Genomic DNA, 72,089 nt, shown 5'->3' on the forward strand with positions numbered 1-72,089 from the left:
TACGGCCACATTAAACTCCCTCTGCAGTGTTCTTCTAGGTTACCAGTTTGGCGTGAATCACATGAAAAACATCTCTATAATGGACTGTAGCCAATCTACTGGCAGTATGAGCACCGCTAATTAAATCCCCCTTGGAAATCAGTCATGCAGTTGAAACACAGTCTGCCTCTGTTTCTATAAACACAATAGACGTTCTGCTTTTTGCTCTCACTCAGCAGGAAATGTTCTCGGCTGTTCAGAGAAACCAGGTGAGACGTTTCTTATTTTACCACGAGCCTCCCCTGGCCGATTCTCATACAGACACTGTGCACCACAAACGCAGAAGTGATCAGGTCAATGTGCGCCAGACAGCAACCATAACAGCTCACTTGTGTGCATCTCCAGGACTGGGCGGTAGCACGTTGCTGTTGTCTGTGATTGGGGTAAGTGTTGCCTTTTCTTTTACAGTGATTTTCTTGTTGTCACCTGTTTATGCATGTGTGAGTATTCTCTCTCTGGGTGAGTGCTCTCTCTGTTGGGGGTATGAACTTACTGATCCGTTGGCTGGCTGGCCTGCCCTTGGCCTTGGCCCCTACACTGTGGTGGTCTGGCATTTGCGCTTTGTATTAGAGGCTCCATTCCAGACGGACTTGAACAGGCCAGCTCTGTCCTTGTTTGCTGTGGCAGCCCGCATGCTGTAATAAGAGGGCGTTATGAGCCCCTAGAAGAGGAGGCCCAAAATGTGTTATCTTCCCAGAGCAGCCGCTGAGCTCCAGCCCTCTCTGGAGTAGCACACCCCATCTCAGTGGGAAGCTCACCCAGTCTCCCCTTCCTTCCCTGGCAGGGAGCAGTTGTCAGCATGGAGGATACCACAGCCATAGTCACCACAGACCAGTAAGTGTTAGGCCCTTATCAGTAGAGATCACCATTGTTGGGTGTAATGCATCATTCCAACATGTTCTTAAGCCCTTTTACGGGTGTTATGTGTATTTATTTTGCCCTATGTGAGCCACATTGCAATACTGCTAAGCCTACATTAATTTCTACATGTTATAGTCCCCGTCTTTCTTCTTTATCTCAGTTGTGCACCAGTCACCAAAGTGGCACAGCAGCAGGCCCCAGGTGATGAGGAGGATGAGGAAGCCGGGGGCTGGGACGTAGGAACAGAAAGCTGGAACCCACAGAGTGCAGGTAAACTCCCTGTGCTCACGCAGCCTGGGCTGGGGGTAACCACGACGACAGTGACCACCATCACTCAGACGGGAGGGGACTGGAGCAGTAGCCTGTTCAACGTGTGTGGAGACAGGACCACATGTGAGGCAGACACAGCTTTGGGCTTATTTCACTGCATTGTACACATTCAAGTGTAAAAGTCACAGTTACCGGTTTGGGATACTGAAATAGTCAGATGGTGGATGGCTATACTGCTATCTTACATAGTGATGCTTACACTCTACCTATGTTAATTTAGGAAATTCAATGTTGCCCAATGTTAAAGAGAGGATACTTCATAAAGATTACAATTCTCTTGCATGATACCATATCAATCTACAATACTCTGTAGGGCTGCTAAACATGTATTCAAATTAGAAAAGTTTTCCGTAACCGACTGCTACTATCTTGTGGAGATTGCATTGCACTAAACCTAGTAGAGTTTTCCTAAGCCCTGTATCGCTCTCATTTTCCCCAGGTCTCTTAGGGGCCTTTGTGCCCTGTTGCTTGGACCTGAGTCTGGCCCACCAGTACGGGGAGTGTCTGTGTCTGTGTCTGCTCCCTGGCTCCACATTCACCATGCGGGTGGGCATCAGGGAGAGATACAAGATACGGGTGAGGATTGTTACGCAATAATGACGAGGGTTAATGGGTGTTATTAGAATCCATTAACGACCTGCTGGTGTCATGGGGACCAAAGCAGTGTTCTCTCACAGAGCAATTCAGGATCACTGTTTATTTCAAGAGATGTTGGTTGCACATCATGTACAACAAATTATTGTACAACGAATGATATGTGTGTCACTGTCGCTCACATTTACTTTCCTCCTGTCTACCCAACTGTGACTGTACACCATCTTTTATTCTGCATGGCATGCGGTGGGCGATTTGTTTCTGATTAGTTATGGAAAGACTCAGTAAATGACAGTGACACCACATTTTGTTCTGCAGCCCAAAAAAGACCCCTGCCTGAGACCAGATGTGAACTTCCCCTTGTTCTGTCTGTCTGTGTGTGTGTGTGTGTGTGTGCGCGCAGGGCAGCGTCTGTGAGCACTGGACTACGCTGTATGGCTGTTACCCCCTGGCCATCTGTCAGATGATCCGAGAGATGAAGAGGAGGATGAAGAACCAGAACTACCAGGTATCCACTGCACTAGAGTGCTCCTGACAACATGGCTGTCTGTGTACTGGGTTCATTCATCCAGGTTAAGACCACATCTTATTCATATTAAAATATTCATGACCTAACCTTGGTACCTATAACAAACTTTGCTTGTGGATAGAACCTTCAGAGGCTCATGTCATTTCATTTGTGCATCACTGGTGTCTGCATATTACTATGTCACAGATGGATGGATGGATAGATGATTACTATGATTACTATTACAGATTACTATGTCACATCCATCCAGATGGTGATTATTAAAGGTCTCTATGGGGGGGGTCATCAGACTACAGGTGCCCATTTGGTTTCTTATGAGAGCCCTCGTGATCATCCTAGGGTTTCTGAGGACATCCCTGTTAAAGATGAGTCGGCATATGTAAAATAAAGTTGGTTAAGTTAAGAATTAAGTTAAGAATGTATTTGGGGATGGAGACTTGGAGTAGGCTTAGTATTTGAGCCCATGTAGTATGTGGAACATCAGAGCTACTTTACCAGACAATGTTTCATAAATGTTTGTAAAGTAAATTAAATTCCTAACCAAGTGTATGAACAATCCATGTAGGCTAAGCCATTAAATAATAAAACCTATTTGCATATTTGTATTATTATTGTATTATTCTATCTCTGACCTTACCCTGCGGCTGACAATCACGGTAAGCTAATTTTGCACGTCCCTCTCTGAATCTCAAATGCCAACCAGCACCAAGCTGGGATGTATCCAAAGGCTGAATATGCAATTTGTTAACTGCTGTTTATCGCTTCATTCAGCATTATACATCAAATATGGAACACATTTTTAAAGTCTATACTACAAGCACATTGATCCAAGTGAGTGAGTTCATAAGAGGTAGTGTGAGTATCCAATAATCCTTTGCATTTAATCTCCCTGTAGTAGAACAGCAGTCCTTGCTTGACCCCTGACCTTTTGTATGGTCCCAGATTAAATATGCATGAATGACAGCCTGTGAAGAGGATGGCTAGCTAGGAGCATGGTGACAGTAGCTTGATGATAGTAACATGTTAGCTAATACAGTATTATGATTTCAGCAGACTCTATCCTCTAATGATGATCAGCATCATGCCCTCATTATGGAAAAGGTTTCTCAGTCTAATGGCAATCTGGTTCTAGCCAGATGGACAGCCTTAGTGACTGTGTCATCAGCCCAACTCCATTTACATATAACTACCAGCAGATGGCAGTGTTGCCTGAGCTGCAGTACTTTGCTCTGTACTGCTGCTCCTGGGCTTCTGCAGGCAACGGAAGGCTGTGTGTGCCTCCCGCCTGGTGCACCAGGTGTGCAGGTGAAGCTGTTGGTCTGTGGTGAGACCCCCTGGGGGCTGGGACTGCTGGAGCCAAACCACTGCAGAGCCCAGGAGATTATGAGAGGAGAGGGAGGAGAGGAAAGGGGAAAAACAACAACAGCGGTGATACTGTAGATGCATACCCAGCCTCCCTGTGTAGTCTTCTCATACATTCACAGCATGGTAGGTTTGTTAAATTAATGTTTTTTATATTTTACACACACGGTCTCAATGTTTCCCTTCCATGCAGTGAAACCATTATGAAGGCTTCTATTGTTGGCATAACCGCTCCTGCTTGTAGGTATTCAAATTCAGTTTAAAGGAAGCTTTAAGTGAAGTAGGACCCTGGATTTATTGACATTCCTTACACTCCTTGTCTGCCATACCATCCCTCCTACAGAGCATGTCTCAGTCGTTCAGCCTCTCACAAGCGTATGACGTGGGAAGAAAAGGAGGTGTGGTGCAGGGGGACGTGGGAAGTTGTCCCCTTGGTGATAACTCTGTCCAGGACAACAACAGCCACCTTACATAACAGTCCGCTTCACAGGCAGCAGCGCGCACACACACACACACACACACACACACACACACACACACACACACACACAGGGGAAAGGCCATTCAGATGTTGAGAGCCTGGCAGCCAGCAAATTCTCTATACTGTCTAGATGGCCAGAGGAGAGGAGAGGGATGCATGCATAGTCAGTCACAGCCTGTACCCCAAGGCAGTTAGGGGGTGATGGACATTATTTAGCCTATTTACCACTGCCATGCTTTTGGAGGGCTAGTCTGCTCTCTCTGTGTTCCTCTGCCATGGTCCACTGCATCAGTCTTGGCAAGGGGCATGTCTTTGCTGCTTCCCTGTGGAATCCATTTGATCTTGTCCCCGTCCCCCCGTCCCCTGTCCCCCAGCCTTATGAAGGGATGGGAGAACAGGCCTGGCTACTGTAGTTGGTTAGAAGGACGCCATCTGTCTATCCCTTCTCTGCATCGTCTTGTCTCACATCTCAAAGCTGAAGTGACATCATCACATGATGAGGGTGGTTGTTCCAGGACCTGGTGTTGAATAATGTGTCTTTCATTTAGCTCTACATACAGGATTCATGATGTTACTGCTCTTTCGTCCGCCATGGCAAGGTGTGTCATGTTGTTGTGTGTTAAGATGCTTTCACTGTGGCAAGATGTGGCGAACGGCATTGATGCTGTGTGTGTGTGTGTGTGTGTGTGTGTGTGGCACTGATGCAGAGCAGCGGAGGATAGATCTTAGCACATAGCTCCTCTCTTTGTGAATATTTGCTCCTCCTCTCTCTGGCTTGGGTATGTTCTGGCTTTGGATGTGGTCCAAGGAGGTTTGCTACCTTGACTATAAACAGATGAGGAAAAAAATAATAATACTGTCATAGCATAAGGATAAAGAACCTGAAGAGGGCACAGCACAAGGTGTGCACGTGATGGTGCACGCACTCACACACACACACACACACACACACAGAACAACAGATGCACCAGTTTTCTGTAGAACATCAAAACAAACCGCTCTATGGAGCTCATTAAAACACAATCAGATGCCTCGAATAATGCATATTTATCCAACTGTGCCCCGCACGCACTCACACACACACACACACACACACACACACACACACACACACACACACACACACACACACCTCCCCTCACTGTGATAGTGTAACTGTCCTACAAACATTTTATAACAGATGGACTATTACACCTCAGCTCCATTTGAGATCCTTTCAACAAAGAAATGAAAGTAGAATCTTCCCTGTTGAGGGAGTGAGACTAACTCCAGGTGGGAGTTATCTCAATGGCCACAGCACTGAACAACCATTTCATGCTGTGGCTGGCTGCATACATTTGTTGTCACTCTAATCCCAATATTTCTCACCAAACTCATTACCCATACCAAGCCATTATTTTATCTTCACTTATAATACGGATAGTATCTCAGGCGGGTATTTTCGTCGTTCTCTTCGTCTGTAGGGGAGTAGAGATACAGGGGAGTAAGTCTATGTAACTCTGTGTTGTTGTTGTTTTTATTGCACTGCTTTGCTTTATCTTGGCCAGGTCGCAGTTGTAAATGAGAACTTGTTCTCAACTGGCTTACCTGGTTAAATAAAGGTGGAAAAAAAGAAGAAGAAAAAAGGGAAGGGCAGTAGAGATTCAGGGGAGTAGAGATTCAGGGGATTAGGGGAGTAGAGATTCAGAGTAGTAGAGGAGTAGAGATTCAGGGGAGTAGAGGAGTAGAGATTCAGGGGAGTAGAGGAGTAGAGATTCAGAGTAGAGATTCAGGGGATTAGGGGAGTAGAGATTCAGGGGATTAGGGGAGTAGAGATTCAGGGGAGTATAGGAGTAGAGATTCAGGGGATTAGGGGAGTAGAGATTCAGGGGAGTAGGGCAGTAGAGATTCAGGGGAGTAGGGCAGTAGAGATTCAGGGGAGTAGGGCAGTAGAGATTCAGGGGAGTAGAGGAGTAGAGTCTCAGGGGAGTAGGGCATTAGAGATTCAGGGGAGTAGAGGAGTAGAGATTCAGGGAGTAGAGGAGTAGAGTCTCAGGGGAGTAGGGCATTAGAGATTCAGGGGAGTAGAAGAGTAGAGATTCAGGGGAGTAGGGCAGTAGAGATTCAGGGGAGTAGAGGAGTAGAGTCTCAGGGGAGTAGGGCAGTTGAGATTCAGAGGAGTAGAAGAGTAGAGATTCAGGGGAGTAGGGCAGTAGAGATTCAGGGGAGTAGGGCAGTAGAGATTCAGGGGAGTAGGGGAGTAGAGATTCAGGGGAGTAGAGAAGTAGAGATTCAGGGGACTAGGGCAGTACAGATTCAGAGGAGTAGAGGAGTAGAGATTCAGGGGAGTAGGGCAGTAGAGATTCAGGGGAGTAGATAATCAGGGGAGTAGGGGAGAAGAGATTCAGGGGAGTAGAGGAGTATAGATTCAGGGGAGTAGGGCAGTAGAGATTCAGGGGAGTAGGGCAGTAGAGATTCAGGGGAGTAGGGGAGTAGAGATTCAGGGGAGTACAGGAGTAGAGGTTCAGGGGAGTAGAGATTCAGGGGAGTAGAGGAGTAGAGATTCAGGGGAGTATAGATTCAGGGGAGTAGAGGAGTAGATATTCAGGGGAGGAGAGATTCAGGGGAGTAGGGCAGTAGAGATTCAGGGGAGTAGAGGAGTAGATATTCAGGGGAGTAGGGCAGTAGAGATTCAGGGGAGTAGGGCAGTAGAGATTCAGGGGAGTAGGGCAGTAGAGATTCAGGGGAGTAGAGTAGAGATTCAGGGAAGTAGGGCATTAGAGATTAAGAGGAGTAGAGGAGTAGAGATTCAGGGGAGTAGGGCAGTAGAGATTCAGGGGAGTAGAGATTCAGGGGAGTAGGGCAGTAGGGATTCAGCGGAGTAGAGGAGTAGAGATTCAGGGGAGTAGGTCAGTAGAGATTCAGGGGATTAGGGCAGTAGAGATTCAGGGGAGTAGGGCAATAGAGATTCAGGGGAGTAGGGCAGTAGATATTCAGGCGAGTAGGGCAGTAGAGATTCAGGGGAGTAGGGCAGTAGAGATTCAGGGGAGTAGGGGAGTAGAGATTCAGGGGAGTAGAGGAGTAGAGGTTCAGGGGAGTAGAGATTCGGGGGAGTAGAGGAGTAGAGATTTAGGGGAGCAGAGAATCAGGGGAGAAGGGCAGTAGAGATTCAGGGGAGTAGGGCAGTAGACATTCAGGGGAGTAGAGGAGTAGAGATTCAGTGGAGTAGAGATTCAGGGGAGTAGAGGAGTAGAGATTCAGGGGAGTAGGGCAGTAGAGATTCAGGGGAGTAGGGCAGTAGACATTCAGGGGAGTAGAGGAGTAGAGATTCAGGGGAGCAGAGGAGTAGAGTTTCAGGGGAGTAGAGATTCGGGGGAGTAGGGCGGTAAAGATTCAGGGGAGTATAGATTCAGGGGAGTAGAGGAGTAGATATTCAGGGGGGGAGAGATTCAGGGGAGTAGAGGAGTAGAGATTCAGGGGAGGAGAGATTCAGGGGAGTAGGGCAGTAGAGATTCAGGGGAGTAGAGATTCAGGGGAGTAGAGATTCAGGGGAGTAGAGATTCTGGGGAGTAGAGGAGTAGAGTTTCAGGTGAGTAGAGATTCAGGGGAGTAGAGGAGTAGAGATTCAGGGGAGGAGAGATTCAGGGGAGTAGGGCAGTAGAGATTCAGGGGAGTAGAGATTCAGTGGAGTAGAGATTCAGGGGAGTAGAGATTCTGGGGAGTAGATGAGTAGAGTTTCAGGTGAGTAGAGATTCTGGGGAGTAGAGGAGTAGAGATTCAGGGGAGTAGAGATTCAGGGGAGTAGGGCAGTAGAGATTAAGGGGAGTAGAGATGCAGGGGAGTAGAGGAGTAGAGATTCAGGGTTGTAGAGATTCAGGGGCGTAGAGGAGTAGAGATTCAGGGGAGTAGGGCAGTACATATTCAGGGGAGTAGGTCAGTAGAGATTCAGGGGAGTAGGGCAGTAGAGATTCAGGGGAGTAGAGGAGTATAGATTCAGGGGAGTAGGGCAGTAGAGATTCAGGGGAGTAGGGCAGTAGAGATTCAGGGGAGTAGGGCAGTAGAGATTCAGGGGAGTAGGGGAGTAGAGATTCAGGGGAGTACAGGAGTAGAGGTTCAGGGGAGTAGAGATTCAGGGGAGTAGAGGAGTAGAGATTCAGTGGAGTAGAGAATCAGGGGAGTAGAGGAGTAGAGATTCAGGGGAGTAGGGCAGTAGACATTCAGGGGAGTAGAGGAGTAGAGATTCAGGGGAGCAGAGGAGTAGAGTTTCAGGGGAGTAGAGATTCAGGGGAGTAGGGCGGTAGAGATTCAGGGGAGTATAGATTCAGGGGAGTAGAGGAGTAGATATTCAGGGGAGGAGAGATTCAGGGGAGTAGGGCAGTAGAGATTCAGGGGAGTAGAGGAGTAGAGATTCAGGGGAGTAGAGGAGTAGAGATTCAGGGGAGTAGGGCAGTAGAGATTCAGGGGAGTAGGGCAGTAGAGATTCAGGGGAGTAGGACAGTAGAGATTCAGGGGAGTAGAGGAGTAGAGATTCAGGGGAGTAGGGCATTAGATATTCAGAGGAGTAGAGGAGTAGAGATGCAGGTGAGTAGAAGACTAGAGATTCAGGGAAGTAGAGGAGTAGAGATGCAGGTGAGTAAAAGACTAGAGATTCAGGGAAGTAGGGCAGTAGAGATGCAGGGGAGTAGAGGAGTAGAGATTCAGGGGAGTAGGGCAGTAGAGATTCAGGGGAGTAGAGATTCAGGGGAGTAGGGCAGTAGGGATTCAGCGGAGTAGAGAAGTAGAGATTCAAGGGAGTAGGTCAGTAGAGATTCAGGGGAGCAGGGCAGTAGAGATTCAGGGGAGTAGGGCAATAGAGATTCAGGGGAGTAGGGCAGTAGATATTCAGGGGAGTAGGGCAGTAGAGATTCAGGGGAGTAGGGCAGTAGAGATTAAGGGGAGTAGAGATGCAGGGGAGTAGAGGAGTAGAGATTCAGGGGAGTAGGGCAGTAGAGATTCAGGGGAGTAGGGCAGTAGAGATTCGGGGGAGTAGAGGAGTAGAGATTCAGGGGAGTAGAGGAGTAGAGATTCAGGGGAGTAGAGGAGTAGAGATTCAGGGGATTCAGGGGAGTAGAGGAGTAGAGATTCAGGGGTGTAGAGATTCAGAGGAGTAGAGATTCAGGGGTGTAGAGATTCAGAGGAGTAGAGATTCAGGGGAGTAGAGGAGTAGAGATTCAGGGGAGTAGGGCAGTAGAGATGCAGGTGAGTAGAGGACTAGAGATTCAGGGGAGTAGGGCAGTAGAGATTCAGGGGAGTAGAGATTCAGGGGAGTAGGGCAGTAGAGATTCAGCGGAGTAGAGGAGTAGAGATTCAGCGGAGTAGAGGAGTAGAGATTCAGGGGAGTAGGTCAGTAGAGATTCAGGGGAGTAGGGCAGTAGAGATTCAGGGGACTAGGGCAGTAGAGATTCAGGGGAGTAGGGCAGTAGAGATTCAGGGGAGTAGAGGAGTAGAGATTCAGGGGAGTAGGGCAGTAGCGATTCAGGGGAGTAGGGCAGTAGAGATTCAGGGGAGTAGAGGAGTAGAGATTCAGTGGAGTAGGGCAGTAGAGATTCAGGGGAGTAGGGCAGTAGAGATTCAGGGGAGTAGGGCAGTAGAGATTCAGGGGAGTAGAGGAGTAGATATTCAGTGGAGTAGGGCAGTAGAGATTCAGGGGAGTAGGGCAGTAGAGATTCAGGGGAGTAGGGCAGTAGAGATTCAGAGGAGTAGGGCAGTAGAGATTCAGTGGAGTAGGGGAGTAGAGATTCAGGGGAGTAGGGCAGTAGAGATTCAGGGGAGTAGGGCAGTAGAGATTCAGGGGAGTAGGGCAGTAGAGAGTCAGGGGAGTAGAGGAGTAGAGATTCAGAGGAGTAGGGCAGTAGATATTCAGGGGAGTAGGGCAGTAGAGATTCAGGGGAGTAGGGCAGTAGAGAGTCAGGGAGTAGAGGAGTAGAGATTCAGAGGAGTAGGGCAGTAGATATTCAGGGAGTAAGGCAGTAGAGAGTCAGGGGAGTAGGGCAGTAGAGAGTCAGGGGAGTAGAGGAGTAGAGATTCAGAGGAGTAGGGCAGTAGATATTCAGGGGAGTAGGGCAGTAGAGATTCAGGGGAGTAGGGCAGTAGAGATTCAGGGGAGTAGGGCAGTAGAGATTCAGGGGAGTAGGGCAGTAGAGATTCAGAGGAGTAGGGCAGTAGAGATTCAGGGGAGTAGGGCAGTAGATATTCAGGGGAGTAGGGCAGTAGAGATTCAGGGGAGTAGGGCAGTAGAGATTCAGGGGAGTAGGGCAGTAGAGATTCAGGGGAGTAGGGCAGTAGAGATTCAGGGGAGTAGGGCAGTAGAGATTCAGGGGAGTAGGGCAGTAGAGATTCAGGGGAGTAGGGCAGTAGAGATTCAGGGGAGTAGGGCAGTAGAGATTCAGGGGAGTAGGGCAGTAGAGATTCAGGGGAGTAGGGCAGTAGAGATTCAGGGGGGTAGGGCAGTAGAGATTCAGGGGGTAGGGCAGTAGAGATTCAGGGGAGTAGGGCAGTAGAGATTCAGGGGAGTAGGGCAGTAGAGATTCAGGGGAGTAGGGCAGTAGAGATTCAGGGGGGTAGGGCAGTAGAGATTCAGGGGGGTAGGGCAGTAGAGATTCAGGGGGTAGGGCAGTAGAGATTCAGGGGGGTAGGGCAGTAGAGATTCAGGGGAGTAGGGCAGTAGAGATTCAGGGAGTAGGGCAGTAGAGATTCAGGGGGTAGGGCAGTAGAGATTCAGGGGGTAGGGCAGTAGAGATTCAGGGGGGTAGGGCAGTAGAGATTCAGGGGGGTAGGGCAGTAGAGATTCAGGGGAGTAGGGCAGTAGAGATTCAGGGGGGTAGGGCAGTAGGAAGATGGGTCAGACCAGGTTCTCTGTACACAGAGCTGGAGGGTGTTCATCAAGCCACTATTACATCAGCAGCTGATTAAGACCCTGTGAAAGAAAGTGGTGAGGGAAATTACAATCAATGAATAGTTCAAGTAAAGTAATGTACTGGGCTGCAGCAGGAGTAGGTGGGGCATCCCATTAATAACTCCTCTCAGATGTAGGAGATGCAAGGCATGTTTCCATACTCTTTGCATTTGATACCTATTGCAGTAAATGGCTTAGCTTATCACTGAGCTGCATGGATGGTCCCATGACTGGGGATTCTCCTGTCAGGCTGGGGGTCCACTTGAAGCTTCCACTGTGGAGGAGAACGCTTCTCATATTTCCTGCAATGGAATGCCAGCCACAGCCACTAGGTCAATACACACCAGTGGAAGAGAAAGTAGGTGTCAGCAAGTAACCTTTCTGACATTTATTGTCCCAGAAACAGAACTATACTTTTCAGATTCATTCCAGTAAATCAGAGAGACGATACAGGCAGGTCTGGATAGAAAATGAAAAAAAAAAACGTTCATTTGGAAATTTTATTTTCTGTTTGTCCAGAGACAAGAGTAGGAGCCTCATCGTTCCACAAGAGCAACCTTATTTGAAGAAGCATGGCTGTTGTGAACTGATCACCATTCCCCCGTCAGAGAGTTGTACTTTCCAAGAACCCCAAAAGTATGAAGCGCAAAGAATATACGAGCGCTGTCTTTCTTCAAATAGACTACAAGATCGTAGAAGCATGTCCAATCTAGGCTTGTGAGCGACTTTAACACATTTTTGTGGATGACGTGTCACTCAAGTGAACAGAGTACAAGGGAGGGTGATGAAGCATGTCTGACTGTTTGCAATAGCTCATTGCTTCACTCAGCGCACACACAGCCCAGTGTGGCTGCTGCTGCAATACACAGACAGAGCCGAAATGGAGACTTCTAGAAAAGGAGACTGGAGAGAGAGATGGGGTATAGAGAGTGGCATCAGGGATTCAATTATACCATATGTGTTCTGGCGCCCACTCTGGCATACATCAGCAGACCTCAGCCTGTCAGAGGAGAGAGCAGAGCAGTACAGAGCAGGACCTCTCACACAGCACTCGATGACACATCCACACAAAGGCATGTGTGTGTGCGTGTGTTTGTGTGTTTGTGTGTGTGTGTGTGTGTGCGCGTGTGTTTGTGCATGCGAGTCAGTGCAAGGGGTGCAGAACCTTGACGGAGACTAAGGTAATGTGGGCTTCGTCTATACAGTACTTCAGGTAGACCTAACTTCAGATGTGGGCCTCGTCTATACTTCAGGTAGACTTAGGGCGTTTTCACATAGTCCTCTTTAAAAGAACCAATCTCAGTCCTCTTTAAAGTGTACTCTGGGGCATAGCCACAGGAAGTAGGGGTGCTGAGGGTGCCTGAAAAATCATACAAAAATAAAGAATAAAAAAAATAATAAAAAAAATTAAGTCCTGTATTAGCTGATAAAAAATTATCAACATTCACTCAATGCACTCTGGGTTTTTACAAAGTGCAGGACGAGCCATTCCATCAGATTGTGTTATCGAACAGAAAGATTTACCTACTTACATTTAGGAAGCTAATAGGTTGCATTTAGTTAAGAGATGAGACATAAAAAAAAGGCTCTTCTCTTTTCCTGCTAGCACTGACTTTGCTGATAAATACTTTGTTGAGGGAAAATGTATTTGATACGATTGTGATTGTCTTGTCCCACCTAGCTATCTTAAGATGAATGCACTAATTGTAAGTCACTCTGGATAAGAGCGTCTGCTAAATTACCCAAATGTATTTTTTTAAATAATAATTGTAGTAAGAAGATGCTATTAACATGTCAATATTATTGGTAACAGAAGAAATAGCAGAAGAATAACTGCAGATTAAATAATGCTGTAATTTAAAATTGTACACCCAAGGTAGGCTACTGCCCCTTTAAGAGCTAGAATAGATTTTGTACCCTATGTTGTGATTCTCACCAAATATGTTGTCTTCTCACACTATTCAAACCCCACAATCGAATAAACAGTTTATGAAGCTCTCTTATCCTATAGATCATATATTGCAATCAAATAATCTGAACTAAGAACTCCACACATATTTTGGAATTGCATTCTTGACAATCGCTAATCAATATGCAAAAACAGCACACGTTTCTTCCGCAAACCATATCATATTCTCTCTTTTGTGGCACCAATGTGAGGGGTTATGGGAAACGGTGTTGCAGTAGTCTAGTGTGGGGCAGGGGAATAATAACAAACTAACCTGGGTAGCTTTGTGTTCATATTGCCCTAAAAAAGGGAACCAGACCGCGAAATTCAAGTGAACCGAACACAGACCACCTCTTGAGATGGTCTCAGTTCAGTTAGCTTCAGGGGGCTCTTTTGAGGTGTCTGAGTTCCTTTTGGAGTGTTCACAGTTCACAAAAATGTTCTGAAAGGGACCAAGTGTGAAAACACCCTTAGCTTCAGATGTGGGCCTAATCTATACTTCAGGTAGACCTAGGTTCAGATGTAAGCCTTGTCTATAATTCCGTTAGACGTAGCTTCAGATGTGAGCCTTGTCTAAAGATCAGGTAGACCTAGCTTCAGATGTGGGCCTCGTCTGTACTTCAGGTAGACCTAGCTTCAGATGTGGGCCTTGTCTATACTTCAGGTCGACCTAGCTTCAGATGTAGGCCTTGTCTATACTTCAGGTCGACCTAGCTTCAGATGTAGGCCTTGTCTATACTTCAGGTAGACCTAGCTTCAGATGTAGGCCTTGTCTATACTTCAGGTAGAGCTAGCTTCAGATGTAGGCCTTGTCTATACTTCAGGTCGACCTAGCTTCAGATGTAGGCCTTGTCTATACTTCAGGTCGACCTAGCTTCAGATGTAGGCCTTGTCTATACTTCAGGTTGACCTAGCTTCAGATGTGGGCCTCATCTATACTTCAGGTAGAGCTAGCTTCAGATGTGGGCCTCGTCTATACTTCAGGTAGAGCTAGCTTCAGATGTGGGCCTCGTCTATACTTCAGGTAGAGCTAGCTTCAGATGTGGGCCTTGTCTATTCTTCAGGTAGACCTAGCTTCAGATGTGGGCCATTTCTATAATTCAGGTAGAGCTAGCTTCAGATGTAGGCCTTGTCTATACTTCAGGTAGAGCTAGCTTCAGATGTAGGCCTTGTCTATACTTCAGGTAGAGCTAGCTTCAGATGTAGGCCTTGTCTATACTTCAGGTAGAGCTAGCTTCAGATGTAGGCCTTGTCTATACTTCAGGTAGAGCTAGCTTCAGATGTAGGCCTTGTCTATAATTCAGGTAGAGCTAGCTTCAGACATGTATGGAGGATAATAGGAGTACAGCCAAAGTCTGCATCATTCATTCTTTCAGCAACCCAGAGGGAGAGGAAGAATTGGGGCAGAGTTGTATTGGTGGGTAGAGGACTGAGATCTTAGGATATAAGTAAATAAAAAATCAGTTAATTGTGGAGAATAATGACTTGGGTGGACTGGACTGTTAAAATGCCTCGCTCAAATGACCCACAATTACATCTAACACCACAAGCAGATCATATGATTTTTAAAAAAGTCAAAAGTTAGTAACTAATGATGACAATTTTCTCTGAAGTCACCCTGAAAAAGAAAAGGGGAAAAGAAACCCCAAGGTTGTCTAACAGTCTGTTCAGAACATATCTTCAGACACTGTAGAGCAGCGTTTGTTTGAGTTGGGTGCAGTGGTTATTGCTGTATGCCAAACAGAGAGATGGATGAAAGAGATGGATGACCATCTTGTTGTGTTTAGCACCGTGATAGATTCTCACGTTTATCCCCACAGGTATTCTGAACACAGCACCACCTGGCAGCTATTTATAGATAAAAATAGCATAATTTCCCTCTCTCTTTAGACTGCTGCCAACGGTAACACAAGGTGATCTTACTGAGTAGTCCACAAAGCTGTGGCAACTTTGAAACTCCAAACAGTGTGTCCTTTTCACCCTTAGCTGTTCCACCAGCAATGCTTTTCCACAAACATGTCTGTGTCTCTGCATGACAGTGCTTTAGTCCATTTCCAATGCTTTCATATACAAAGAACGACAATAGTCTATCTATGATAGCCCTGTGCACATTTGTTGGACACTATGACCTTTGCTTGGTTACAATAGACATACATATTTACATTGTTATTTATTTTGCTCATTTTCACACCAGTATCTCTATTTGCACATCATCTTCTGCACATCTATCACTCCAGTGTTAATACTAAATTATAATTGTAATTATTTTCCACTATGGCCTATTTATTGCCTTACCTCCATAACTTACTACATTTGTACACACTGTATATAGATTTTCTATTGTGTTATTGACTGTACGTTTTGTTTATTCCATATGTAACTCTGTGTTGTTGTTGTTGTTTTTACCGCACTGCTTTGCTTTATCTTGGCCAGGTCGCAGTTGTAAATGAGAACATGTTCTCAACTGGCTTACCTGGTTAAATAAAGGTTAAATAAAAAAATCAAAATGAAAAAAGTAAAAAAGTGCCTTGCAAAAGTATTCATCCCCCTTGGTGTTTTTCCTATTTTGTTGCATTACAACCTGTCATTTAAATTGATTTTTATTTGGACATACACAAAATAGTCCAAATTGGTGAAGTGGAATGAAAAAAATAACTTGTTTCAAAAAATTCAAAAAAATAAATAGCGGAAAAGTGCTGCGTGCACATGTATTCACCCCCTTTGCTATGAAGCCCCTAAATAAGATCTGGTGCAACCAATTACCTTCAGAAGTCACATAATTAGTTAAATAAAGTCCACCTGTGTGCAATCTAAGTGTCACATGATCTGTTACATGATCTCAGTGTATATATACACCTGTTCTGAAAGGCCCCAGAGTCTGCAACACCACTAAGCAAGGGGCACCACCAAGCAAGCGGCACCATGAATACCAAGGAGCTCTCCAAACAGGTCAGGGACAAAGTTGTGGAGAAGTACAGATCAGGGTTGGGTTATAAAAAAATATCAGAAACTTTGAACATCCCACGGAGCACCATTAAATCCGCTATTAAAAAATGGGAAGAATATGGAACTACAACAAACCTGCCAAGAGAGGGCCGCCCACCAAAACTCACGGACCAAGCAAGGAGGGCATTAATCAGAGAGGCAACAAAGAGACCAAAGATAACCCTGAAGGAGCTGCAAAGCTGCACAGCGTAGATTGGAGTATCTGTCCATAGGACCACTTTAAGCCATACACTCCACAGAGCTGGACTTTATGGAAGAGTGGCTAGAAATAAGCCATTGCTTAAAGAAAAAAATAAGCAAACACGTTTGGTGTTCACCAAAAGGCATGTGGGAGACTCCCCAAACATATGGAAGAAGGTACTCTGGTATGATGAGACTAAAATTGAGCTTTTTGGCCATCAAGGAAAACGCTATGTCTGGCGCAAACCCAACACCTCTCATCACCCCGAGAACACTATCACCACAGTGAAGCATTGTGGTGGCAGCATCATGCTCTGGGGATGTTTTTCATCGGCAGGGACTGGGAAACTGGTCAGAATTGAAGGAATGATGGATGGCGCTAAATACAGGGAAATTCTTGAGGGAAACTTGTTTCAGTCCAGAGATTTGAGACTGGGACGGAGGTTCACCTTCCAGCAGGACAATGACCCTAAGCATACTGCTAAAGCAACACTTGAGTGGTTTAAGGGGAAACATTTAAATGTCTTGGAATGGCCTAGTCAAAGCCCAGACCTCAATCCAATTGAGAATCTGTGGTATGACTTAAAGATTGCTGTACACCAGCGGAACCCATCCAACTTGAAGGAGCTGGAGCAGTTTTGCCTTGAAGAATGGGCAAAAATCACAGTGGCTAGATGTGCCAAGTTTATAGAGACATACCCCAAGAGACTTGCAGCTATAATTGCTGCAAAAGGTGGCTCTATAAAGTATTGACTTTGGGGGGTGAATAGTTATGAATGCTCAAGTTTTCTGTTTTTTTGTCTTATTTCTTGTTTGTTTCACCACTTTTTTTATTTTGCATCTTCAAAGTGGTATGCATGTTGTGTAAATCAAATGATACAAACTCCCAAAAAATCGATTTTAATTCCAGGTTGTAAGGCAACAAAATAGGAAAAATGCCAAGGGGGGTGAATACTTTCGCAAGCCACTGTAGTCTGTCACTATAAAAGGAAAAAGGTTCACCAGTGAGTGGTCATTTAAAAAAAGGATAAATCACTTCCAGTGTAGACTTAATCTACTTTGCTATTGTGAAAGGTCAGATATCAATTATACAGTGAGGGAAAAAAAGTATTTGATCCCCTTCTGATTTTGTACGTTTGCCCACTGACAAATAAATTATCAGTCTATAATTTTAATGGTAGGTTTATTTGAACAGTGAGAGACAAAATAACAACAAGAAAATCCAGAAAAACGCATGTCAAAAAATGTTATAAATTGATTTGCATTTTAATGAGGGAAATAAGTATTTGACCCCCTCTCAATCAGAACGATTTCTGGCTCCCAGGTGGCTTTTATACAGGTAACGAGCTGAGATTAGGAGCACACTCTTAAAGGGAGTGCTCCTAATCTCAGCTTGTTACCTGTATAAAAGACACCTGTCCACAGAAGCAACCAATCAATCAGATTCCAAACTCTCCACCATGGCCAAGACCAAAGAGCTCTCCAAGGATGTCAGGGACAAGATTGTAGACCTACACAATGGGCTGGAATGGGCTACAAGACCATTGCCAAGCAGCTTGGTGAGAAGGTGACAACAGTTGGTGCGATTATTCGCAAATGGAAGAAACACAAAAGAACTGTCAATCTCCCTTGGCCTGTGGCTCCATGCAAGATCTCACCTCGTGGAGTTGCAATGATCATGAGAACGGTGAGGAATCAGCCCAGAACTACATGGGAGGATCTTGTCAATGATTCAAGGCAGCTGGGACCATAGTCACCAAGAAAACAATTGGTAACACACTACGCCGTGAAGGACTGAAATCCTGCAGCGCCCGCAAGGTCCCCCTGCTCAAGAAAGCACATATATATGCCCGTCTGAAGTTTGCCAATGAACATCTGAATGATTCAGAGGACAACTGGGTGAAAGTGTTGTGGTCAGATGAGACAAATGGAGCGCTTTGGCATCAACTCAACTCGCCGTGTTTGGAGGAGGAGGAATGCTGCCTATGACCCCAAGTACACCATCCCCACCGTCAAATATGGAGGTGGAAACATTATGCTTTGGGGGTGTTTTTCTGCTAAGGGGACAGGACAACTTCACCGCATCAAAGGGACGATGGACGGGGCCATGTACCGTCAAACCTTGGGTGAGAACCTTCCCTCAGCCAGGGCATTGAAAATGGGTCGAGGATGGATATTCCAGCATGACAATGACCCAAAACACACGGCCAAGGCAACAAAGGAGTGGCCCAAGAAGAAGCACATGAAGGTCCTGAGTGGCCTAGCCAGTCTCCAGACCTTAATCCCATAGAAAATCTGTGGAGGGAGCTGAAGTTTCGAGTTGCCAAACGTCAGCCTCGAAACCTTAATGACTTGTAGAAGATCTGCAAAGAGGAGTGGGACAAAATCCCTCCTGAGATGTGCAAACCTGGTGGCCAACTACAAGAAACGTCTGACCTCTGATTGCCAACAAAGATTTTGCCACCAAGTTCTAAGTCATGTTTTACAGAGGGGTCAAACACTTATTTCCCTCATTAAAATGCAAATCAATTTATAACATTTTTTACACATGTTTTTCTGGATTTATTTGTTGTTATTCTGTGTCTCACTGTTCAAATAAACCTACTATTAAAATTATAGACTGATCATGTCTTTGTCAGTGGGCAAACGTACAAAATCAGCAGGGGATCAAATACTTCTTTCCCTCACTGTAGGCCTCTATATTTTCAATGCCTGCATCACCCATGCATGGAAATCAGGTTGACAGGCATCTGTAATTGAAGCTGCTTTTGTGGTGAAAAAGAGAGGGTTCACTGCTCTGCCAAGTGGAATGAGCTTTACTGGAGATAAGAGGGTGACCATTGCGTAACTTGCACGAGCGAGCGGCGTGAGTCAGGACCATGTGTGGATTGGACTGATTAAGTGGAGTGGAGAGACTTGGACCACTCAGAAGGCTCCCCTCCCTCCCACCCCGGCATTAACTACATTGACCTGTCTCTCACTTCCACAAGCACGGAGTCACATGCTATATTTGTAATCATTAAATTCACTGTTATGCCAGTGCTTCTGTGTTTGCAGCCTAGGATGACACGTTGAGGCTCTTCACGGCCCTGGACCACTCGTCTATGAGCATCCTGTGTATGTGCAGTGAATGGCTTTGCTCCAAAGCCAAAGGGATGGATTGCTTTGTCTATGCCTACAAAGGTGAGGGATTTCGTTACAATGAAGTGGAAAAACAACCTTTGGCCGTGTTAACCTTACTACCAGACAGTACCAGTGGCAAGTCTTGTAGTATTTATCATTTTTCATTTACTTGTTTTAATACCCCTATAAGAGGTATTCAATTGATACCTCTATATTATGTACATGCATATTTCTCAAGGTAGATAAGGCCCCCTGTAACTATGAGGGCATGGAGTCTAGAGACCTTACACACTCTCTCCTGCGCACTCCACTGGGCTTGTTGTGGGTCATTTACATTGATGTTAAAATGTCATCAATCAGCCTGTGAACAACAAATAGCAACACTTTCAGCCTCTCTCCTGTTGGCGAGCCATGCTTTTTCACAGGGCGCTAGTCTGACTACTGCAGACCAGGAGCCAGAGCAAAGAGGGGAAAACCTGGGTGGGGATGGGACTGCTGAATTATTCAGAGTTTGAGGCATGAGTTCTAGGCAGGTCATAAATGGCTTATCCATATCCCGGGCTGCATCGCTACCGGTTCTCAGACCCGGCAACTGCAGGAGGTCTTAATAACACTGATAAAACCCAAAGAGCTCACAGGGTGACTGTCTCTGTTTCCTGTAAAAAGACTGGCTCATTGTGACAGTGGTCTGGGCCGACGTGGGCCTGGAGAGAAACATCTGTGAGGTCAGCAAGTGTGGACCTGACACACACACACACACAGCATTACTCTACTTGTCCTCTCCCACTAAGTGTCATATGAAGGTTCACTTTCAGCCACAGGACGCCATCACTCAAAAGACAGGTCCAGCTCCTTAGGAATTCCTGAGAAACTCAATGCTTCAATGATGGAGCGTCTATCCCCTATACTACTTAACCAAACAGGCATGGCTAGTCAGTAATTTACAGTACTGCATGAGAAGTAGCTGAGACGACTCAGTGTGGGTCCCGAAGGCAGTTGCGCAGTAGCTTACAAATCGCTGACCCAACTCAACCTCCACAGTCCAGGTTCCGCCCTCAACTTGAAACTTGGAATAATATCTTTCAGAAGTTCAGTTCTTATTTTAGTTTGAACTCTTGGCTCCAGCCAGGTGTATAGCTAAAGTGATATGAAAGACAGAAGTTTAAAAGAGTCTGAAAGACACTTCTCCTGCTCGACTTCCCTCTTTCCTGGGCGCTTTACCAGGCAGGTGTGGGTTCAGTTCCTCACTCTGTTTTTAGGTAGATGTCCTTTCCCTTTATCTTACAGCATGCCGGAAGCAGGAAGGCTGTTGTGGTAAAGTGCAGGAAGCTCAAGAATTGACAACTTTGCCAAGACATACAGGCTGGGATAATGCATCCCAGTAATGTGTTAAGAGAACCACTGAGAGGGAAAGGGCATCAGCGTCTAAACGCTCTGTTAGTCTGCACCAGTCAAGCGTCATGGGCTCAGTGAGGTCCAGAAGCAGCATGTGATTCAGTCAGACACAGGCTGCGTCCCAAAGGGCTCTGGTCAAAAGCAGTGCACTATGTAGGCAATAGGGTACCACTTGGGAGTCATCCACAGTCTTATCTGATATTGGCAGCTGCCATTCAATCCATAATCCATTCAAACAGCTAGGCAGAGCTTTTTTAAAGAGATTATTCCTCGGGAGCTTTAGCACCAAGGAAATAAACCTCTGAGTTTTCTTCCCACAGACTAAAGGTTGTCACCTAAAAAACTATGCTTTGTACTTATTATCCAACAGAATCTAGTGGAATAGGTCAAACTATAGTGAACATAACCTCCCTCAGCTGAGGTCTTTCAAGATGCAACTTCTCAGGTGGCCTCTTACGGAGTTATCGTGGGTCCTCCAGATGCAAAAATACTAACTGCTCATTTTGTATTCAGATGCACACAGGCAGTGAAAACACCCCCGCAAAGACCATCAGGCAAAAAACAGAATCTCTCTGAAAAAAATACATATAATTCTTTCCAATTTTTTCGCATAATTATTATTTTCTTTAACAGGAAATGTGAAATGGGTCTAAGAAACAGCGAGCGATGTGCCTTGCCTCTGCATTCTAAATGAAGCACTGTTGGGTTTGCACTAAAAGAGCTCCTTGATGAATAATGGAAATTAGTGATAGTTTAAAGAGCTTGCATTATACTGAGTACACTATACTGAGAGCTAACAGTGGGCTCCCAGCCGCCTATCATTAGGGCAATTAAAATGAGAGAGAAGGAGGAAAACACATTCCTAACTCACTACTGGTAATATGATAGTAAAAATCCATGTTGCTAAAGTTATCCTCTTCAGACCTAGCAGGTTACATTTGGATGGCATTCAAGCCAAAGTGTAAAATATTGAGGTGGTGAAAGTGACATGGAATCACATTCAACATTCATAATTCCCTGTTTCTCCACCCGGTCTGTAAAACAATTGACTGACAGTACATAGGTCCAGGAATTATTGTATTGTCCGTTGGATAACCTTCATGTTTAACTTTTTCTACACCTCGCTTGACATGCTCTTGTCCAAGTACATATAACATGCGGCATTTTGTCACAATAGCCATCTGCCTCTATGTTGCCCTCTTACCAGCAGCAGCCTCTTGTCCAAACAGCAGCCTCTGGGTGTCTTCTCTGCCCATGGCATCAGGCTTGGCACTGTGCTCTGTAAGGCATCAGGCTTGGCACTGTGCTCTTGTATTAATATGAGAAGGACTAATCACATTTTGAAATTTGATAGATGCTGTAATTAAGATAATTACATTTATTCTATTTTTAGTATTTGTTGAATACCAGCCTAATAGATCACCTAGCCTGTAAACATGCTATGTTTGTGCTTTGTCCCTCAACAGATTCCTTCAACACATCTGAAACTCCTGAATGCTCTCTTCGTCTGCTTGCAAAAAACAATCCATTGTGCTGAAATAAATGTCAATCCCAGTCAAAAAATTGATTGAATCAGTTCGCCAATAATTTAAGACAGACATGAATATTTCATGCTCATCTGTAGTGTCCCTTCTTGTCAGAGGAGGCTGGAGTGTGATGATGAAGTCAAAAAGTACAACTTCACTTCCATGTGCAGGACAGTAATAGACCCGTAATGTCTGCCTGGAACAAATCACCTGCAATGCATTATGGATGAGATTCTAAAAGGGAACAGAGACTATATTGGCTGCCATTCAGAAATGGTATTTTCTTGGGCTGGACTCACTAACGCCTATTGAAGTCAGCTTACAAAGAGGAGCTGTTCATCAGTAACTCTGGTAGGGCTCTCTCAGTAACTTTGTCCCTGTTGTCAGTGAATTCATCTTCTGACAGATTTTCAGCCATGTCCTTTTAGGATTATATATGATTTAACACATGGGAGAATTTGAAATTGGGTTCATTCCTATTTCCAAATGGTATGCCATTAGGTGCCACTGAGATGATAAATAATGTAATCAGTATAAAACCTTGTAAGGGCCTTCAAAAATAGTTCTGAAAAACATTTTAGATAGTCATGACAAAAAAAGTGTTTGTTTGTGTTTTAAATCATATACTATTTATTATTTAGCCCAGACATGGAATATTTACAAGTCTTTATTGTATCTGCAAGCGCATGCTGAGGACAAGCAGAGGGCTACTTTGCGGGATGTGTACCTGAAAACTGTTATTTATTATGGTCTTATTAGATGAACACATTTTAAATGCATCAGTTGAGTGCTTAAAGGAATATTATAAACCGGGTGGTTCGAGCCCTGAATGCTGATTGGCTGACAGCCGTGGTAGATCAGACCGTATACCACGGGTATGACAAAACATTTATTTTTACTGCTCTAATTACGTTGGTAACCAGTTTATAATAGCAATAAGGCACCTCAGGGGTTTGTGGTATATGGCCAATATTCCATGGCTAAGGGCTGTATTCAGGCACTCCGCGTTGTCATGCATAAGAACAGCCCTTAGCTGTGGTATATTGGCTATATACCACACCCCCTTGTGTCTTATTGCTTTAATAATATACATCATAGCCTACATGTAGATTACAGTGTCAATCATTTCAACCAAACCAGTAGGATTCCTGACACTTTAAATTATTCCTTTACTGAGATACACCCAAAACGATTTCCCGCATGAACGAGCCCACAGTTGTAGCGCAAACAGATTACACAGACTTGGACTGGGTAAAAGGAAACAAAAGGGGATCCATCTAAGCCTAATACAATAACAGTCCTCTGTGGAGATAACTGCAAGATTGATTTAGACATGCATGGGGGTTAATGGCAACCATTGGTTAGATTAGTGGGTCTATCTAAAATGGCTCTCCACAGGCATTAAGCCCCAGCCCTAAAAGTTACCAATGCCATTTGAGATTTCTAAACAGAGATATTAACAGTCTGAATATTTATGGCTACGTTTACACAGGCAGCCCAATTCTGATCTTTTTTTCACTAATTGGTTATTTGACCAATCAGATCAGCTCAGAATTAGGTTGCCTGTGTAAACGCAGCCGTAGTGCCACATTATTTTTTTGTGTTATTTCTTACATTATTTGCTCAGAACGTTTCTTGTATTATTACCTACAGCCGAAAATAACTTTTGGACATTAGATAGGCGGTCACTCACCGGAAATCAGAGCAGAAATTACATTTCCCTGACTTGGATCCTTTGTTTGAACTTCCCGAGGGAGCTCTAGTGATCCCAGGGGCTGCACCAAAACACCGACACCAGAGAAAGAAGAAGTAGGTCCCTAGTCAGACTCATGCGGCGTGCATACCATCCATCCCTTCCGAGTATATTACTCGCTAACGTTCAGTCCCTGGACAATAAAGTAGACGAGAGACTGCTTTTCCCTATGTACATAGTCATTCAACACTGGTCACTTTAATACTGTTTCAATACTGTTTTAACCACTTTATATGTATATACTGTATTCTAGTCATGGCTCAAGAAGCAGAGTGATGGAGTGCTGCATCAGATGACCTGGCCTCCACAATCCCCCGACCTCAACCCAATTGAGATCGTTTGGGATGAGTCGGATGGCAGAGTGAAGGAAAAGCAGCCAACAAGTGCTCAGCATATGTGGGAACTCCTTCAAGACTGTTGGAAAAGCATTCCAGGTGAAGCTGGTTGAGCGAATGCCAAGAGTGTGCAAAGCTGTCATCAAGGCAAAGGGTGGCTATTTGAAGAATCTCAAATATAAAATATATTTTGATTTGTTTAACACTTCTTTGGTAACTACATGATTCCATATGTGTTATTTCATAGTTTTGATGTCTTCATTATTCTACATTGTAAAAAATTTAGAAAATAAAGAAAAACCCTTGAATGAGTAGGTGTGTCCAAACTTTTGACCGGTAGTGTATATATATTTTTTTTAAGCCTTAAGACAATTGAGACACGGATTGTGTATGTGTGCCATTCATAGGGTGAATGAGCAAGATAAAATATTTAAGTTACTTTGAACAGGGTATGCTAGTACAGTTGAAGTCGGAAGTTTACATACACCTTAGCCAAATACATTTAAACTCTGTTTTTCACAATTCCTGACATTTAATCCTAGTAAAAATGGCCTGTCTTAGGTAAATAAGGATCACCATTTTATTTTAAGAATGTGAAATGTCAGAATAATAGTAGAGAGAATGATTTATTTCAGCTTTTATTTATTTCATCACATTCCCAGTGGGTCAGAAGTTTACATACACTCAATTAGTATTTGGTGGCATTGCCTTTAAATTGTTTAACTTGGGTCAAACATTTCGGGTAGCCTTCCACAAGCTTCCCACAATAAGTTGGGTGAATTTTGGCCCATTTCTCAAGACAGAGCTGGTGTAACTGAGTCAGGATTCTAGGCCTCCTTGCTCGCACACGCTTTTTCAGTTCTGCCCACAAATGTTCTATAGAATTGAGGTCAGGGCTTTGTGATGGCCATTCCAATACCTTGACTTTGTTGTCCTTAAGCCATTTTGCCACAACTTTGGAAGTATGCTTGGGGTCATTGTCCATTTGGAAGACCCATTTGCGACCAAGCTTTAACTTCCTGACTGATGTCTTGAGCTGTTGCTTCACTATATCCACATAATTTTCCTTCCTCATGATGCCATCTATTTTGTGAAGTGCACCAGTCCCTCCTGCAGCAAAGCACCCCCACAGCATGATGCTGCCACCCCCGTGCTTCATGGTTGGGATGGTGTTCTTCAACTTGCAAACATCCCCCCTTTTCCTCCAAACATAACGATGGTCATTTTGGCCAAACAGTTCTATTTTTATTTCATCAGACCAGAGGACATTTCTCCAAGAAGTACGATCTTTGTCCCCATGTGCAGTTGCAAACCGTAGTCTGGCTTTTTTATGCCGGTTTTGGAGCAGTGGCTTCTCCCTTGCTGAGCGGCCTTTCAGATTATGTCGATATAGGACTCGTTTTACTGTGGATATAGATACTTTTGTACCCGTTTCCTCCAGCATCTTTGAAAAGGTCCTTTGCTGTTGTTCTGGGATTTATTTGCACTTTTCGCACCAAAGTACGTTAATCTCTAGGAGACAGAACACGTCTCCTTCCTGAGCGGTATGACGGCTGCTTGGTCCCATGGTGTTTATACTTGCGTACTATTGTTTGTACAGATGAACGTGGTACCTTCAGGCGTTTGGAAATTGCTCCCAAGGATGAACCAGACTTGTGGAGGTCTACAATTTTCTTTCTGCGGTCTTGGCTGATTTCTTTTGATTTTCCCATGATGTCAAGCAAAGAGGCACTGAGTTTGAAGGTAGGCCTTGAAATACATCCACAGGTACACCTCCAATTGACTCAAATGATGTCAATTAGCCTATCAGAAGCTTCTAAAGCCATGACATCATTTTCTGGAATTTTCCAAGCTGTTTAAAGGCACAGTCAACTTAGTGTATGTAAACTTCTGACCCACTGGAATTGTGAAACAGTGAATTATAAGTGAAATAATCTGTCTGTAAACAATTGTTGGAAAAATTACTTGTGTCATGCACAAAGTAGATGTCCTAACTCACTTGCCAAAACTATAGTTTGTTAACAAGAAATTTGTGGAGTGGTTGAAAAACAAGTTTTAATGACTCCAACCTAAGTGTATGTAAACTTCCGACTTCAACTGTATGTGCCAGTCACACTGGTTTGAATGTGTCAAGAACTGCAACGCTGCTGGGTTTTTCATGCTCAACAGTTTCCTGTGTGTATCAAGAATGGTCCACCACCCAAAGGACATCCAGCCAACTTTGGGAAGCATTGTAGTCAACATGGGCCAGCATCCCTGTGGAACGCTTTCTACACTTTGTAGAGTCCATGCCCCGACGAAATGAGGCTGTTCTGAGGGTAAAAGGGATTGCAAATCAATATTAGGGAGGTGTCACTAATGTTTTATACATTCAGTGTATATTTATATTCTGGACTCTGACGGGCTCAAGTTATCCTGCCTTTCGCCCATCCTTAAAGGGTTCTCCGAATCCTGTGAAGCGTGGGAGTGGGCAGATTTCCTCGTCCTTGTCGCCAGCCGTGATTTTGGGCAGCTCCATGGTAAGAAATGTGACTGTCCCTTGTGCAAAAACAATATCCAAACCCGGAGCTCGAGTAAATGACATTACTAAGCTGCTCCCGAATGCACTACACCAGGACATGGACATCGATTCAACACTTTAGCAGGATTCTTTCTCTTCATAACTGGCTACGTGATTATTGCAGCTCAATGGGGGAAACTTGACAATTTCGATACCTTTTGGAAACAAAACACATTTTATAAGCAGGATGGGATCCACCCAAATCATTTGGGTTCCTGGATCCTTCACAGCATTAAAAGGCTGCATTGAGACAATTACTTATCAATGACCCAAGCCCAGCTCAGTTAATCTTTACCATTGTGTCGCTGAGTCATGATAATGCTTTAGCAAATGTACATTATACCAGGGGCATTGTTAGACACATTGTAAGTAACCTAATTTATGTCCCTCTAACTGCCCTAAATGCCTCTGCTGATCCTACAGCTATTGTATGCAGCAATCATGTGCCTGTGAACCAGATTTATGCTGTTAGCACTGAGGCGGTGTGCCTGAGTAGGAAGTCCACTTTGTGCAGTCACCCTGCACTAACATAAATAACATGAGAATATCTACTTCTGCTAACCTTCCCAGTAAAGCAATGAAAACAAGCAAGCATCCCAGAAAAGTGCTCAAAATAGCCTACGTTAACATATGTAGCTTAAGAAACAAGGTTCATGAAATTAATAATTTGCTAGTAACAGATTACATTCATATTCTGACTATCTCTGAAACTGACTTACATTTTACATTTACATTTTAGTCATTTAGCAGACCTTCTTAGCCAGAGCGACTTACAGTTAGTGAGTGCATACATTATTTTTTATTTTTCATACTGGCCCCCCGTGGGAATCGAACCCACAACCCTGGCGTTGCAAACGCCATGCTCTACCAACTGAGCTACATCCCTGCCGGCCATTCCCTTCCCTACCCTGGAAGACGCTGGACCAATTGTGCGCCACCCCATTGTGCGCCGCCCCATACCTTTGATGATACAGTGGTAGCAATACAAGGTTATAACATTTACAGAAAATACAGAGATGCCAGTGGTGGAGGTGTTGCTGTCTACAGTGGGGGAAAAAGTATTTAGTCAGCCACCAATTGTGCAAGTTCTCCCACTTAAAAAGATGAGAGAGGCCTGTAATTTTCATCATAGGTACACGTCAACTATGACAGACAAAATGAGATTTTTTTTTCCAGAAAATCACATTGTAGGATTTTTTATGAATTTATTTGCAAATTATGGTGGAAAATAAGTATTTGGTCAATAACAAAAGATTCTCAATACTTTGTTATATACCCTTTGTTGGCAATGACACAGGTCAAACGTTTTCTGTAAGTCTTCACAAGGTTTTCACACACTGTTGCTGGGATTTTGGCCCATTCCTCCATGCAGATCTCCTCTAGAGCAGCGATGTTTTGGGGCTGTCGCTGGGCAACACGGATTTTCAACTCCCTCCAAAGATTTTCTATGAGGTTGAGATCTGGAGACTGGCTAGGCCACTCCAGGACCTTGAAATGCTTCTTACAAAGCCACTCCTTCGTTGCTGGGCGGTGTGTTTGGGATCATTGTCATGCTGAAAGACCCAGCCACGTTTCATCTTCAATGCCCTTGCTGATGGAAGGAGGTTTTCACTAAAAATCTCACGATACATGGCCCCATTCATTCTTTCCTTTACACGGATCAGTCGTCCTGGTCCCTTTGCAGAAAAACAGCCCCAAAGCATGATGTTTCCACCCCCATGCTTCACAGTAGGTATGGTGTTCTTTGGATGCAACTCAGCATTCTTTGTCCTCCAAACACGACGAGTTGAGTTTTTACCAAAAATTTATATTTTGGTTTCATCTGACCATATGACATTCTCCCAATCCTCTTCTGGATCATCCAAATGCACTCTAGCAAACTTCAGACGGGCCTGGACATGTACTGGCTTAAGCAGGGGGACACGTCTGGCACTGCAGAATTTGAGTCCCTGGCGGCGTAGTGTGTTACTGATGGTAGACTTTGTTACTTTGGTCCCAGCTCTCTGCAGGTCATTCACTAGGTCCCCCCGTGTGGTTCTGGGATTTTTGCTCACCGTTCTTGTGATCATTTTGACCCCACGGGGTGAGATCTTGCGTGGAGCCCCAGATCGAGGGAGATTATCAGTGGTCTTGTATGTCTTCCATTTCCTAATATTTGCTCCCACAGTTGATTTCTTCAAACCAAGCTGCTTACCTATTGCAGATTCAGTCTTCCCAGCCTGGTGCAGGTCTACAGTTTTGTTTCTGGTGTCCTTCGACAGCTCTTTAGTCTTGGCCATAGTGGAGTTTGGAGTGTGACTGTTTGAGGTTGTGGACAGGTGTCTTTTATACTGATAACAAGTTCAAACAGGTGCCATTAATACAGGTAACGAGTGGAGGACAGAGGAGCCTCTTAAAGAAGAAGGTACAGGTCTGTGAGAGCCAGAAATCTTGCTTGTTTGTAATTCGCAAATAAATTCATTAAAAATCCTACAATGTGAAAAATTTCTCAATTTGTCTGTCATAGTTGACATGTACCTATGATGAAAATTACAGGCCTCTCTCATCTTTTTAAGTGGGAGAACTTGCACAATTGGTGGCTGACTAAATACTTTTTTCCCCCACTGTATATTCAGAACCACATTCCTGTAAAGATTAGAGAGGATCTCATGTTAAATACTGTTGAAGTAATATGGCTACAGGTTCATATGCCTCACCTAAAGCCCATTCTTGTGGGAAGCTGCTATAGACCACCAAGTGCTAACAGTCAGTATCTGGATAACATGTGGGAAATGCTTGATAATGTATGGGATATCAACAGAGAAGTATATTTTCTGGGTGAATTAAATATTGTCTGGCTTTCATCAAGCTGCCCACTCAAGAAAAAGCTTCAAACTGTAACCAGTGCCTGCAACCTGGTTCAGGTTATCAGTCAACCTACCAAGGTAGTTACAAACAGCACAGGAATGAAATCATCAACATGTTTGATCACATCTTTACTAATGCTGCAGAAATGTGCTTGAAAGCAGTATCCTGTCACGGATTCTGCCGAGGCTGCCCCTCCTTGCTCGGGCAGGTTTAGGCGTTCGTCGTCACCGGAGTACTAGCTGCTGCCGATCTATGTTCTATGTCTACCTGTTGTTGTCAGATTGTTTCACACCTGTTGCCCATCTTGTAATTACTCTGCCCCTATTTAACCCTGTGGCTCCCATTGTGTTCTGTGCGTGTTTGTTGTTTGTTTTCGGATGTCGTTGGTGAGCGGGTTTATTCCTCCCTGCGTGGAGGTTTTTTGATTCTTTACGTGTTTTAGTAAAGATACGTTTTCTTTGAGTTCTGTGTCCTGCGCCTGACTTCGTCCACCGCATTACAGTGACACCGTGACAGAAACACGCACCTATATGGAGTCAGCAGGAACAACTGGATCTACCGAGACGATGGAGGAACGAGTCCAACGTCAAGAGACGGTACTTCAGAATCTCGGTGCCACAATGGAACGAGTGTTCCAGATGATGGAGCGATTTGAGAGAGGTGGTATCCCTTCACCATTTCCAACCACACAACCACCTACAACACTGGCTACCACTTCGCCACCTGGGTCCAGTGGAATTCGGCTCTCGCTCCCGAGGGCATATGACGGTACACCTGCCGGGTGCCAGGGATTTCTCCTCCAGGTAGAGCTCTACCTGGCAACCATTCACCCGGCGCCCTCGGGATACGAGAACGTGTCCGCCCTCATCTCCTGTCTATCGGGGAAGGCGCTTGAGTGGGCCAACGCCGAGTGGGGAGGTATAGACTCGAGAACTGTCCGCTACGAGGATTTCACCCGCCGCTTCCGGGCGGTATTCGATCATCCACCTGAAGGGAGAGCGGCGGGAGAACGTCTGGTCCACCTATGACAGGAGATGAGGAGCGCGCAGGATTTTGCGCTGGAGTTTAAGACTTTAGCAGCCAGCGCGGGATGGAATGAGCGGGCCCTTATCGACCACTATCGTTGCAGCTTAAGGGAGGACGTCCGTCGGGAACTGGCCTGCAGGGACACCAATCTCAACCTGGACCAACTGGTGGACATGTCCATCAGGTTGGATAACCTGTTGGCAGCCCGCGGACGTTCTGATGGGGGGCTGTCCATTCCATCCCCCAGCACCTCCGAGCCTACCCCCATGGAGCTCGGAGGTGCTGCAGTTAGGGAGACTGGGAGAGGGACCGTCCCCTGCACCAAGTGTGGCCGCAGAGGACACACTGCTGGTCGGTGCTGGGGAGGGTTCTCAGGAGGTCGAGGCAGCAGGCAGAGCACTGGTCGTCCGTCTCAGGTGAGTAGGCACCCGACTAACCCAGAGCTCCCTGTAGCTAATATGTGTATTGACATTATGTTTCCAGAATTTTCTCCCCATTCCCAGCATAAGGCGCTAGTAGATTCAGGCGCGGCTGGGAATTTTATTGATCGCCAGTATGCACGTAGTCTAGGGATTCCCACAGTGTCTGTTGATAAACCTTTCCCTGTTCACGCATTAGATAGTCACCCGTTAGGGTCAGGCATAATCAGGGAGGTCACCGCTCCACTGCTGATGATGACACAGGGGGGTCATGAGGAGAGGATTAGCCTCTATCTGATTGATTCTCCTGCGTATCCTGTGGTGTTGGGACTTCCCTGGTTAACCATTCATGACCCCACGATTTCATGGCAACAGAGGGCTCTCAAGGGATGGTCCAGTCAGTGTTCAGGGAGGTGTTTAGGAGTTTCCTTGGGGGCAACTTCGGTGGAAAGTCCAAACCAGGTTTCCACCATGCACATTCCATCCGAGTATGCCGATTTGGCTATCGCCTTCAGTAAAAAGAGGGTGACTAAATTACCACCCCATCGTCCGGGGGATTGTGCGATAAATCTCCAGGTAGGAGCTGCACTTCCCCGCAGTCACGTGTATCCTTTGTCTCAGGAGGAGAAGGCGGCTGTGGAGACATATGTCACCGAATCTCTGAGGCAGGGATACATTCGGCCATCCACTTCACCCGTTTCCTCGAGTTTCTTTTTTGTGAAGAAGAAAGATGGTGGGTTATGCCCGTGCATTGATTACCGTGGCCTAAATCAGATTACCATCAAGTACAGCTATCCATTACCTCTGATAGCTAGTATGACGGAATCATTGCATGGGGCACGCTTCTTCACAAAATTGGATCTCAGGAGCGCGTACAACCTAGTGCGTATCCGCGAGGGAGATGAGTGGAAGACGGCATTTAGTACCTCCTCTGGACATTTTGAGTATCTGGTCATGCCATACGGGTTAATGAATGCTCCATCAGTTTTCCAATCATTTGTGGATGAGATTTTCAGGGACCTGCACGGACAAGGGGTAGTGGTGTATATTGATGACATCCTTATATACTCCGCTACACGGGCCGAGCATGTGTCCCTGGTGCGTAAGGTGCTTGGAAGACTGTTGGAGCATGACCTGTATGCTAAGGCAGAGAAATGCCTGTTCTTCCAGGAGTCCATCTCTTTTTTGGGGTACCATATGTCCGTGTCAGGGGTGAGGATGGAGAGTGACCGCATTTCGGCCGTGCGTAATTGGGCGACTCCTACCACGGTAAAGGAGGTGCAGCGATTTTTGGGTTTTGCCAATTACTACCGGAGATTTATCCAGGGCTTTGGTCAGGTAGCAGCTCCCATTACCTTGTTACTGAAGGGGGGGCGGTGCGTCTGCGATGGTCAGCTGAGGCGGACAGGGCTTTTAGTCGTCTGAAGGACCTGTTTACCTCGGCTCCAGTGCTGGCTCATCCGGACCCCTCCTTAGCCTTCACGGTTGAGGTGGATGCGTCCGAGGCTGGAATAGGCGCTGTACTGTCTCAGCGCTCGGGTACGCCACCTAAACTCCGCCCCTGTGCCTTCTTTTCGAAGAAGCTCAGCCCGGCGGAGCGCAACTATGATGTGGGGGACCGGGAGCTGTTGGCTGTGGTCGAAGCTCTGAAAGCGTGGAGACATTGGCTTGAGGGGGCTAAACACCCTTTTCTCATTTTGACTGACCACCGCAATCTGGAGTACATCCGGGCAGCGAGGAGATTAAACCCTCGCCAGGCAAGGTGGTCCATGTTTCTCACCCGTTTTGTTTTCACCCTTTCTTACAGGCCAGGTTCCCAGAACGCTAAGGCAGATGCTCTGTCCCGACTGTATGACACGGAGGGGAGTTCCGTGGAGCCCACTCCCATACTTCCGGAGTCGTGTCTGGTGGCACCGGTGGTGTGGGAGGTTGACGCGGAGATCGAGCGGGCGTTGCGTAACGAACCCACTCCTCCTCAGTGTCCAGAGGGTCATGTGTACGTACCGCTGGATGTCCGCGATCGGTTGATCTATTGGGCTCACACGTCACCCTCCTCTGGGCATCCTGGCATAGGTCGGACAGTGCACTGTCTTAGTGGGAAGTACTGGTGGCCCACCTTAGCTAAGGATGTGAGGGTTTATGTTTCCTCCTGCTCGGTGTGCGCCCAGTGTAAGGCTCCTAGACACCTGCCCAGAGGGAAATTGCAACCCCTACCCATTCCACAACGACCATGGTCCCACCTATCGGTGGACTTTGTGACGGATCTTCCCCCCTCACAAGGGAACACCACGATCCTGGTCGTTGTGGATCAGTTTTCTAAGTCCTGCCGCCTCATTCCGCTGCCCGGCCTCCCTACGGCCCTACAAACGGCTGAGGCCCTATTTACACACGTCTTCCGGCACTACGGGGTACCTGAGGACATAGTGTCTGATCGGGGTTCCCAGTTCACCTCTAGGGTTTGGAGGGCGTTCATGGAACGTCTGGGAGTCTCGGTCAGTCTGACCTCAGGATTTCACCCCGAGAGTAACGGGCAGGTGGAGAGAGTCAACCAGGAGGTGGGTAGGTTTCTGAGGTCGTATTGCCAGGACCAGCGGGGGGAGTGGTCGGTTTTCCTCCCCTGGGCAGAGATAGCCCAGAACTCCATCCGCCACTCCTCCACTAACCTTTCTCCATTCCAATGTGTATTAGGTTATCAGCCGGTCCTGGCACCTTGGCATCAGAGCCAGATCGAGGCACCTACGGTGGACAAGTGGTTTCGTAGCTGGTCCACTCCAGGAGTCTGAGATATGGGAGGTTCCTCCGCCCCCGCTGGACATCGAGGGGGCACCGGCGTACTCGGTTCGTCCATATTGGATTCGAGGCGTCGGGTGAGGGGCCTGCAGTATCTCGTGGAGTGCGAGGGGTACGGTCCGGAGGAACGGTGCTGGGTTCCTAGGAGGGACATCCTCGATCCCTCCATGTTGAGGGATTTCCACCGCAATCATCCCACTCGCCCCGCGCCGCGTCCTCCTGGCCGCCCCCGAGGCCGGTGTCGACGCACGGCTGGAGCCGCGCGTCAGGGGTGGGGGGGAGGGGGGGGGTACTGTCACGGATTCTGCCGAGGCTGCCCCTCCTCCTTGCTCGGGCAGGTTTTGGCGTTCGTCGTCACCGGAGTACTAGCTGCTGCCGATCTATGTTCTATGTCTACCTGTTGTTGTCAGAATGTTTCACACCTGTTGCCCATCTTGTAATTACTCCGCCCCTATTTAACCCTGTGGCTCCCATTGTGTTCTGTGCGTGTTTGTTGTTTGTTTTCGGATGTCGTTGGTGAGCGGGTTTATTCCTCCCTGCGTGGAGGTTTATTGATTCTTTACGTGTTTTAGTAAAGATACGTTTTCTTTGAGTTCTGTGTCCTGCTCCTGACTTCGTCTACCGCATTACACTGACACCGTGACATATCCAGATCCATCGGATGTAGTAATTACAGTATACTAGCCATATCTAGGAAAACCAAAGTTCCAAAGGCTGGGCCTAATATAGTGTATAAGAGGTCATACAATACGTTTTGTAGTGATTTCTATGTTGTTGATGTAAAGAATATTTGTTGGTCCGTGGTGAGTAATGAGGAGTAAACAGAAGTTGCACTTGACACATTTATGAAATTGCTTATCCCAGTTACTAATAAGCATGCACCCGTTAAGAAAATGACTGTAAAAACTGTATGGTTGAGAGGGATGAGGCAAAAGGAATGGCACATTTTTATTTTATTTTTATTTTATTTCACCTTTATTTAACCAGGTAAACCAGTTGAGAACAAGTTCTCATTTACAACTGCGACCTGGCCAAGATAAAGCAAAGCAGTGCGATAAAAACAACAACACAGAGTTACATATGGGGTAAAAACAAAACAAAGTCAAAAATACAACAGAAATACATATATATATACAGTGTGTGCAAATTTAGCAAGTTATGGAGGTAAGGTAATAAAATAGGCTATAGTGCAAAATAATTACAATTAGTATTAACACTGGAATGATAGATGTGCAAGAGATGATGTGCAAATAGAGATACTGGGGTACAAATGAGCAAAATAAATAACAATATAGGGATGAGGTAGTTGGGCGGGCTAATTTCAGATGGGCTGTGTACAGGTGCAGTGATCGGTAAGGTGCTCTGACAACTGATGCTTAAAGTTAGTGAGGGAGATAAGTGTCTCCAGTTTCAGAGATTTTTGCAATTTGTTCCAGTCATTGGCAGCAGAGAACTGGAAGGAATTGCGGCCAAAGGAGGTGTTGGCTTTGGGGATGACCAGTGAGATATACCCGCTGGAGCGCAGACTACGGGTGGGTGTTGCTATGGTGACCAATGAGCTAAGATAAGGCGGGGATTTGCCTAGCAGTGATTTATAGATGGCCTGGAGCCAGTGGGTTTGGCGACGAATATGTAGTAAGTCTGGCTGCACAACTGATTGGCAAACGTATTGTAAATTGAGAAATCGTGACTAAACTGAATAAAAAGAAGAAGAAACAACACAAAGATAAAGGACATAAAGAATGAAAGTAAAAGCTTTGGAGCACCTTCAATGACATTTTGGGAAAAAAGGCAAACTCAGCTCCATTATTCATTGAATCATATGGCTCATTCATCACAAAACCGACTGACATTGATAACTACTTTAATTATTTTTTCATTGGCAAGATTAGCAAACTTAGGCATGACATGCCAGCAACAAATGTTGACACTACATATCCAAATATATCTGACCAAATTATGAAAGACAAGAGTTGAAATTTGGAATTCCGTAAAGTGATTGTGGAAGAGGTGAAAAAATTATTGTTGTCTATCAACAATGACAAGCCGCCGGGGTCTGACAACTTGGATGGAAAATTACTGAGGATAATAGCAGACGATATTGCATATCCTTTTTGCCATATCTTCAATTTAAGCCTCCTAGAAAGTGTGTGCCCTCAGGCCTGGAGGGAAGCAAAAGTCATTCCGCTACCTAAGAATAGTAAAATAGCCGACCAATCAGCCTGTTACCAACCCTTAGTTACCAACCCAAATTGACAACAGACTTTCAGCATGCTTATAGGGAAGGACATTCATGAAGCACAACACTTACACAAATGACTGATGATTGGCTGAGAGAAATTGATGATAAAAAGATTGTGGGGGCTGTTTTGTTAGACTTCAGTGCAGCTTTTGACATTATCGATCATAGTCTGCTGCTGGAAAAACGTATGAGTTATGGCTTTACATCCCCTGCTATATTGTGGATAAAGAGCTACCTGTCTAACAGAACACAGAGGGTGTTTTTTAATGGAAGCCTCTCCAACATAATCCAGGTAGAATCAGGAATTCCCCAGGGTAGCTGTCTAGGCACCTTATTTTTTTCAATCTTTACTAACGACATGTCACTGGCTTTGACTCAACACTATACATGTCAGATACTACAGCGACTGAAATGACTGCAACACTTAACAAAGAGATGCAGTTAGTTTCATAATGGGTGGCAAGGAATAAGTTAGTCTTAAATATTTAAAAAACTAAAAGCATTGTATTTGGGACAAATCATTCACTAAACCCTAAACCTCAACAAAATATTCTAATAAATAATGTGGAAATTGAGCAAGTTGAGGAGACTAAACTGCTTGGAGTAACCCTGGATTGTAAACTGTCATTGTCAAAACATATTGATACAACAGTAGCTAAGATGGGGAGAAGTCTGTCCATAATAAAGCACTGCTCTACCTTCTTAACAGCACTATCAAAAAGGCAGGTCCTACAGGCTCTAGTTTTGTCACACCTGGACTACTGTTCAGTCGTGTGGTCAGGTGCCACAAAGAGGGACGTAGGAATTGCAATTGGCTCAGAACATGGCAGCACGGCTGGCCCTTGGATTTACACAGAGAGCAAACATTAATAATATGTATGTAAATCTCTCCTGGCTCAAAGTGGAGGAGAGATTGACTTCATCTGTACTTGTATTTGTGAGAGGTATTGACATGTTGAAAGCACCGAGCTGTCTGTTTAAATGACTAGCACACAGCTCAGACTGTGAAGCAACACAAACATAGGCACAGACACATGCATTCACACACGATAACATACGCACTATACACACACGTACACATGGATTTTGTGTTGTACATATGTGGTAGTGGAGTAGGGGCCTGAGGGCACACACTTAGTGTGTTGTGAAATCTGTTATGAATGTATTGTAATGTTTTTTAAATTGTATAACTGCCTTAATTTTGCCGGACCCCAGGAAGAGTAGTGGAGATCCATAATAATCCATAATAAATACAAAATACAAATTGCTCGTTCTGATATTTCTTCCTTTTTACGTTTTGGATTATGTGCATATTGTTTTGTATTGCTAGGTATTATTACTGCACAAGCATTTCACTGCATCTGCAATAACATCTGCACATCTGTGTATGCCACCAATAAACTTTGATTTGATTTTAAAAGGGGCTGAAATACGGGACTGTCAGGGATGCAGCCACATATTATTTTTAAAAATGAAAATGGTTTTAAACCATGACTCAGAGGTTGGGGGTGTTTGTTTAATTTGGAATAAACTTTTATTTTAATATTTACCACTGTACCGGTAGAAATTGCATTTTAAACAAATAGGAGAATGGTTAAATTAGCATTATTTAGAGACCCCCCCAAGTTATACTTTGTTGCATTTAGGGGGACTCATTCAGGGGGCCTGAGAACCCCCTGGGCCCCCTGTAATTCGCGCTCTGCTCCACGCCCACAATTCATGTTTTTAGCAACACTCCACTACTCCAGCAAACATGATTATTTGATGATATGGTCTCAGTTTCCCCATTATCCTTTAGTGAATACGATCTGATACTGAATAATTCAGCTGTGGTAGCTAGAGACAGACAGCAGGTAGAGGTAGGCTGATCTCAAGCAGTCCCATGGAACACTCCCCATATCTTATCAGCTCCTTGTTCAGGTAGGGATATAGGGTCCTCAGGGTCTCAGGCGGATTGTCAAAGTTTCATCTTCCAGCAGCAGAACCATGGAGGAGCTCCAGAGGAAACTGGACAAGAGGTATGACAGCGACCAGCTGTATGACAGCAAACCCAGGAAGGTGAGGTTCAAGCTGGCCTCGTCAGTCAGCGGCAGGGTGCTAAAGCATGTGTACGAGGATGGCCAGGAGCTGGACAGCCCAGAGGAAAAATACCCCCACAGCTTCCACAGCCACAAGATGCCCAGACACCTGGAGATGGAGCAGCTGTGTGGCTTCCAGGACCAGGGTCTGTACCCCCCTACCGGACTGATGGCCCAGAGGATCAACGTCTACAGAGGGGGGGCTAACTACAGACCCTCTGCCCACAGCGATACACCGGAGGGAGACCCCAATGTGAGTAGTTGAAAAACCATGCTATGAAACTGTTCATTTGTAGCACAATACACAACCTAAAGATTCCCCTTCACCACAGCCCTATTTACTGTTATTACCTTCTGTAATGCATGGTTAATAGTCTTAGATTACATTTTAGTCATTTAGCAGACGCTCTTATCCAGAGCGACTTACGGTTAGTGAATGCATACATGTTTTTTAAATTTTTTATACTGGCCCCCCGTGGGAAACGAACCCACATCCCTGCCGGCCAAACCCTCCCCTACCTTGGATGACGCTGGACCAATTGTGCGCCACCCATGGGTCTCCCGGTCGCGACAGCGCCTGGACTCGAACCAGGACCTCTAGTGGCACAGCTAGCACTGCGATGCAGTGCCTTAGACCACTGCGCCATTCGGGTCATGATTAGTAATTCATTCTATCCTGGTGGGTGGCTGCTTGTCAATTAGAGTCTAAGGGCCGATTCAGACTTAGGAAATGTACGGCTTTCCTATTCACTTCTCAGTATTTGGTATTCAGACTTAGCTTATTCAGTTGTGTAACGCGCTCTGCAGGTGTGGCTACCTTGCGAGCTCTGAATAAAATTCATTACATCTCTGAAAACCCTCCCACTTGCTGGCCATTCAATAGGGTTTTCAGTACACTTATTTATCTAAAGCCATCCATTTAAATACGGAGTACCTTTTAGTTCGAATTTTGTCGACAGACTAGAATATATTGAGAGAAAGGTTTCAGAATATTAGGGAACATTTAAAGAAAATACATCTAAATATATGCATACACATCTCCATTTCAGTACCAATTGGTCAATAGAAAAATACTCTGATCTTGTAGATTATTTAGGTTTAGGAAAGTTTAGGAAAGTATTAGGGCCCCGTGTAGCTCAGTTGGTAGAGCATGGTACTTGCAATGCCAGGGTTGTGGGTTCGATTCCCACTGGGGGCCAGTATGAAAAAAAAAATGGTATGCACTCACTAACTGTAAGTTGCTCTGGATAAGAGCGTCTGCTAAATGACTAAAATGTAAATGTATTTATGAATTACAAAAACAGGTTTGGAGAGCCTTTACCCACTACAGAAAGAAAACGTTGGTTTGGTTCATTCAGAAAATTGCCGCATTCAGTTCTTCAAACCATGGTAATGTTGGAAGATTAGTGTACATAGAATTATAATAGGGAGAATAGTGTACAATAGTAGGATATACCCTCGTCTATTGCCTGCACTAACCATGGAACTGTGTGATGACACGGCCAAGTATTGCGCCATGCGTCGGGTTCAAACTGTTACGGCTTGGTCTGCGCTCCGCTCCATAACGATTTAATTACCCTACATGTCTTTTTTTAAAATATATTATCAACTGTTACTAATGATCCTCAGCAACAACCACACGGCCGTGACGGCGTTTACAGTGGAAGCAAATGAAGGTAAACGAAACAATGGCTATACCAACTGAAGGGAACTAACAGTACATTGGCAGCTTAAGATGTTGTTATTAGGCCTACTGATGGCTAATATTAAAAATGATAGAAATAGGAAAGTTGGGGTAGCCTATAATTAAGAGATTCAAGAGTTCCCATCACTGCAAGATAAAAGGCCGTACAATTAAAATTCTGCATAATGGCACAGCGTTTCAATATATCATGAGCTGTTGGGCTATAGCCTATAAAACTGTGTTAAAACGAAGGACAAAACAATGTTTTTGTTTTATGCTGTTATTTACCAACCTCAATGTGTGTACAATATTGTAGCAATACAGCAATAAAATATCAGCTGATCAGATAACAGTAACATCTTCAATGTTTCATTTACTGGAGCCAGTCAGGATAAATGTTTTTACTGTAGTCTGTCCTGTGGAGTTCAGACTAGACAAAATACGAAAAGCATAAGATGTTTACTTTTATCACTATGTCATATTTCTCCAAATTACTTTTAATGAAAATACTAAATCATAAGGCAAGTATCACACAGTCCTATTAACAGTTTATGATAGTACACTTATAAAGGCCCTCTGAGTGTTGTCAAGTTGTCTGCTGAACAGAAAATTAATAGACTTAAAAAGAGACAGCAAAACATTGTAAACACGCAATTAGTACTTTATCACACAGGTATTAACCACTAAAACATAATCTTTTATTCAAGTCTGTCTATCAAATTAAAACGATTCAAATTGTATTAGTCGCATGCTTGGTAAACAACAGGTGTGGACTAACAGTGAAATGCTGACTTACAATGGAGAGAGAAATAATAGAAAAATTAAACACGTAATAATAGATACACAATGAGTAACGATAAGTTGGCTATATACACGGGGTACCAGTACCAAGTGGACACCGTACGTACATACCCCAACCAGAAGCCATGGATTACAGGCAACATCCGCACTGAGCTAAAGGGTAGAGCTGCCGCTTTCAAGGAGCGGGACTCTACCCCGGACGCTTATAAGAAATCCCGCTATGCCCTCCGACGAACCATCAAACAGGCAAAGCGTCAATACAGGACTAAGATCGAATCGTGCTACACTGGCTCCGACGCTCGTCACATGTGGCAGGGCTTGCAAACTATTAAAGACTACAAAGGGAAGCACAGCCGCGAGCTGCCCAGTGACACGAACCTACCAGACGAGCTAAATGTATTTTATGCTCGCTTCGAGGCAAGCAACACTGAAGCATGCATGAGAGCATCAGCTGTTTCGGACGACTGTGTGATCACGCTCTCCGTAGCCGATGTGAGTAAGACCTTTAAACAGGTCAACATTCACAAGGCCGCAGGGCCAGACGGATTACCAGGACGTGTACTCCGAGCATGCGCTGACCAACTGGCAAGTGTCTTCACTGACATTTTCAACCTGTCCCTGACTGAGTCTGTAATCCCAACATGTTTTAGACCACCACAGTCTCTGTGCCCAAGAACACTAAGGTAACCTGCTGAAATTACTAACGTAGCACTCACGTCTGTAGCCATGAAGTGCTTTGAAAGGCTGGTCATGGCTCACATCAACACCATTATCCCAGAAACCCTAGGCCCACTCCAATTTGCATGATTGTGGACTACAGGAAAAAGAGGACAGAGCATGTCCCCATTCTCATCGACGGGGCTGTAGTGGAGCAGGTTGAGGGCTTCAAGTTCCTTGGTGTCCACATCACCAACAAACTATCATGGTCCAAACACACCAAGACAGTCGTGAAGAGGGCACGTCAAAGTCTATTCCCCCTCAGGAGACTGAAAAGATTTGGCATGGGTCCTCAGATCCTCAAAAAGTTATACAGCTGCACCATCGAGAGCATCCTGACTGGTTGCATCATTGCCTGGTATGGCAACTGCTCGACCGCAAGGCACTACAGAGGATAGTGCGTATGGCCCAGTACATCACTGAGCCAAGCTTCCTGCCATCCAGGACCTCTATACCAGGCGGTGTCATGGGAAGGCCCTAAAAATTGTCAAAGACTCCAGCCACCCTAGTCATAGACTGTTCTCTCTGCTACCGCACGGCAAGCAGTACCGGAGTGCCAAGTTTAGGTTTCTCAACAGCTTCTACCCCCAAGCCATAAGACTCCTGAACAGCTAACCAAATGGCTACCAGGACTATTTGCATATCTCCCTGTATATAGCCTCGCTATTGTTATTTTTACTGCTGCTCTTTAATTATTTGTTACTTTTAATTTTGAGTTATCTGTTTTACTCAACACTTATTTTTCTTAAAACTGCATTGTTGGTTAAGAGCTTGTAAGTAAGCATTTCACTGTAAGGTCTACACATGTTGTATTCGGCGCATGTGACAAATAACATTTGATTTGATTTTAAAGGAACTTGAAGTGCTCGACCCGCTCCACTACAGCCCTGTCGATTTGAACAGGGGCAAGCTCGGCTCTCAATTTACTGTAGTCCACAATCATCTCCTTTTTCTTGCTGACGTTGAGGGAGAGATTGTTGTCCTGGCACTACACAGCCAGGTCTCTGGGTTGTCTCATTGTCGTCAGTGATCAGTCCTACCACCGTCGTGTTGTCGACAAACTTAATTATGGTGTTGGAGTCGTGCGAGGCCACACTATCGTGGGTGAACAGGGAGTACATGAGGGGACTAGGCACGCACCCCTAAGGGGCCCCCGTGTTGAGGGTCTGCGTGGCAGATCTGTTGTTGTCTACCCTCACAACCTGGGGGCGTCCCGTCAGGAAGTCCAGGATCCAGTTGCAGAGGGAGGTGTTCAGTCCCAGGGTCCTTACCTTAGTGATGAACTTGGAGGGCACTATTGTGTTGAAAGCTGAGTTGTAGTCAATGACCAGTATTCTCACGTAGCTGTTTCTTTTGTCCAAGTGGGAAATGGCAGTGTGGAGTGCAATAGCGATTGTGTCATCTGTGGGTATGTCGGGGAGGTATGCGAATTGGAGCGGGTCCAGGGTGTCTGGGATGATGGTGTTGACGTGAGCCATGACCATCCTTTCAAAGCATTTCATGGCTACAGATGTGAGTGCTACGGGGCGATAGTCATTTAGACAGGTTACCTTGGCGTTCTTGGGCACAGGGACTATGGTGGTCTGCTTGAAACATGTAGGTATTACAGACTGGTTGAAACTGTCAATGAACACTCTTGCCAGCTGGTCAGCGCATGCTCTGAGTACGCGTCCTGGTAATCCATCTGGCCGTACGGCCTTGTGAATGTTAACCTGTTTAAAGGTCTTGCTCACATCAGCTACGGAGGGCGTGATCACACAGTCTTACGCATGGTTCGGTGTTGCTTGCCTCGACGCGAGCATAGAAGGCATTTAGCTCGTCTGGTATGCTCGTGTCACTGGGCAGCTTCTTTCAAGCCCTGCTACATTCGATGAGCATCAGAGCCGGTGTAGTATGATTCGATCTTAGTCCTGTATTGACGCTTTGCTTGTTTGATGGTTCGTCGGAGGGAGTAGCGGGATTTCTTATAAGCGTTCGGGTTAGTGTCCCGCTCCTTGAAAGCGGCAGCTCTAGCCGTTAGCTCAGTGCGGATGTTGCCTGTAATCCATGGCTTCTGGTTGGGATATGTACTTATGGCCACTGCTGGGACGTCGTTGTAGATTAACTTATTAATGAAGCCAATGACTGATGCGGTAAACTCCTCAATGCCATCGGAGGAGTCTCGGGAACATTTTCCAGTCTGTGCTAGTGAAACAGTCCTGTTGCTTAGCATTCGCTTCATCGGACCACTTCCGTATTAGGCGTGTCACTGGTACTTCCTGTTTGAGTTTTTGCTTGTAAGCAGGAATCAGGACGATATAGTTATTGTCAGATTTGCCAAATGGAGGGCGAGAGAGAGCTTTGTATGCGTCTCTATGTGTGGAGTAAAAGTGATCTAGAGTTTTTTCACACCTCTAGTTGCACAGGTGACATGCTGGTAGAAATTAGGTAAGACGGATTTCAGTTTTCCTGCATTAAAATCACCGGCCAATAGGAGCATTTTGTTGTTTGCTTATGGCCATATACAGCTCGTTGTGTGCCGTCTTGGTGCCAACATTGGATTGTGGTGGTAAATAGACAGCTACGAAAACTTTAGATGAAAACTCTCTTGGTAAATAGTATGGTCTACAGCTTATCATGAGGTATTCTAACTCCGGCGAGCAGAACCTCGAGACTCCCTTAATATTAGAGATTGTGCACCAACTGTTAACAAAGAGACACACATCAACTACTTTGTACTGAGTAATGCATATCAAAGACCATGACCATGCTTTTTGTTTGTCCTCCAGTCTTCAGTGTTGGACTTTGGAAAGATAATCATCTACACCAGCAATCTGCGGATCATCCGGGCCCCTCGGAGGGAAGAAGGGAAAGGGAGACATCCTCAGACCCCGGGGGGACTGGACAGAGGGGGCAAGAGGAGGCCCAAAGCCCTCTGTGCTCACGGGGAGGAGCAGAGCACCCATCCACAGGACGGGGAGGAGCAAAGCACACATCTACAGGACGGGGTAAAAGTGCCTGACCAGAACACCTTGTGTTTTTGTGTTAATGTGCTTCAGCAATGCTATTTCCTTCTCTGTCTCTCTCTAACCACATGGTCTCCCCTCTCTGCCTGCCGACTGTGCACAGACAGTGATGACTACTCAGTTTCTCTGCTGCCATTTATGAGCCGAGATACTCTCAGTAATTCCCCATGGTCACTTCTTCTACTGATTGCCAGTTGCACTCTCTCCCTCTCTCTCCCCCCTCTCTCTCTCTCTCTCTCTCTCTCTCCCCCTCCCTCTCGCTCTCCCTCTCTCTCTCGCTGTCTTTCCATTCCTAACTCATCTCTCTTTCTCTCACTGGGTTTCTCATTTTCTGTGCCTCCCCATATTTTCTAATTTGTCTCTTTTTCGCTCTCTTTTTGTTGCCTTTGTAACATTCTCTGTTTGGACCCAGGTCATCTTGACTTGTACTTTTCTACCATTTGTTGGATTCACTAGTAATGATATGTCATATGAGTTGACATGGGTGGCAGTGTCTCTCTGTGTTGTTAGTGACACTGTGTGTGTGTGTGTGTGTGTGCCTCCAGCAGGATGCAGTGTCCGGCTGCCAGCATTGTGGCGGTTCGGGCTGTGCCCCCTGCTCTCTATGCCATGGCAGCAAGCTGTCCATGCTGGCCAACCGCTTCAATGAGTCTATCAGTGTGCTGCGATGCCAGGCCTGCTACCCTGATGGACTGGAGAGGTGCCAGTCCTGTACCAAATAACACCAACCACTGGCTGTGGGTGTGCCCATTGTCTCTCCTGCTGTATTATCACTGTAATATAAAATGGTTCTGATGGTTATGGGAGCACTGCATATGTTTTTGTAAGGAATCAGAATCCAATTGTTGGAAGGGAAGGAGGCTACCATACGTGCAGCTGGCTGAACCATGGAGAACAATGATGGTGTACACATGATAAGACAACATAATCACTCTATTGTTGGTAGGTGGTGCATCTGAGTCTCTGCAAAGATAACATGAACTACCAACTGGTTTCATGATGACTTATCATTTTAATTAAAATAATGTAAAACCATTGCATTTTATCAACAAGGGAAGCTTTCATATCATCCCCACATTCACCAGAGAGAAAACTACTTTTATCTCCCATGTTAGGCCTATATACAAGGCTAATTGATCCTTTCATTTGGAGAGAGAAGGGGAGACTCTTCAATAAATTATGGATAGGCTTTTGGGCAGCTCTGATGGTAGAAAGAAATGAATTAGTTTTTTATCTTCGTAATGCTGAGGTAATTTCTTCCAGAGTTGGTGAGAATGAATACTCATGCCTTATTTTCATTGGCTCGTCTTATTAGTAAATGAAGGAATCTACTTATACCCATAGAAACAGAATGAATAGAATGGGTGTCCATTGAAATTGCCAGGGTTAGAGGTTCCAAACTCATTCTATTCATTCTATTTCTACGCTTATACCCCCAAGTGTATAGCCTTCTGTTTTTACTAGTAGAAAATGGAGATACATGACGAGTGGTTCAGCAAATATCCCTGAGAGACGTTTGCTGATATACATTATTTTTTGGCTTTATCTCAGCAGAACACACATATTAACCATAGTCACAAAAATGCATAATTTCCTCCCTTTTTCCAAAGAGCTGGTCTCGTTCGCTGCCTCTCATCTCCTGTGTGGGGTGGGGGATAGTGCTGCATCAAAGCTTTGAGCTGCTGCTCTTACAGGGATCCATCCTGCGGCATGGAGAGCTAGCTTCAATAATCCTGTGATGTTCAACCCTCAGCCTTTTATATCAGAACAGGAATATTGGCAGCTGGAAATCTCTCATCAGATGGTAGAGAGCTTGGGTTCATGTGCATGCGTCAACTGTGCTGCTGTTCATCCAGTTCATTTGAACGTTCATTAATAATTTCCAGTCATTTCAGTGCCTTGCAAAAGTATTCACCCCCCTTGGCTTTTTTCCTATTTTGTTGCATTACAGCCTGTAATTTAAATTGATTTTTATTTGGATTTCATGTAATGGACATACACAAAATAGTTCAAATTGGTGAAGTGGAATTAAAAAAATTACTTGTTTAAAGAAATTCAAATAAATAAATAACAGAAAAGTGGTGCGTGCATATGTATTCACCCCCTTTGCTATCAAGCCCCTAAATAAGATCTGGTGCAACCAAATACCTTCAGAAGTCACATAATTAGTTAGATTGCACACAGGTGGACTTTATTTAACTGTCACATGATCTGTCACATGATCTCAGTATATATACACCTGTTCTGAAAGGCCCCAGAGTCTGCAACACCACTAAGCAAGGGGCACCACCAAGCAAGCTGCACCATGAAGACCAAGGAGCTCTCCAAACAGGTCAGGGACAAAGTTGTGGAGAAGTACAGATCAGGGTTGGATTATGAAAAAATATCAAAAACTTTGAACATCCCAAAAATCACAATTAAATCCATTATTAAAAAATGGAAAGAATATGGCACCACAACAAACCTGCCAAGAGAGGGCCACCCACCAAAACTCACGGACCAGGTAAGGAGGGCATTAATCAGAGAGGCAACAAAGAGACCAAAGATAACCCTGAAGGAGCTGCAAAGCTCCACTGAGGAGATTGGAGTATCTGTCCATAGGACCACTTTAAGCCGTACACTCCACAGAGCTGGACTTTATGGAAGAGTGGCCAGAAAAAAACCCATTGCTTAACCTCTTCATCACTAGGCACCTGGCTAAAGTGCCTGCCTCGAAAATGCATGCCCAAATTGAATAGAGTATATCTCCAAAACGACAAGGGCTATAAACATAATCTTGGTAGCAAAAGAAAGGTAACACGTGAGATGTATCTTGACGTGAAATAATTAATGTGGGTATTACTGTGTCAGAGTACATGAAGCTAGAACACAGCATCAATTGGGAGGTTTTGATTCCGCCTGAAAATAACTTCAGGTTTTATAGGGAATGCTTTATTGGACTTATGCAGCTGCAGCCCCTAAACACTATGGGACCATAGCCCAATATCTGATGAGTACTTATGTGAAGTTTGATGCCAATAAAGTAAAGTAAACCACAGTTGTAGGGGTTTTAGTTGAAGTATGTTTAGGCGGATTACCAAATGGAGACATTTGGGCACCATCAGTGCCATTTGACTTTTATCAGGTACAAGACAGCAAAAGTCATTGAATTTCACTAACTTATATGTGTACATTCCATCAAAATACAACTGTTTTGATGTTGTTTCCAATGTTCTCCCAGACCTCTATACGTGTGGACAAAGTGACAAGAAATAATACACATTGCATTCTATTGTCAGTAAACTTGCGTGTGGGCCTCTATTTAGCCAATGAAAGTGTTATCGTACAATAAACACAGACTCGATTGTGATCCTTGCAGGACTAGTGTCACGTCGTCATAATAAGCGGACCAAGGCGCAGCGTGATAAGCGTACATTCTTTTAATGAGTACACACACGAACAAAACAATAAACGATACGTGAAGTCCTAGGGTTAAACACAAACCTTACGGATCAAGATCCCACAAATAACAAGTGCAAAACAGGCTGCCTAAGTATGGTTCCCAATCAGAGACAACGAGAATCAGCTGCCTCTGATTGGGAACCACCCTGGCCAACATAGAAATACAACGAACTAGACCATGAACATAGAACATACAACATACTAGAACAGAAACCTGGAAAACTAAACATAGAAACTAACACCCTGGCTCAACATATAAGAGTCCCCAGAGCCAGGGCGTGACAACTAGCTAGCTAAGCTAGCGCTAACTTACGTTGAGCTTCAGTTACTCAAATAGATATTTTAGAATGTATGTTTTGTACTCATACAATAAATTAGTAATAGTAGTATTAGAAGTAATACATAACAATGGGATTACATACTCTTCTGATGCTTGAGTAGGGCCCTGGACACGATAACCTTCGTTCTTGTCGAATAGCTCAAATTTTCTGTTTTTGTGTCTTATTTCTTGTTTGTTTCACAATAAAAACTATTTTGCATCTTCAAAGTGGTAGCCATGTTGTGTAAATCAAATGATACAAAATAGGAAAAATGCCAAGGGGGGTGAATACTCGCAAGCCACTGTATATCTGTATTCCGTATCTTTTTATCCCAAAAAACTCCCTAGTCCTTGCCGATGACAATTAGGCTTTGGCGGTGAATTTGGAAATAGCCACTGTACAGTATATGGAGTTTTTTCTCTCCAAATGTAGTCAGTTTGTAACCCAACATCGGATGATGTCTTTATGCTCTATTTGTGAGGGTTTCCTTCTGTTCTCAATTGGCTAAACTACGTATGTGCAACACCTTCCTTATTCATACATAGAAAAGTGTAAAGTGGGTAAATATTTACAAGTTTACAGCTTTCCTTATCACTGGTGATAATCAGAAAGCTTATACACTGGTGAAGCAAAGCTTCAAATGACCCATGTAAAGATGGCTTGTTAAAAAGACTTCAGAATGTACTGAAAATGTAAACATTGTTGGGTTCCTGCTGGAATGTGGCCAAAGAGACTCCGCCCAGACTAGTTTCTTGAAAATAAAACATTGGGTCTTATGTTTCTTATAATAGTGCTCTAAGGCTAACAAAGTCCACAACAGACCTTGTTTGCTGTACACACACAACTTTGGCCTTTGGCTTGCGGCCGTTTTCATCCAGCAGATATAGTACTCATTAGATTGACCTCTGTCTTGGTGGTTCTCCTTTCATTTCTCCACAGTGGTCTTCTGAGGATCCCTTCGAATCAGGGCAATTGAAAATAACACTCAGTAAATCAACACTGAGAGCAATATGAACCACAGCACACCCTTAACTATTTGTTGTTACATTAGACCAACATGGTGTTAAGTTTGTTGTTACAAGGTACATGATGATGTGGTTACATGATGTTGTTACATGTTGTAATGCCGTAATAGGCTACGCAGCTCTGAAGTTGTAGGTCTACTGTTTGAGGAAGCTGAGAATAAGAACATATCTATCAGTATACAACTGAATATATTTCTCATAATGATTTCCTCATAACTCCACTCTTTGGGTGACATAACCTCTCTGTTATCCAGAGTATAATCCACCTATCATTGAGGAATGCAAATGGATATACACATACACTGTAGATTATCTAAGCAGTTGAGAAAGGTACTGTGAACATCTCAGAGATTCAAACTAATCAAGTTTTCCCCCTGAAATGGTAAAATCTGGAGGATAAATGTTGATCATAAACATCTGAAGAAACTGTAAAGTACTGTACATCCACTCCATCTCGAAATGCAAAAAGGGACAGAAACCAGTGCCTGTCAGACTTTATTTTCAATTTTTTATTTTTTAGGGTGTGTCAGACTTGGCTTCTGCTTTGAAGAAGTGGATTTTCAAACTTCCAACTTTGTCTAGTTAGGCAGCTTCGGTTGTGCAAAATGTCAACACAGGAGGGCCGAGAGAGCGAGGGTAGTACCAACATTTTGACAGGTCTCTCTATGATGTCAGAACGAGTATAGAGGGAGAGATCAGAGGGCTAGCCTACTCCCCAGTTAATTGTTTGTGCTTCGCTGCCTGAGAGGTGGTCATATTTATAGATTTTTCCCACTGCGATATACAACACAGAGTATGATAGCCTCTAGCGTTTAACCTCTTCACTGCTGGCAAGGAAATGTTTTATTGGCAGAACACCAAGTTCCCATGAAAGCAATTTTGAGACAAAAATACTTTTTTGTTTATGAATGTCTAGGCTACATGGGGGGAGGATGGCTAATGATAATGGCTGGAATGGAGTAAATGGAATGGTATCAAACACATAAAAACCAAGTGGTTGATACCATTCCATTTACTCCATTCCAGATATTATTATGAGCCATCCTCCCCTCAGCAGCCTCCACTGATGGGAAAGTGTTTGATGTGTAGGCATACATGACAAAAAGTCACCTGATATTATGGTTGAATATTTTCTGGGTATTTTACAAATATTCCATCCCAGGGTAACCCGGTATTTCTCGCCAAAACCAGAAGTGTCATTCAAAAGCATTATAAAGCATATAAATGTCTGATTTGATTAGAGCTTTGATCAGCATGAAAAGTAAAACCTGATGCTACCTGAGCCTGATGAGCCATATATTAAATACATTTTATGAGCCCTACATTAATGACATTTAATGAGCCCAAGCTCAAAAAAGCCCAAATGATTTTGCCGTTATCCAATACAGTGAGGGAAAAAAGTATTTGATCCCCTGCTGATTTTGTACGTTTGCCCACTAACAAAGAAATGATCAGTCTATACATTTAATGGTAGGTTTATTTGAACAGTGAGAGACAGAATAACAACAACAAAATCCAGAAAAAAGCATTTCAAAAATGTTATAAATTGATTTGCATTTTAATGAGGGAAATAAGTATTTGACCCCCTCTCAATCAGAAAGATTTCTGGCTCCCAGGTGTCTTTTATACAGGTAACGAGCTGAGATTAGGAGCACACTCTTAAAGGGAGTGCTCCTAATCTCAGTTTGTTACCTGTATAAAAGACACCTGTCCACAGAAGCAATCAATCAATCAGATTCCAAACTCTCCACCATGGCCAAGACCAAAGAGCTCTCCAGGGATGTCAGGGACAAGATTGTAGACCTACACAAGGCTGGAATGGGCTACAAGACCATCGCCAAGCAGCTTGGTAAGAAGGTGACAACAGTTGGTGCGATTATTCGCAAACGGAAGAAACACAAAATAACTGTCAATCTCCCTCGGCCTGAGGCTCCATGCAAGATCTCACCTCGTGGAGTTGCAATGATCATGATGAGGAATCAGCCCAGAACTACACGGGAGGATCTTGTCAATGATCTCAAGGCAGCTGGGACCATAGTCACCAAGAAAACAATTGGTAACACACTACGCCGTGAAGGACTGAAATCCTGCAGCGCCCGCATGGTCCCCCTGCTAAAGAAAGCACATATACAGGGCCGTCTGAAGTTTGCCAATGAACATCTGAATGATGCAGAGGAGAACTGGGTGAAAGTGTTGTGGTCAGATGAGACCAAAATCGAGCTCTTTGGCTTCAACTCAACTCGCCGTGTTTGGAGGAGGAGGAATGCTGCCTATGACCCAAAGAACACCATCCCCACCGTCAAACATGGAGGTGGAAACATTATGCTTTGGGCGTGTTTTTCTGCTAAGGGGACAGGACAACTTCACCGCATCAAAGGGACGATGGACGGGGCAATGTACCGTCAAATCTTGGGTGAGAACCTCCTTCCCTCAGCCAGGGCATTGAAAATGGGTCGTGGATGGGTATTCCAGCATGACAATGATCCAAAACACACGGCCAAGGCAACAAAAGAGTGGCTCAAGAAGAAGCACATTAAGGTCCTGGAGTGGCCTAGCAAGTCTCCAGACCTTAATCCCATAGAAAATCTGTGGAGGGAGCTGAAGGTTCGAGTTGCCAAACGTCAGCCTCGAAACCTTAATGACTTGGAGAAGATCTGCAAAGAGGAGTGGAACAAAATCCCTCCTGAGATGTGTGCAAACCTGGTGGCCAACAACAAGAAACGTCTGACCTCTGTGATTGCCAACAAGGGTTTTGCCACCAAGTACTAAGTCATGTTTTGCAGAGGGGTCAAATACTTATTTCCCTCATTAAAATGCAAATCAATTTATAACATTTTTACATGCATTTTTCTGGATTTATTTGTTGTTATTCTGTCTCTCACTGTTCAAATAAAAAAAACATTAAAATTATAGACTGATAATGTCTTTGTCAGTGGGCAAACGTACAAAATCAGCAGGGGATCAATTACTTTTTTCCCTCGCTGTACATGATATAGACTACTGCACATTACACACAACAGAAAAACATAAAAGCCCATAGATGTACTTAGCTATATGCTCTCTTTGGTAAATAAATGAAACTAGCTCCAGTAGGCTAATCTTTTTGAGTGTGAACTGTATTACTGTACCGTATTGTATTATTCTGTATTATATGAACTGGAATTACACACATCGTTCAAACCATGATAAAGCAGGGAGAGAACATGTGATTCTGGTGCAGCACATGCGGCCTACAAAGTTACAAGTATAGGCTAGGGAATTTGATTTTAATTTGGAAATATAATAGGGCCTATTTTTATCATTAGTAGGCTGACGCATATATAACTTTCATAATATTTGCCCTAATGTTATTAGCATACCTCCTCTTTCTCTCTCTATTGTTGATTCATTCCTTCCTCGCTTTCAACAGTTAAATAAAATAAATGTTGTTGTCCTTATCTTAATCGTTCTTATGACATGCTTGAATATTATAGGAATGGAATTAGATGCAGAAGGCTTTCACTTCTCTTCACGAATATTGAATGGTTGGGTCTGAATAAATAACTGCTATAGCCTACCGCCATCTGAATGGTTATGGGTCTGAATAAATAACTGTTATAGCCTACCGCCATCACGCGTTTGCTCTTCTTTCAAACTACCCATGAGCTCTATTTGCTGCTGTGTTTAACATTCAGCAAAAATGAGCTTGCGTCCATCTTCGAAAAGTCTATTGGTATAAGAAATGCTAATAAAAACAATTTTAGCAAGCTATTCTATTCTAGCTTTTCCTGCATGGGACTCCAAGAGATAAGGAGTGTTTTTTAAGGAGAGGCCAGTGGAGCACAGGTGCGTTCGTATTGCGCAAGAGACAGAGGCTATAACTTAGAAGCTTATTAAGCACAACCAATCATTAATTAGCTAAATATAAGGCTAATACTGTATTGAATGTATTACCTGAAAGAGGTAGGCTAGGACATCTATATACTGTATAGGGCTATATATCAATCTAGAAAAGGATGATCTATTTTGGATGCAAATTGAATTAGGTTGATGGAGAGAGAAAGACTGCGAGAGAGTGCTCGCGCATGCACTAATTTAAAGCAACGATATTCAAGTGTTAGGCTGTTTGAGAACTCAGCAGCTGCAATAAAGAAAAACAATCTTTACAATTAAAAAACAAGATGACCCCTGAAAGCCAGATGGAGATGGGTAAATTAGACGCGCATTCACAATTAGACGCGCATTTGGTCTTTATGTTACTGCAGCAAATGTAGGCCTACCTGTCACAAGAAAAAAAGTTACCATGAGGTGATAGGTCTACATGCATTGTGAAATGCGCTCAATACTGAGATGGGTCTGTCCCCACCCTGAGCGTTGATTCATCATGCAGAGGCCGTAGAGAAGCCAGATTTAGACATTGCATATAATTTAACAGTTCCATTTCATGCCATGCTGTTCATTTAAATAATTTATCATAATTTACCGGTTTCTCAAAGTTATTTATCCAGGGAAATGGGAGTGGTTTTGCCCGGAAAAATCGCTGTAAATCTCAGTAACCGGGTTCCCGCCATTTAACCCTGCCTGATATCACCTCATGTCAGGATCTTCATCAATATGTAATATGTCTCATTGAGAGTATATTACTGTTCAGATCAGTTTTCCTAACTATATTGAACAAAAATATAAACACAACATGTAAACTGTTTGTCCCATGTTTCATGAGCTGAAATAAAAGATCCCAGAAAGGTTCCATACACACAAAAAGCTTATTTCTCTCAAATGTTGTGCACACATTTGTTTACATCCCTATTAGTGAGCATTTCTCCCTTGCCAAGATAATCTATCCACCTGACAGGTGTGGCATATCAAGAAGCTAATTAAACAGCATGATCATTACAGAGGTGCACCTTGTGCTGGGGAAAATAAAAGGCCACTCTAAAATGTGCAGTTTTGTCACACAACACTGCCACAGATGTCTCAAGTTTTAAAGGAGCATGCAATTGGCATGCTGACTGCAGGAATGTCCACCAGAGCTATTTCCAGAGAATTTAATGTTAATTTCTCTAACATAAGCTGCCACCAACGTCGTTTTAGAGAATTTGGCAGTACGTCCAACCGGCCTTACAACTGCAGACCACGTGTAACCAGGCCATCCCAGGACCTCCACATCCGGCTTCTTCACCAGCGGGATCATCTGAGACAAGCCACCCGGACAGCTGATGAAACTGAGGAGTATTTCTGTCTGTAATAAAGCCCTTTTGTGGGAACAAAACTCATTCTGATTGGCTGGGCCTGGTTCCCCAGTGGGTGGGCCTGGCTTCCAAGTGGGTGGGCCTATGCCCTCCCAGGCCCACGCACAGCTGCGCCCCTGCCCAGTCATGTGAAATCTATAGATTAGGGTCTAATTAATTTATTTCAATTGACTGACTTCCTTGCCCTCATAACAGCATCAATTTGTCAGGGCATGGACTCTACAAGGTGTCAAAAGCATTCCACAAGGATGCTGGACCATGTTGACTCCAATGCTTCCCACCACTGGATGTTCTTTGGGTGGTGGACCACTCTTGATACACACGGAAAACCCAGCAGCGTTGCAGTTCTTGACACAAATCGGTGCGCCTGGCACCAACTACCATACCCTGTTTAAAGGTACTTAAATCTTTTGCCTTGCGCATTCACCCTTTGAATGGCACACATACACAATCCATGTCTCAATTGTCTTAAAAATCTTTCTTTAACCTGTCTCCTCCCCTTCATCTACACTGATTGAAGTGGATTTAACAACTGACATCAATAAGGGATCATAACTTTCACCTGGATTCACCTGGACAGTCTATGTCTTGGAAAGAACAGGTGTTCTTAATGTTTTGTATACTCAGTGTATGTTCAGGGAGTATCTTTTCCTACCATGTTGTTCTTCTCTACCACAGTATAACATATGAGAGTATAGGTTCCCAGGCAGTAACATTTTTTAAAGACTATTTGGTGTTAATGCACCATGATCAGCACAATGGACAGTACCAACATTGTGTAAGATAACTCACATTTACAAGGCCCTGTGGACAGGACACGTACTCAGAGCATTTGCTAACCAGTTGGCAAGTGTCTTCACTGACATTTTCAACCTCTCCCTGACCCAGTCTGTAATGCCTACATGTTTCAAGCAGACCACCATAGCACCTATGCCCAAGAACGCCAAGGTAACCTGTCTAAATGACTCACATCTGTAGCCATGAAAGGCTTTGAAAGGCTGGTTATGGCTCACATCAGCACCATCATCCCAGACACCCTGGAGTAGACCCACTACAATTTGCATACCACCCCAACAGAACCACTGATGATGCACAATGCCCTATCCCACCTGGACAAGAGGAATACCTATGTAAGAAAGCTGTTCATTGACTACAGCTCAGCCTTCAATTCCATAGTGCTCATCACTAAGCTCAGGTCCTTGGGTCTAAACCCCTCTCAGTGCAACTGGGTCCTAGACTTCCTGACAGGCCGACCCCAGGTGGTGAAGGTAAGCAACAACACCTCCACCATGTTGATCCTCAACATGTGTGTCCCAGAGGGATGCGTGCTCAGCCCCCTCCCTGTTCACCCATGACTGACTGGCCACGCACGTTGCCAACTCAATCATTAAGTTTGCTGACGACACAACAGCGGTAAGCCTGATTACCAACAATGACGAGACAGCCTATAGCGAGGAGGTGAAAGCCCTGGTGGAGTGGTGCCAGGAAAATAACCTCTCCCTCAATGTCAACAAAATGAAGGAGCCGATCGTGGACTACAGGAGTCAGCAGAGAGAGCATGCCCCCATCCACATTGACGGGAACGCAGTGCAAAGGGTCAAAAGCTTCAAGTTCCTCGGCGTGCACATCACTGAGACAGTGTGGTGAAGAAGGCGCAACAGCACCTCTACAAATAAGCTGAAGTAATTCTGCTTGGCCCATAAGATCCTCACAAACTTCTATAGATGTACCACTGAGAGTATTCTGTCGGGCTGTATCACTGCCTGGTACAGCAACTGTACCGCCAACAACCGCAGGGCTCTCCAGTGGGTGGTGCGTTCAGCCCAATGCATCATCAGGGGCACACTGCCGGCCCTCCAGGACATCTACAGCACCCGGTGTCACAAGAAGGCCAAGAACATCATCAAGGACCTCAGCTACCTGAGCCACAGCCTGTTCACCCCGCAACCGGCTAGAAGGCGGAGGAAGTACAGGTACATCAAAGCTGGGACCGAGAGACTGAAAAACAGCTTCTATCTCCAGGCCATCAGACTGTTAACCAGTCACCACTAGCCGGCCTCCGCCCTGTACCCTGCCCTGAACTTTAGTCACTGTCACTATCACCTGGTACTCTACCCTGCACCTTAGAGACTGCTTTTCCCTATGTACATAGAGTCATTGAACACTGGTCACTTCAATAATGTTTACATACTGTTTTACCCACTTTATATGTATATACTGTATACTAGTCATGGCTCATCCTATATAACTACTGCTGTACACACGTTTTCTATTCAGATACTGTCCATACTGTCTATACACACCATTCACATACACACATATATATATATATATATATATATATATATATATATATATATATATATATATATATATATATATATATTATTTATTTATAATTCAGAATCTGACATTGCTCGTTCGGATATGTATTAATTTGTTGTTCTTCTTTTTACTTTTAGATGATGTGTGCATTGTTATTGTATTTCTAGATATTGCTGCATTGTTGGAGCTAGAAACATAAGCATTTTGCTGCACTTGCGATAACATCTGCAAAACTGTGTAGGCCACCACTAAACTTTGATTTGATTTGAAAATGGAAACTCACTTAGAGTTGTTTGACCAGTAAGAATAGTGGAGTCATTGGTCCATTAAGCACCTTTGAAAAAAAGTTGAAAAGAGAGGTTCTATTATCTGCTTGTGAGCACACAGTTCTCCTGCCGGCTGCTTCTTCTCAGATGAGGCCAACGCAGCGGCACCACCGCCACCCGTACCTCTGTGTCCAGAGTCAGCGTTCAATGAACTCGGGCCATTGAGTGATATTTTGCAGGCCATTGTGTCACTAAATTGGATTTCCTTCTCTCTATGGGTCAGGGCACCGTGTGGTCTCGGGAGAATGGCGCGGAGCTGGAATGTGGTGCTTGGACTTCAAAGGGAACCGTTCCCCACAGACTCAACAGGGGGGTTCGCTAATCGCTCAGAACTCCTCTACAAATGAGGCACCAAAGCATTTTGCTGACACACACAAAACAAATTGGGCAGCATGGATATGGTAATTGATCAATCGTTCAACTTGTGTAGATATTAAAGGCCTGCTGTAATCATGGGGTGGTGTACATCGATGGGATTCTATGGGGTCGTCTTAGACCGTGCACATCTGACTGGTTAAATGAGGATGGGGAAAAAACAGGTTGTAAAGCTATAGATTAATCTTGTATATTGACATATCCACATGTACATCAAGATTCTGATGTAGGCTATTTGGGATCTATTTGACCGCTAAACCAGCAGTTTTGTAACGTGTGCGCTGAGAGTTGGGAAGCAAGTACAGGGAGTGAATATTTAATAAATAAACAGAACACAAAACAAGAAACACCAACAACGCACAGACATGACATGTAACAGAAACAGAGTCAATAACACCTGAGGAAAGAACCAAGGGGAGTGACAGAAATAGGGAAGGTAATCAGGGAGGTGATGTCCAGGTGAGTCTTATGAGGCGCTGGGGCGCGTAACGATGGTGACAGGTGTGCATAATAAAGAGCAGCCTGGTGACCTAGAGGCTGGAGAGGGAATATATGTGACAAGTTTAGTCCCATGAATGTAGTGATGAAAGAGATATTGAGATACAGTACCAGTGAAGGTTTGGTGATGGCGGCACATTTTAATGCCGATAAATTAGACACATTTCCCTTCCAATTAAATCAATTAGAGAAAGAAAATCTCTTTCATTATGATGTTTATCAACAGCGAAATGCCTTTGTTGACTTGTAAGTGAGGGCTGGGTTCATAGCTGGGAATATACAGTATGCCAGGGGTCGGCCAAATCCGTCCTGCAAGTGATTTTTGGGGGGTAAAAAAAAAGACTGTAAAATCACCAGAAAAGCAGCAAATAGCACATACAGTATGTAATCAAGGTATGAAATTATTGTTATTTTCAAATACAATCTATTTTTGGGCTTAGTTGTGTTAAATTTGCAGTGTATCAATGATTATATTTATGTTCCCGGCCCACCAACCATCCACTCCGACAAAAATCGTCCCACAGCTGAATCTACAGTAGATAGTTGCCATTCTCTGACAGAGATCAAAGACTTGATATCTGCCCACACTTTAATCAAAATTATAACATCTGTTGCAAAAACAAACCCTATAATGTTCAGTCAGATTCCAGGCGGAAGTGTTTTGATACTGTTTCAGTTGGTTAGAGGAACAATGTAACTACTGCAGCGTAACCACAGGCTCCAGTGCTACCTGACTGAGGTGCTTTGAGCAAGAGCAAGAGCAAGAGCAACTGCTCTGCTCTGCTGTGCTCTGCTCTGCTCTGCTCTGCTCTGCTCTGCTGTGCTCTGCTGTGCTGTGCTGTGCTGTGCTGTGCTGTGCTGTGCTGTGCTGTGCTGTTGTGCCCGAGGAACTAGCATGACTGCTTTTGAAAATGCATTTGCATTCTGCCTCACTGTTTATCCTTTTTATTTCTTAAAACAAATAATAAATGGGGTGAAAATGATGCAGCAAGCTCGAAGGAGTATAAACTCCTCACTTGGGAGAAAGACACAGCCCTGTAGAATACTAAAGAGTCCAGGTTTTGTTTCTTGTCTCTCAGAACAAAGGGTACATTTGCCATCAAAGAGCAACAAAAACTGCTGGCATAAATATGTCTACTAGTTTGTGTGCCGAGGCCAGAGGTGGCTACGCCAGGGGACGTGTTCAGACTGCATGACGCTAGTTTAGCTTTTTACAAACGGTCACAAAGAAATTCTAACTTTTCAACTCACAAAGAATGTTTTGGTAACCACTACAATAGCTTACACTTAAGATTGAGTGGAAAAAAATACAAGTCCGTAAGGATCCAAATATGGCCCAATGAACAACAAAGCATATAACGGGATTACTACTTTAGAAGGTTGTTGGTACAACTATAGAATGTACTCTGGGACTTTAACCAAAGTTCTACTTAATTATATCAGTCAAGTTAATTTTAAAGTAATTTGTCACACATCACTTAAAGTTTGTGTTTATGCATTGTCGAAGAGAATTAATTAAATTCTGGCCATGATAAGGCCTATCTTTCCTTTCAGTTAATCCAATGGCCTTTTGGCCAAGTGGAACAGAACAGGGTTTTGGACTACCATGACCTAATTCTCCATCTAGTTCCCAAGTGACCTCCTGTTATGAACTAGAGTGTGAGGGCAATGGGGGCACACATCAGAGGTAACTCAGTAAAATATGTACTGTGTCAGAGGGCACTGACTGCACTTTTCTTTCACAGAAGAACACCACTCAGTCTACCAGAGGAAATTAGTCAAGGGATGTTATAAGGGATCGGGGTTTGGCTGGGTCTAGACAGAGTCTGACACTCCCCCGATCTACAGAGAGGGGGAGTCATCAGACTCGATCTGTTTCACCTGAGTTCTGAGCACACCTGTCAGTAATTAGAGTAGGATATAAGGTGTGCTCAGAAGTTCAGTTGGTGCGAGGTATTGTTCCTTTGTGACTTGCTAAGCGTTTTGTTCAGAGAGAGAGAGAGAGAGAGAGAGAGAGAGAGAGAGAGAGAGAGAGAGAGAGAGAGAGAGAGAGAGTTTGTTTTTGATTACCAGTGTATCAGTCCTGTGCTTCGTTTTTTGACTCCCCGAATTGCTTAATCCTCTGCTTGTCTATCCCAGTGATTACCGTACTCTGATCCTGTGCCCGTGCCCTCGACTACGACTACGCCCGCTCCCTTGGTACCTCTGCCTGTCTCTGCCTTGCCCGGTTTTGACCACAGCTCGCCCGACCACGATTAAGCAATTCCCTTGTCTGTACTTTAATAAAACATCGCAATTCTGCGATTGGATCTTACCACTCTGTCCGAGCATTCATTACAGAATACCTCGCCTGAACCATGGATCCAGCGGAATTACAGAGGCGATGGGAGATACAGGAGAAACGGATGGATGAACTCCTGCAGCTACTCAACGCTGGTGCGGCTGAAGGCACCACCCCGAGCACGGTCAGTCCTCGTCATGCACCTCCGATTTCTCTACCGACAAGGTACGACGGGGAACCTGGCAAATGTCAGGGGTTTCTACTCCAGACGTCCCTGTATATGTCCTATAATCGTACTATGTTTCCCGATGACCGTAGCAGGGTGGATTTCATGATTTCTCTGCTAACGGGAAGAGCACTGGATTGGGCTACTGCGCTTTGGGCAGCTGAGGTCCCCGAGTTGAATGCGGAAGTTCAGTTTAAGAGACTGTTCCAAGAGGTGTTCGACCACCCAGTATCTGGGCGTAGCGTGGGAGACCAACTATGCGAACTTCAGCAGGGCCGTCGCACAGTAGCCGACTACGCTTTAGAGTTCCGTACTATAGCAGCCGGTAGCGGATGGAGCGAGACTGCTTTGCTCACCGTTTTCCGAAGAGGGCTGCGCAAAGAAGTGCAGACTGAGTTGGCTTGTCGGGGAGATATCACTGCGCTACATGAGTTTATCAACATAGCCATCTCTATTGATAATCTGATAGTGCAACACAAGGTATCCACAGTCCGGGAGCCCTCGGTCACTGGTCCTAAGCAATCGACAGAGCGGAGGAGAGAATCTGAGGAGGAACCCATGCAACTGGGACGGTCACCCCTACAAAGTTCGGTGAGACAACAACGTCGGCAAGACGGACTATGCCTGTATTGTGGTCAGTCGGGTCATTTCATTCGTCAATGTCCGGTACGACCAAACTGTACCCCAGAATATCGCCTCGGAACTGCCAAACCGGTGAGTGAGACTCAAGTTTTCAACATTACATCTAAACAAATGTATGTGCCAGTTACCTTATCTGTTGGAGAGAGAGTGCGCAGGTTGGAAGGTCTTATTGATTCCGGGGCGGCTGCCAGTTTTATGGATGTGGGTCTCGCTGAGGAATTGGGAGTTCAACTTATCCCAATTCAACCTCCCTTGCGAGTCAACGCGCTAGACGGTGAGCCCATGGGCACTGGGTTCATTACGCACCGTACAGAGGTAATAAAGTTACAAGTGGGCTCCCTGCACCATGAGAACATCATTCTGTTCGTCATCGCCGCTCCACGGGAGCCGCTAGTTCTCGGCCACCCCTGGCTCGTTACCCATGATCCGGTCATCTCCTGGAAATCTGGCGATATCACTGCTTGGAGTGAGGTATGTAGGGCAGAGTGCCTCAAGTTACCTTGCAAAACGTCTACTGTGGAGGATGCGCAGGGTGCGGTGTCTACTGTTGTTCAAACAGAGTACCAGGATTACGCGCAGGTGTTCTCCAAGGAGAGGGCTACCGTGTTACCACCGCATCGGGCCTGGGACTGCGCAATTGATCTGCTATCCGGGGCTACACCTCCTCGCGGAAGAATCTACCCTTTGTCACAGCCGGAACGAGAATCTATGAGCAAGTATATTGATGAGGCACTACAGCAAAGGGCCATTCGCCCATCTACGTCTCCCGCCGCATCCAGTTTTTTCTTCGTTAAGAAAAAGGATGGCGGACTGCATCCTTGTATAGACTATCGAGGTTTGAACGATATTACCATTAAAAATCGTCACCCTCTTCCTTTGATTCCAGCAGCCCTCGAGCAGTTGGGGCAGGCCTCAATCTACAGTAAACTGGACCTCAGGAGTGCATACTATCTGGTGCGCATTAGAGAAGGGGATGAATGGAAGACCGCCTTCATCACCCATCGAGGACATTATGAATATTGTGTCATGCCCTATGGACTTACCAACGTGCCCTCTGTGTTCCAGGCGTTCATGAATGACATTTTCAGGGACTTGATTGATCGCTTTGTTATAGTGTACATTGATGACATCCTAATCTACTCTAACTCTCTGAGTGAACATGTGTCCCATGTACGACAGGTTCTGGACCGACTCCGCCAACACTCTCTGTTCGTGAAGGCAGAAAAGAGTGAATTCCATGTCACTACGATTTCCTTCCTTGGGGCCATACTCACTCCCGACGGGGTAAAACTGGATGAATCCAAGGTGCAAGCTGTACGAGACTGGCCTCAACCCCAGACGGTGAAAGAGCTCCAGAGATTCTTAGGGTTTGCCAATTACTATAGACGGTTCGTGCGTAATTTCAGCACAACCGCAGCTCCCCTGTCGGCGATGACCAGCTACAAGGGTCGTGGTCTGAACTGGACGGAGGGGGCAGTGCGTGCTTTTGAGACGTTGAAACAACGCTTTACCACCGCTCCCATTTTATGTCAGCCGGATCCTACCTTGCCGTTTATCGTGGAGGTGGACACCTCGGAGGTTGGAGTTGGAGCCGTGCTATCCCAGCGCCAAGGTGAGCCGCCTAAATCACGACCCTGTGCTTTTTTTTCTAAGAAGCTGAATTCGGCCGAGCAGAACTACGACGTGGGAAATCGTGAATTACTGGCGGTGAAGTTAGCACTGGAGGAGTGGAGACATTGGCTGGAGGGAGCAGATCATCCGTTCCAAGTGCTCACGGACCACCGCAACCTGGAGTATCTTCACAGTGCTAAACGACTGAACTCCCGACAGGCAAGGTGGTCTCTCTTCTTCAACCGTTTCCGATTCACGGTCTCTTATATCCCCGGGTCCAAGAATGGCAAGGCGGACGCGCTTTCCCGACGCTTCGAGCGCGCGGAAAGACCCGTTGAACCAGAACCTATCCTTCCCATGAGTTGTCGTGCTGGTCCGGTGAGGTGGGCTATCGATGACACTATTCAGGAGAGCCTACAAGCGGAACCAGCCCCTCCAGAAACCCCGGTGTCAAAGGTGTTTGTACCAGCTCCGCTTCGACCTCAACTGTTGGAATGGTGTCACTCGTCGCTGGGATCTGGTCATCCCGGAATCACTCGAACTACACGACTCATCAGCCGAAAATACTGGTGGGATTCCCTAACAGATGACGTCAGAGACTATGTCTTATCCTGCCCAGTATGTGCTCAATCCAAGGCGCCTCGTGCACTACCGGAGGGTAAGCTGATGCCATTGCCAACTCCTCAACGACCCTGGTCGCACATTGCTATGGACTTTGTTACAGATCTACCAGTATCAGAGGGCCATACTGTAATTCTCGTGGTCATCGATAGATTCTCCAAGATGTGTCGGTTAGTACCCATGACCCGTTTGCCTAACGCCACTCAGATGGCTGAGACTATGTTTAACCAGGTGTTCCGGCAGTTTGGTGTTCCGGAGGATATTGTGTCCGACCGAGGACCCCAGTTTGTATCCCGGGTATGGAAAGACTTCTGCGAACGCTTGGGCATCTCGGTGAGCCTAACCTCCGGATATCATCCCCAGGCCAATGGGCAGACAGAACGGCTCAACCAAGAAATTGGTAAATATCTACGGCAACAATGTTCGCGGCAGCCGCAAGAGTGGAGCCGATTCCTTCCTTGGGTAGAGTATGCTCAGAACTCCCTCATTCACACCTCCCTACGTCTAACGCCCTTCCAGTGTGTTCTAGGGTATCAACCACCCCTGTTCCCGTGGGATACCGCACCAGGGATGGTACCGGCTGTGGACGAGTGGTTCCGTCGGAGTGCGCAGGTCTGGGAGACGGCCCATCAACATCTCAGTCAGGCCTCACAACAGCAAAAGACCCTACGCCGACCGACGCCGGAGACCTACTCCCACTTATCAACCCGGGCAACGAGTGTGGCTGTCTACCCGGGACCTGCGGTTCCGACGGAGCTGCAAGAAGCTCCAACCCAGGTACATCGGGCCTTTCAAGGTACTGAGACGTATTAACCCTGTCACCTACCGTCTGTTACTCCCTCGACACTACAGGATAACCCCTACGTTCCACGTCTCTCTGTTGAAACCTGTCCACTATAGCCCGATGTACCCCCCAATCGCTCAACAACCCACTACACCACCTTTGGAGGATGAACAGGACACCACCTATACAGTCCACGAGATACTGGATTCAAGACGGAGACGAGGGGGCATCGAATATCTCGTGGACTGGGAGGGATATGGACCTGAGGAACGGTCCTGGATCCCTGCTAAGGACATACTGGATCCCGCTCTCAAGGCCACTTTCCACGCTGAACACCCAGATCATCCAGGACCCCGACCCAGAGGAAGACCACCCGGTAGAGGTAGAAGGCCGTCAGGAGCCGGCCCTGGGGAGGGGATACTATAAGGGATCGGGGTTTGGCTGGGTCTAGACAGAGTCTGACACTCCCCCGATCTACAGAGAGGGGGAGTCATCAGACTCGATCTGTTTCACCTGAGTTCTGAGCACACCTTGTCAGTAATTAGAGTAGGATATAAGGTGTGCTCAGAAGTTCAGTTGGTGCGAGGTATTGTTCCTTTGTGACTTGCTAAGCGTTTTGTTCAGAGAGAGAGAGAGAGAGTTTGTTTTTGATTACCAGTGTATCAGTCCTGTGCTTCGTTTTTTGACTCCCCGAATTGCTTAATCCTCTGCTTGTCTATCCCAGTGATTACCGTACTCTGATCCTGTGCCCGTGCCCTCGACTACGACTACGCCCGCTCCCTTGGTACCTCTGCCTGTCTCTGCCTTACCCGGTTTTGACCACAGCTCGCCCGACCACGATTAAGCAATTCCCTTGTCTGTACTTTAATAAAACATTGCAATTCTGCGATTGGATCTTACCACTCTGTCCGAGCATTCATTACAGATGTTTTCATTTTATGAATAGGACCTTTCCCATAAGGCACTGTGTTGTTGTTCCACCAGTGGGAGGGCCTACCAACGTAATAATACTTTGGTGGGTGTGTATATTTGTCCTGTTTCACACATGTACAAGTGTGTATTACAGTTTTTTCCAACTGCTTACACACGTTTTCAAAACTATGTCTCCTTTTTTCAAAACTCTACACACAATTCCCAAAACTGCACACACAAAATGCTAAATGCCTCACATCTCCTTCAAAATGTAACACTTCATTCAAAATGCCATAAACACATGTCAGAATGAAGCATTTGCATCAAATGGCAAACACTACTTTCATAATAGTAAATTTTTGGATATACCATGTAAACACTGTTGTTCTAAATCTAAAGCCCTTTGGTCTTTCATAGGCTTATATATACATTCCAATACAATGTTCTACAGTGAAAGTAATCTGCTGAGAGGGGTAACAAGTACACTGTAAACACCAATGCAATGTAGAAACAGAAAATATTTATTAGGCCAAACATTACTGTTGTATACAGTAGCATACAACAAAACCATAAACATATGTAAACCAAAAGTATATTCTTTAGAATACAGTAAAGAACACAAAAGTGTGTGTGGGGTCCGTGGGGGGGCAGTCCAGGAATTGGTAGGCGGGGGGCAGTCACCAGTGCTAAGCTACGCTTCATCTCTTCTACGGGCTGGGTCTGGTCACAATTCGTCCACATCACAAGATACGTTTTCTCTTGCCAAACATCGAGGGAAGTATCTCCTAGCATGGCGTATCCAACCTTGGACAGAGGCAACCTCTATGTCCCCACATGCGTCCTCCATTGCCTGGAGAAGCGGCACGCGGGCATAGGGTTGGCAATCATACACTTTCCAGCGCCAGGCTGAAAATAATTCCTCTATGGGATTTAGAAAAGGTGAATATGGGGGTAGGTACAAAACTACAAATTGTGGATGGGTGGCAAACCAGTTTTGGGCCAGAACAGCCCGGTGAAAACTAACATTGTCCCATATAACCACAAATCTAGCAGGCTCCTGATATGGATCAGGGACAAGCATTGTGTAAATTGCATCCAGAAAAGTGAGGATATGGCCGGTGTTGTACGGACCCAGTGTGGCATTGTGATGGAGGACCCCGTTTTGAGTGATGGCAGCACACATAGTTATATTACCCCCACGCTGTCCAGGGACATTGGTAATTGCCCTCTGTCCTATTACATTTATACCGCGGCGCCTGGTTTTGGTGAGGTTAAAGCCAACCTCATCCACATAAATAAATGTACATGGGCATCCATCTCCAATACTCTCTGTAACAGACAAAAGGATATACAGATGAGTAAATATGGTATGTCTGAAGTACTGGAAGTAGTGTTGCATACATACCTCTACAAAGTAATGTCGCAGATTCTTGACTCTGTCAGAGTTTCTCTCAAATGGCACCTTGTAAAGTTTTTTCATCGTCACTTGGTGCCATTGGAGGATGCGTTGTATGGTCGACAGGCTTACAGCATTGATGTTGTTAAATATGGTGTCATTATTCAAGATATGCTCTCTTATCTCTCAAATCCTAATTGCATTGTTGGCCAAAACCATATTTATAATTGCAGTCTCTTGTACATCTGTAAACAAACGTCCTCGTCCTCCATGATGTCTTTGCCTTTCCACTCTGTACAGAATTCAAACACAGTATGTGTTCAGCATAGGAACTGTAAACAATGTACACAAAAATGTAGTACAGCATGATAACCAACCTCATTCATTCAATGCAGTGCAGTACATGGATGGCTTAGAGTTACAAATGTTTATGCAATACTATGCAGTCATACGTATTTTACAGTACATTACTCTAATGCTAAAATAGTCATTAGATAGTTGCATACCTGTTCTCATTTCTGAAGGTTCGAATTATGGACGCCACTGTAAATCGACTCAAGTTAGGCTGGACTCTCAGTCCAGCCTCTCTCATGGTCAAACCGTGGTTGATCACATGATCAACAAGTGTTGCCCTAATCTCATCAGAGATGGCTCTCCTTCCTTCTCTTCTTTGCCCTCGTCCTCTTCCTCTTCCTCCTCCTCCTCCTCCTCCTCCTCCTCCTCCTCCTCCTCCTCCAACTCTTCATCTTTGAATTTGTCCTCGTTGTTGTCCCCTGCCTCTCCCTCCTACTCCTCTTGCTCTGTCCATTGTTGGCATCCATTGTTCAAAACAGTCCTATACTACAGTAAAGCAGTGATTGGTTAGTGATCAGTAAAGCAATTAGTGTTTGAACATTCAAGGAGAGTGTGTTTGACCGGGTGAATAAGTGTAGCATTTTGATTGGTTGTGTTTGGAAAAGGAAAGCAAGTCACTTCCTGTTAGATTTTTGTGTTTTAGGTAGAGAATTGTGTGTAGTGTTTTGAAAAAAGTGTTTTATGCAATTGACAACTGAGTCAAAGGCTGAGAAATAGCTTATGGTTTTGGAGATTTGGTGTGTAGTTTTGCACTTTGAGTGAGAAGTTTCAAAAATCGTGTGACATGAAAAGATTTTGTGTGTAAGCAGTTGGAAAAAACTGTAATGTTTATGTTTTTTGCAGATCGCAACTCCCCCTGAGAGACCTTCGGAGAGTGGGGTCATGGCCAGCGTCTGCCATTATCAACGGCGACCCTGGAGCAATAAAGGTTACGTGCCTTGCTCAGTTACTGGCCCAACGCTAGGCTAACTGCCACCCACCATCAGACCAGACGTCACAACTATGTACTGTACATTTGTGAAATACCAGTGCATCTGTTGTCCCTTTCAAAATCACTGATCCGGGTGAAACAAAGTAATCCATTCCCTCACCTTTCCCCACCATAGTCCCACTTTGGGATTATTTGTGTATTAGTATTGTATTGTTAGACATTTACTGCGTTGCTGGAGCTAGAAAAACAAGCATTTCGCTGCACCTGCTTTAAGATCTGCTCATCTGTGTATGCGACAAATAAACGTTGATTTGATTTTGATTACAGCACTTCATTATGAACCATTATAGATGTTCATAACTCTATATAGCCCATTCATAATGTATTATGCAGACTTCAGCACTATTCATACATTCTCTACAGCCTACGTGGAGTGATGTAACAATTAGATGTATTTTTAATCAGTGCAATACTGCCTGGCGGTCTCTCTCTCAGTTCCAATTCCATTAGATGGATCCTCAAGAACATAATGACAGAAGTATTAACGGATCCAGACTGTCTCTGCATCGTCACATAGGCTAGATTAAACAATTCCTTGTCTAGAGTATGATAATATCCCAGCCAGGGTCTTTATAGTGCTTTGCAATCATGCCAGTGATTCACATCTCTTGAGACTCAGAGATTCTTACAGAATGTTATATACTTCTGAAACACACCCACCTTGACCCAAACCGTGACCAATCATTGTAATACAGCTCTGATTTCATTTTAGGCTCAGAGCACTTGAATAAAGCTGTCAGATCTAGTCTACAGACTCTCATGTTGAGAACTTGCAAGATCAGACGAAAATGTAGGAACTGTAACGATTGCCTAAATTTCAGGATAATTGCTACGTTTTATTTTGCAATTTTTGTGTTGCTTTTAGCTCTGCACTGAAGACCTAATGTTATTCAACCTTCACAGGATGCTTCTTCAAGATCCACCATGCAGCCAGATTTCCACAAACACATACATTATGAACCTCAAACGAGAGGGCAAAGGGAACATTGATTATGCTGTGAGATAAGCCTTAGGAAGAAAAATGGCTGTACGTTCCAGAAGAACATGATTAATGCATAGCTCATTTATCTTTCTCTGAAGTGTGAAATTGCAAATGTAGCCAAAGAAAACGCAAGTCCATATCCCTCTCGTTTCGTAGGCATGGCTTTTGACATGCCGTGATCCATTCTATGTGAATCCCACTGGTTCGCACGGTGCCATGCAGCACAGAAGGTGCTCATCTTTAGAAGCTGGAGCACAGTCAGGAATCGGGAAGACGATGAGATGCCAATTAACATCCTGTCGGCGGCTCTCCAATTTTATATTGGAATGGCTGGCACTGTCTGGTAAGAGATGATGATAGGGAAGCAGCTGCAGCTCCCTGTATTGAGAAGGGTGGCGATTGAAAATGGATGGGTAGTTTGGCTATATAATGGTCTACATTGGTACAGGAGAGAGTGGTGTGTGTGTGTGTGTGTGTGTGTGTGTGTGTGTGTGTGTGTGTGTGTGTGTGTGTGTGTGTGTGTGTGTGTGTGTGTGTGTGTGTGTGTGTGTGTGTGTGTGTGTGTGTGTGTGTGTGTGTGTGTGTGTGTGTGTGTGTGTGTGTGTGTGTGTGTGTGCGCACGCGCGCGTGTGCGTGTATGGCAATGAGAGCAATGTAGGCACATCTAACCCTTCTAACCCCACAGAAGCAAAATGCCTCAACGCCTATCAAGTTTATTATGTATGTGCCAAATGAGATCATTGCATGATCTAGAGATTAAGACGTTTTGAAATAATCTGCAGCAAAAATGTCAATTTCAGAGAGTCAAATATTTTACTTGTCCTGAAGAATAATTGCCTTCATGAAGCAGCACTAAATCATATCATCTCTGGCGGTGGAAAAAGAGAGAAGCTGTGACACGGGGCCATGGCCACACGGCTAGAGGAACAGCTTGAACAGGTGAAGCAAATTATCACATTTAGCGCTATTCAAGCTAACCTTAAACTCTAGAAACTAATCATCACAGAATCCTCTGATCTTTGGCCCATCTCTCTTTCCGCCAAATGATTTATTTATTGCTAATTTGCTCACTTGTTTCGTGCTGAGGCTTAAATTCAGAGTCCGGCCCTGCTGTACCCCTGAGGGCAGCTCTATCAGATTGGAAGGATTGCATGAAGGACTCAATGTGACAAATTGTGACCGATTCCAAGCTGCACTATTTCCTACCTAATTCAAGGGAGTCCCTCGAGAGGGTAAAGCAACTTCTAGTCAGACTGACAGTGAGTCCTCGCTCCCTGAGACAGTCCACTGGGTGTCTCACCATCGCCACCACTCTCATCAATCACGTGTGTCAGTTATGCCCTCCGTAAGGCAATCAAACAGCCAAAATGTCAACACAGAGACAAAGTGGAGTCGCAATTCAACGGCTCAGACACAAGACGTATGTGGCAGGGTCTACAGACAATCACGGATTACAAAGGGAAAACCAGCCACGTCGCCGACACCCACGTCTTGCTCCCGGACAAGCTAAACATCTTCTTCGCCCGCTTTGAGGGAAACACAGTGCCGTCAGACGCGGGCCACCACCGCTCCTGTGAACTGTTAGCTCTCCTTCCCCGTGGCTGAAGTGAGTAAGACGTTTAAGCGTGTTAACCCTCGCAAGGCTGCCGGCCCAGACGGCATCCCTAGCCGCGTCCCCAGAGCATGCGCATACCAGCTGGCTGGAGTGGTTACGGACATATTCAATCTCTCCCTATCCCAGTCTGTTGTCCCCACTTGCTTCAAGATGTCCACCATTGTTCCTGTACCCAAGAAAGCAAAGGTAACTGAACTAAATGACCATTGCCCCATAGCACTCACTTATGTCATCATGAAGTGCTTTGAGAGGCTAGTTAAAGATCATATCACCTCCATCTTAACGGACACCCTAGACCTAGTGCAATTTTCATACCGCCGCAATAGATCCCCGGATGACGCAATCGCCATCGCACTGTACACTGCCATATCCCATCTGAAAAAGAGGAATACCTACAGTTGATGTCGGACGTTTACATACACATAGGTTGGAGTCATTAAAACTAGTTTTTCAACCACTCCACACATTTCTTGTTAACAAACTATAGTTTTGGCAAGTCGGTTAGGACATCTACTTTGTGCATGACACAAGTAATTTTTCCAACAATTGTTTACAGACAGATCATTTCACTTATAATTCACTGTATCACAATTCCAGTGGGTCAGAAGTTTACAAACAGTAAGTTGACTGTGCTTTTAAACAGCTTGGAAAATTCCAGAAAATGATGTCATGGCTTTAGAAGCTTCTGATAGGCTAATTGACATCATTTGAGTCAATTGGAGGTGTAGCTGTGGATGTATTTCAAGGCCTACCTTCAAACTCAGTGCCTCTTTGCTTGACATCATGGGAAAATCAAAAGAAATCAGCCAAGACCTCAGAAAAAAATGTGTAGACCAACACAAGTCTGGTTCATCCTTGGGAGAAATTACAAACGCCTGAAGGTACCACGTTCATCTGTACAAACAATAGTATGCAAGTATAAACACCATGGGACCACACAGCCGTCATACCGCTCAGGAAGGAGATGTGTTCTGTCCCCTAGAGATTAACGTACTTTGGTGCTAAAAGTGCAAATCAATCCCAGAACAACAGCAAAGGACCTTGTGAAGATGCTGGAGGAAACAGGTACAAAAGTATCTATATCCACAGTAAAACGAGTCCTATATCGACATAACCTGAAAGGCCGCTCAGCAAGGAAGAAGCCACTGCTCCAAAAGCGCCATAAAAAAGCCAGACTACAGATTGCAACTGCACATGGGGACAAAGATTGTACTTTTTGGATAAACGTTCTCTGGTCTGATGAAACAAAAATATAACTATTTGGCCATAATGACCATCGTTATGTTTGGAGGAAAAATGGGATTGCTTGCAAGCCGAAGAACACCATCCCAACCGTGAAGCACGGGGGTGGCAGCATCATGCTGTGGAGGTGCTTTGCTGCAGGAGGGACTGGTGCACTTCACAAAATAGATGGCATCATGAGGAAGGAAAATTATGTGGATATATTGAAGCAACATCTCAAGACATCAGTCAGGAAATCTTGGTCGCAAATGGGTATTCCAAATGGACAATGACCAAAGTTGTGGCAAAATGGCTTAAGGACAACAAAGTCAAGGTATTGGAGTGGCCATCACAAAGCCCTGACCTCA

The 72,089-nt window shown here is 44.9% G+C and overlaps 2 protein-coding genes across 2 annotated transcripts; both read left to right on the top strand.

The window, feature by feature from the left end:
- Positions 1 to 769: 769 nt before the first annotated feature.
- LOC121580159 (cornifelin homolog B-like) lies at positions 770 to 2,918 on the top strand. Its single transcript, XM_041895217.2, has 4 exons — positions 770 to 873; positions 1,061 to 1,293; positions 1,670 to 1,806; positions 2,228 to 2,918. The coding sequence occupies exons 1-4, from the start codon at positions 839 to 841 to the stop codon at positions 2,357 to 2,359; spliced, it is 537 nt and encodes a 178-aa protein (XP_041751151.1). The 5' UTR covers positions 770 to 838; the 3' UTR covers positions 2,360 to 2,918.
- Positions 2,919 to 38,196: 35,278 nt separating this feature from the next.
- LOC121580160 (glutaredoxin domain-containing cysteine-rich protein 2) lies at positions 38,197 to 45,732 on the top strand. The gene is made up of 3 exons (XM_041895218.1): positions 38,197 to 38,590; positions 44,308 to 44,526; positions 45,090 to 45,732. The coding sequence occupies exons 1-3, from the start codon at positions 38,246 to 38,248 to the stop codon at positions 45,264 to 45,266; spliced, it is 741 nt and encodes a 246-aa protein (XP_041751152.1). The 5' UTR covers positions 38,197 to 38,245; the 3' UTR covers positions 45,267 to 45,732.
- Positions 45,733 to 72,089: the final 26,357 nt, after the last annotated feature.

The sequence above is a fragment of the Coregonus clupeaformis genome, chromosome 13 (genome assembly GCF_020615455.1).
Source record: "Coregonus clupeaformis isolate EN_2021a chromosome 13, ASM2061545v1, whole genome shotgun sequence".
Lineage (NCBI taxonomy): Eukaryota > Metazoa > Chordata > Actinopteri > Salmoniformes > Salmonidae > Coregonus > Coregonus clupeaformis.

Coding starts and splice junctions, on each gene's coding strand:
- LOC121580159 (XM_041895217.2), top strand. CDS start 839: ATGGAGGATACCACAGCCATAGTCACCACAGACCA. Junction 874..1,060: donor GCCATAGTCACCACAGACCA/GTAAGTGTTAGG, acceptor TCTTTATCTCAG/TTGTGCACCAGTCACCAAAG. Junction 1,294..1,669: donor GTGTGGAGACAGGACCACAT/GTGAGGCAGACA, acceptor CATTTTCCCCAG/GTCTCTTAGGGGCCTTTGTG.
- LOC121580160 (XM_041895218.1), top strand. CDS start 38,246: ATGGAGGAGCTCCAGAGGAAACTGGACAAGAGGTATGACAGCGACCAG. Junction 38,591..44,307: donor CACCGGAGGGAGACCCCAAT/GTGAGTAGTTGA, acceptor TTTGTCCTCCAG/TCTTCAGTGTTGGACTTTGG. Junction 44,527..45,089: donor GCACACATCTACAGGACGGG/GTAAAAGTGCCT, acceptor GTGTGCCTCCAG/CAGGATGCAGTGTCCGGCTG.